This window comes from Callithrix jacchus, chromosome 16, assembly GCF_049354715.1.
Source record: "Callithrix jacchus isolate 240 chromosome 16, calJac240_pri, whole genome shotgun sequence".
NCBI lineage: Eukaryota > Metazoa > Chordata > Mammalia > Primates > Cebidae > Callithrix > Callithrix jacchus.
In genome coordinates this window covers 68,171,582-68,243,670 of record NC_133517.1, presented here as the reverse complement: position 1 = coordinate 68,243,670, position 72,089 = coordinate 68,171,582, and positions in this window count along the sequence as shown.

Genomic DNA, 72,089 nt, shown 5'->3' with positions numbered 1-72,089 from the left:
GTTTTATAAAATCAATTTTTTGAAAAATAAAAGAGATTTATAAAATCAATTTTTGGAAGGTTAGGGAAGTTCACAGAAAAAGCTATACATATATATATTATTGGGAAGGTTCACAGAAAAGAACAATAATATATATATATATCTATAGTAATTTGGCTATTTGAGCTTATATCACTGTCCCTAATAATATATACATATATATGTATATATATACTCAAATATATATATATATATATATGTATGTGTGTGTGTGTATATATATATATATATATATACTCAAATAGCCAAATGATTCCATGCCTCTGACCCCATGGCAACATTCACTAAGGCTATAAACACATTATCGGATGGATTTCTTCCAAAAGCTGGAGAGAGACATGGTATACACCTAGGTCTATATGTGGGTCTAAGTTTATTTGCAAGCAATGACAAGTGAACCAACATGATCAATAGAGGCAGAATTGTTTCCTAAAATTTCTGCCAAAGACTCCTAAAAGAAATAGTCTATATGGGCTTTTTTTTTTTTAGTTTCCATTTTTTTCTTTATTCTGGCTATAACTGCAATATGATGGCTGGAACTGCAGCAGCCATCTGGAAATAGGCAGTGACTGGGCATGGAAGTCATAAGGCAGATTTGAATGACAGCTGGGTTGTTGCTTACAGGACAGCCACCAACCTACACTGAAACATTTACTTTCATCCTTTTTTTTTTGCACAAAAGAGAAACTTAAGGCTCAATTTCCAGTCTCTATTACAATAACAGACATTTTCAAAGGTCATGGAGGAAGTGCTACACTTACCCTAATTGTAGCATTCTAGGGCATTAAGCCAAAGTCACCAAAATCCATATGTGAAGAGGGGCCCCAAGCGACACCTGAGTTCATTATTAATAATTAATATTAGAAAAGTTGACCTAAACCTGTGAATACTAATCTGAAGTCTATCCTGAAGTGTCTAAATTTTTAAACAGAGATTTTATCACCTGGCCACCTGTTTTATTAATAATTACTTATATACCGTTTACCACTTCCCAAGTACTGCTCTAAGCATTTTAAAAATAGTGACATATAGAGACCAGGTGTGGTGGCTCATACCTGTAATCCCAGTGCTTTGGGAGGCTGAGGTATGTGGATTATTTGAGGCCAAGAGTTTAAGACCAGCCTGGCCAACATGGAGAAACCCCATCTCCACCAAAAAATACAAAAATTAGCCAGGTGTGGTGATGCACACCTGTAATCACAGCTACTTGGGAGGCTGAGGCAGGAGAATCACTTGAACCCAGGAGGTGGAGGCTGCAGTGAGCCAAGATCGCATCACTGCACTCTAGCCTGGGCAACAGAGCAAGACTCTATCTCAAAAAATACATATATTGACACATAGAATTGGCATAAGAACTCTTTAAGTTTTGGGCATGATTATTGACACCACTATTCAAGTGAAGATACTGAGGTGGAGACAGGTTAAATAACTTCTTCCAGCTCACACAGTCACCAAATGAAAATTCAAAGTTCAAGATGGGGCTGGACAGTCTGGCTCTAGAGTAGTTCATATTTGCCTAGTGATATTCAAAGATCTTGGGGCACCTACTGTCTGATCAGTGCACTCTTCCCACCTCTAGCTCTCTAGAGCTAGATCAGCTAGCTCTAGAGTTGATGCTCTGACCCACTCTTTTATGCTACCCCTTTGTTTTCAAGTAACAGTGGGGAGTCTTGTCACTAAGTCGGCTTAGAAGCCCTCTGCTGATTCAGTTCCATCCCCTGATGGCTTCCTTTCCCATGAAAATTTGTTTGCGCTTTAAAGACTGGGCTTTTACAAAGATTTAGATGTGGCTGCCACCATTTCTCAGACCACCTTGAGGAACTGGTTTTCACAATGTGCCTATCATTCAGGGGCACGTTTAACGTTGAGAAAAAAGATTAATACCAACAGCAGAAACGCCAGCTAGCAAAGATCAACACGATGTGGCCAAGCCTTCTTCTCCCAGGTGCCTCGAGATCTTTGATTATCATTAGGCAAATGTGAACAAGTGTGAACACGGAGATAAAGAGAGCCCCTGTTTCTTGAATACCTACTATATGCAAGGTACTTTTACATGAGGTACTTCTACATCTTCATCTATAATCCTCAGATAAATCTTATCAAGTATTATTATTTTATTTTTATAGTTGGCAGGACTTAACACCAGGGTACAACAACTTTGGTATTGGGGCCTAGGTCTGAAATCTCAATTTCCTTCCATTACCACATACTACCTGTATGTACCATGAGATTGAAACAAAACTATGCCGCAATAACAATCCTACATCCTTGTTTCTTTATCACAAAAATACTAAAACACAAAAAGGCATTAAGAAAAATGGAATGTCAACTCTTTTGCATCCACAGCTCAACTTGGGAAATTTAAAAAGCAATTCGCCAATCACTGTAGCTCTCCCTGATCGCAATGTGCTTCTTCCTGAAGGCATAATTTCAGCACATCTGCTGTGAAGCATCCTCCTTTGTATATTGGATCACAGTGACTGTTTGAATCATCCCCTTCTTGTCCACCCAGCTCTCATTGTAAACGTTGAAACTGAGGCCCAAAGGGGAGAAATGGCTTTTGCAAGTTCAAATGATACTATTATCCAGGTTTGGGAGTCCTGTTCCCGTGCTTCCTCCTATCATGCTGTCCTTGTAAACATGAAACTCTCCTTTACTCAAGTATCTCTTTTTATTTGCTTTCCTAAACAATGGAAACATAGCAATTAAATTCATTTTGAAACGATACAAGAAAAGTACAAATTTACCTTGAGTTAGTCTACACCTAATGCATCAGAAATTATAAATTATCTTCCAAGAATAAACTGAAAAGTGTTCCAATCTTATTTAGCAAACAGGAGTTAGAGGGAACACATACGCAGGACATGGAAGAAACCCTATTGTCCCTCTTTTCAAACAGAGCCCCTCATATACCCAACATTCCTAACATGGAAGGATGAGTTTGTATTTGAAAAACGACTGCCTGGATGAGAGGCCCCCAGGCGTTACCCAAATCCACTCTGTACCCTCAAGAATGGCCCCTGGAGAAAAGTGCTTAGGAACAGTTTGTGCTAAAGCAGGACCCTTCTGATTCCATATATCAGTGGTACTAGTGGTGTCTTTTAAAGTGGCTTCCTTCAACCTTGGCAGAAGCTCAGAGTGCCACCAGCATAGAAAGAACTGCCACCCACTGGCTCCATGAGGCTTCTCAAGTCTTGGGGTGGGGGGGGCACCTCACAGCTGGAGTGGGGCTTTGCTGGAGACAAGACTTAACCAAGGAAAAAGAGACTAGAGACCCACTGACTCATGGCTCTGGCCACTTCCAAGTTATTAGGAATTTCCTGGACTAGGGAGTGCACACAGAGTTTTTCCTTCTGGGATAAAATAAGTTATTGGGGCCTTTTTCTTAAAGAAGAAGGGAGAAAGAGATTCGCCACCACAATGTTTTAGGGACATTATCAATACAAGCTAAGTGTATTTACCATTAACCCCTTCAGATCCACTTTCACCTTTCTCCACCCAACTGTTCTGCCCATAAACCTGACGTTTTAGAGGCTGTATCTGTGAGCCCTTGCCACTGGGCTGCCATTTGGCTTTGGCCAGTGGAGGCAACAGTAAGAGATAGGAAGAGCTGGGAAAGAGGAAGGTCAGGGTACTTATTCATGCAGCCCTCTTTCTGCCAGCTCGCCATGGGTCTATTGAGTGCCTGTCCAGTGGTCAAGTTACTAACAAGCAGTTCTCTCCATAGGAAAACCCTTTCCTCTATGTCTAAGAATGGCAGTCAGAGTGGCAGGATGGGCACATGACCAATGCTGGACCAATCAGATTTTTTTTCCTCAGGAATATGAATCTTATACCAAGTGACATAGAACTGAAGAAGCAGTAGAAGCTCGTTGATACCTGCATTGGAACCTTGAACTGAACGATGTTCAGTGTCTCCTAATATATTCCCAGAGCTACCTTGGTTGTATTTATTTATTTTTGAAATGGAGTCTTGCTCTGTTGCCCAGGCTGGAGTGCAGTGGTGCAATCTCAGCTCACTGCAACCTCCACCTCCCAGGTTCAAGCAATTCTCCTGCCTCAGCCTCCCAAGTAGCTGGAACCACAGGTGCATGCCACCACACCTGCCTAATTTTTGTATTTTTTTTTTTAGTTGAGACAGCTTTCACCATATTGGGCAGGTAGTCTTGAACTCCTGACCTCATGACCCACCAACCTCGGCCTCCCAATGTGCTGGGATTACAGGCATAAGCCACAGTACACAGCTGGTTCCATTCTTTTTGAAGTTCTAGTTCTTCAGTTATTCCTTAGCTCTGATTCATGCATGTTCAAGTGAAAAGGAAGCCATAACTGAAGCCCAGAGCATTGTAGTAACTTGTCCAAGATAACACAGCTAGTAAATTAAAAAACGTAGGATTCAAATTCAGGTCCATTTCCAAAATGCCACACTGCTTAAATGGAGGCAGGTGTTAGTAGTTTATGACCTATATAAATAGACTTCAGGAATGCAATCTGGTTGTTAAAAACTGAATGGGCAGGTGGAAGACATTTGCCTAGTACCTACACAAAGGGAATACAGCATAGAGGCAAAATTAGAACCAATAAAATTACATTTTATATGGTATGTGACCCCCAGAAGATAAATTGATGATCAACCTCTAAAACTATGGTCTTTTGCAGAGGACTTTTTATTTTGATTTTCAATTTTCTTTCTCCTTTGTCATTCTTCTGAAAGTGACTACAGAAAAAAAAAGCAGATATTTGTACCTTACTGACAATGAGATTTTATTGTATATGGTATCTCTTTCAATTTTTACAATTATCCTGTGCAGAGACTATTTTCGCGCCATTTCTCAGGGATGGGAAATTAAGGGCTTTGTTTTCTAGGGTCTCACACTGTAATTGTGAAAAAACAAGCTCATGACTCAGAATTCTGTTCATCAGCTCTTTTTCTATTGCACTGATATTTCTCAGCAAGGATGCTTCTGGCATCAGGGTTGTGTTGATGGGATGATTCTTTACATTGCAGGCTGTTCATCATCCTTTGCTCCTTTCTCCTTTATTCTAGTGGTACTATTCTCGAATTCTTGAGATCATCACAAAATCACCCCTGGTTGAGAACCTCCAAACCACACACCCCTGTTAATATATGTTTTTCTATCCCTTTTTTCTCTTTGAATCCCTACACCCATCCGTTTTGCTTTCTAAACATATTGGGAAATATCTTTGTCCCTGTTTTTGAGAAGTGATAGATGGCGACAGCTAGCTAGGATTGAGTGTGTGGTCCTATATGAGGAAATCCTAGTACCTGAAGATGTAAAGACTTCTAACCTCCGCTAGCTCCCTTGTGAGACATCAGAGATAAGGAGTCATAATTCTACAGACCTATCTGGCACCTGGGACTTAACACAGACTGCTCTAATTTGTTTGAAATTTAAATGCATATATTGATAGCATCATGTAATTCAAGAGCTTAGTTAGTAAACAGAGATTTATTAAGCATATAATACATACCTAGCACTGTCCTAATTACTGTGAATACAGTGGTATCTTGGCCCATTCAGGCTGCTACAACAAGAATATCATAGAGTGGGTAATTTGTAAATAACAGAAATTTATTTCTCACAGTTACGGTGGCTGGAAAGTCCGAGATCAATCCACCAGAAGATTCAGTGTCCTGTGAGCGGTCTGTCTGCTACATTGATGGCACCTTCTTGCTACATCCACACATGGCGGATTATTATATTATTTATAAAATAATAAATACGGTACTATCATTTAAAAAATAACAGGAGGATTTTCAACAACTGGTGCTGAGACAACCAGGTACCCATATTCAAAAGAGTAAAGCTGGACCTCTACTTCACAGCATATACACAAATTAGCTCAAAATGATAAGACGCCTAAATTTTAAAAGCTGAAACAATAAAACTCTTGGAAGGACACACAGAAATTTTTTCTTTACTTTGGGTTAAAAAATGGTTTCTTATATATGACATCAACATCACAAGCAACCAAAAAATGATTGCTTGGGCTTCATCCAAAGTAAAAGCATCAGCACCTCAAAGTAGACCATGAAGGAAGTGTAAACAACTCAAAGAATGGGAGAAAATACTTGCAAAGAATATACCTGATCACGGACTTGTATCCAGAATACACGGAGAGCCATTACATGTAGATCATATTTTACTTGCTTCAATTTGCATCTTTTTTTTTTTTTTTTTTTGATTAGGCTGTAGCTCTGTCACCTAGGCTGGGGTACAGTGCACGATCTCGGCTCACTGTAACATCCACCCCCCGGGTTCAAGTGATTCTCATGCCTCAGCCTCCCTAGTAGCTGGGATTACAGGCACGTACCACAATGCCTGGCTAATTTTTGTAGAGATGAGATTTCACTATGTTGTGCAGGCTGGTCTCAAGCTCCCGAGCTCAAGCAATCCACCTGCCTCAGTTTCCCAAAGTGCTGAGATTATAGGCATGGCTGAGAGCCACTTTTAAAGGCCAGGTGTGGGCTCACACAGGTAATCCCAGCACTTTGGGTGGCCAAAGTGGGTAGATTGCTTGAGCCCAGGAATTCGAGACCAGCCCGCAACATGACAAGACTTCATCTCTACAAAACATATAAAAATTAGAGAGCATGGTGACATGCACCTCTAGTCCCAGCTACTTGGGAGGCTGAGGTGAAAGGAAGGCTTGAGCTCAGGAGGTGGAGGTTGCAGTGAGCCAAGATTGAGCACTGTACTGCAGCCTGGGTGACAGAGACACACCTTGTCTCAAAACAACAGAACAAATAAAATAAAATAATAAAATGGGCAAATAATTTAAATAAGCATTTGTCCAAAGAAGTTATACAAATGATCAGTAAGTGTAATGTATGAAAAGATAGTTAACAATATTTTCCATTGGGAAAATACAAATCAAAACTACTATAAATATTTCCTCACACCCACTAAGATGACAAGAATTTTTTAAAAAATGGAAAACAGGGCTGTGCATGGTGGTTCAAGCCTGTAATCCCAGCACTTTGGGAGGCCGAGGCGGGCAGATCACCTGAGGTCAGGAGTTTCAGACCACCCTGGCCAACATGGTGAAACCTCACCTCTACTAAAAATACAAGTCAGGCATGGTGGCAGGTGCCTGTAATCCCAGTCACACAGGAGGCTGAGGCAGGAGAATTGCTTGAACCCAGGAGGTGGAGGTTGCAGTGAGCTGAGATCACCGCCATTGCACTCCAGCCTGGGTGACAGAGCCAGACATTGTCTCAAAAACTAAAAAAGAAAGAAAGAAAAACAGTAAGTGTTGATGAAGATGTAGAGAAACTGGAACTGTCATACATTGCTGCAGAAATGTAAAATGGTGTAACTGCCTTGAAAAAGAATTTGGAGAGTCCTCACAAAGTTAAACATAGAATTATCCTGTGACCCAGAAACTCCACTCTTAGCCGTACACACCAAAATTACACACAAACTCTCATAGCATCATTATTCATGATGACCAGAAGCCCATCAACAAATGAACTGATGAACAAATTATGGTATGCACATACAATGAAGTATTATTCAGCCACAGAAAAGAATGAAACTGGTAGATGCTACAACTTTGATGCATTTTGAAAACATTATGTTAAGTGAAGGAAGCTAGTCACAAAAGATCATATATCATATGATTCCATTTATATGACATACCCAGAACAGGCAACTCTGTAGAGACAGAAGGCACATTGGTGGTTGCCAGGGTTTGGGGAAAGATGGGAATAGTAAATAAGAGCCAATTGGCATGGGCTTCTGAAATCCTGCTAAACTTCAGTAAGATTCAGATTGATAGTTGCACAACTCTTTGAATACACTAAAAAGCACCAAGAGGGTACATTTTAAAGGGTAAATTTTATGGAAAATTAACTGTATCTCAATAAATGCTGTATAAAATAAATAGTTGGTGAGTGCATAGATCAGCCCAGCCTCTATTATTGCTGCCATTATGCTAAATGATATATGTGATTGGAGAATTTGGTAATAAAAACGGTTTGTATTTTAAATGTGCATGTAGGGATGTGAATTTTTTTTACAAAGTCTGAAGCAAAAGTCCTAGAATACAGAATGGAAGGACTGAAGGGAAGCTCTGGAGCCAGACAGCTTGGATTCATCTCATAATGTCACCACTTCCTAACTACACAATCTCAGGCAATTTATTTAACCTTGTCAAATTCCAGGTTCCTTATCAGTAAACAGAGTAAGATCACTCGTACCTTGTATGTGTTCATGTGTGTGTGTGTGTGTGTGTGTGTGTGTGTGTGTGTGTATGAAATGAAACAATGATCACACTGTTTGTTTGTGTTAGCAGCTATTATTGTTTTCATGGTTATTATTAGCCTCACAACAGCCTCTGGACTTAGCCTGAATCATTGAGGGGTGATCAGAGGCAAGGGCCTGTCTCCCTTCCTGTTTCCATTTGACATATTGCTGTCTCCGCTGCTTACTTTTCTCTGTGAATTCCAGTTTCTGGAACTAGCTCCTCATCCCTGCACCTCTCCTCCCAAGTCACCAGGGATTGCTTTGCTTTGGGGATGAATCTGCATAGAAACAAGGAAGGATGGAACCAACTAAGTCCCATTTCCACCCCCACATTCTCTCTCTCCTCTGTTCCCAAAGATGGGTCTCATCGCAAGTATTACCAGAATCTGCTTTATTCCTCATATAACCTTCCACGAGATGTTAAGATATATCTTTCTGGAAAATATCTGACCTACCTCAAACCATGTGATGATTCAGTAGAAACAGTTCTGTCTTGCTCTGGGAAGAGGGAAGCCTGGATGAGGAGGGAAATGCAGTGGTATGAGGATCATCCTTGAGATTATGGGAAGATGAATGAGTTCTAAATGTGTCCCAGAAATGATCACACAACCCACAATCAGAGCTTTGTACCGAGACCCTTGAGCCACCAGCCACCCTTGCTGCTCATCACCCCTTCCCTGTGGAGCTGGTTACCAAGTGCAAAAGCACCCCTCCACTGAAAGGGCTCCCTCTTGTTGGGGGCCTGCAGAGAAGGGGAAGCATGCAGGGCCCCTCCTGTCTCTAGTCTCTGAGATCATTTCATATAATATGAATGTGAAACTTTTGAGCACTGAAGAATGAGCAAATCACAGAAAAAAAGAAAAATGTCTATACCTGGGAAGCTAGTATCTGAGACATGGGTAAAGAAGCTGCTCATGAAAATCTGGGGTGATTTATTTAAAGAGACAGCAGTGGAGCTGCTAGGACACCCCTTTCCCACTGCTGAGAATTAACATTCCTGTTTGGTCTCCCATATGTCAGATATTTTAGATGAGTAAACTAATTTAACCTAAACAGCCTGAACCCCACACTGTGTCCAAATTTTTTCCACCTCACATAAATTTTAATTAACATGGAGCAGCCTGGAAAGTATTTGAGGAAAGATGTAGGGACTTGGCAGAAATATTACTTGGCTGGGAAGAAGGAATGAGATTTACAAACTGTTTTTGAGGGCATAGCCTCTTAGTAGATCATGACTATAAGCACACAGCCTGGCAGGTTTCATAGGCAAGGCTCACCATTAGATGGGCAAACATTTCCTAAACGTCTTCTCTATGCCATATGCTGAAAATGCTTCATTGAACAGGCCCCATTTGCCCTGTTCTTGGCCCTTAATGCATCAGTCTTCAAGACAAGGATTCCTAGATTCACAGCCTTGTTTGCCATGCTGAGAGCTCACATAGCCCAGAATGACCATTGCCCCATCTGTTAGCACATCTCTCAGTATCCATCATACATATCTAAGAAAAATCTAGCCAGAAAAGGAGGGAATTAGAGAACCAATGATGGCAATATGAAAAAGCCACAAGAGCCTCTAAGACCCTGAAGGTAATTCAGAGACTGTAATGTGATAAAGAAAACAAATCTAGAAGTAGAAATACCATTTGACCCAGCAATTCCATTACTTGGTATTTACCCAAAGGATTATAAATCATTCTGTTATAAAGACACATGACCACATATGTTTATTGTGGCACTGTTCACAATAGCAAAGACTTGGAACCAACCCAAATGTCCATCAATGATAGAACAGATAAAGAAAATGTGGCACATATACACCATGGAATACCATGCAGCCATAAAAATGGATGAGTTCCTGTCCTTTGCAGGAACATGGATGAAACTGGAAAACATCATTTTCAGCAAACTGACACATGAACAGAAAACAAAATACCACATGTTCTCACTCATAAGTGGGTGTTGACAATAAGAACACATGGACACAGGGAGGGAAACATCACACACCAGGGCCTGGGGGTGGGGGCTAGGGGAGGGATAGCAGCAGGTGGGGTATTGGGGAGGGATAGCATTAAGAGAAATACCTAATGGGGCGAGAGATGCAGCAAACTACTACCATGGCACGTGTATACCTATGTAACAAACCTGAACGATCAGCACATGTACCCCAGATCTTAAAGTATAATACAAAATAATAATAAAAAAGAACAGAAAAAAATCAAATACAGTCTGAGTAAGATAGAGAATGTTAAAAAATGGCTTTAGGCCAGGCATGGTGGCTCATGCTTGTAATGCCAGCATTTTGAAAGGCTGAGGCAGGCGGATCACAAGGTCAAGAGATTTGAGACCATCCTGGCCAACATGGTGAAACCCAATCTCTACTAAAAATACAAAAAATAAATTAGCTGGGCATGGTGGCACACACCTGTAGTCCCAGCTACGCAGGAGACTGAGGCAGGAGGATCGCTTGAACCTGGTAGCTGGAGGTTGCAGTGAGCCAAGATTGCACCATTGCACTCTAGCCTGGTGACAGAGCAAGACTTCATCTCCAAAAACAAACAAACAATCAAAAAAGAATGGCTTTAGAGAGGGTTTTCTTCATTGGGAAAATGTTTAAGGAATGATTTGGCAAGCAGGCATTGATTCTTCTTTTTCCTACATCGGTTTTCCTCCCTCAGCTTTCTGACATTAGCTCCACAATTGTTCCCTGTAATGCCTAGCCCCGAGTTAGAAAGCCCAGTATATAAAAGGAACACACCAAGCAGAATATTAGCCACAGGTGCTGGCAAGGTCAGAGAGCCAGCCCAACCTTCAGAACGTATAGGCCCACATTCTGCAGCCAAAGAAGCGAACTTCAATCACCTAGCATGTGCAAAGTCCACAGACTTACATTTTCAGAACAGGACCTCCCTGTTCAAACATTTCCTCAATTTAAAACTAATTAGCCCTTTGAAAACATCATCCTCAGCAAACTGACACAAGAACAGAAAATGAAACACCGCATATTCTCACTCATAGGTGGGTGATGAAAAATGAGAACACATGGACACAGAAAGGGGAGTACTAAACACTGGGGTCTATTGGGGGGAAAAGGGGAGGGCCAGTGGGAGGGGGAGGTGGGGAGGGATAGCCTGGGGAGAAATGCCAAATGTGGGTGAAGGGGAGAAGAAAAGCAAAGCACACTGCCATGTGTGTACCTACGCAACTGTCTTGCATGCTCTGCTCATGTACCCCAAAACCTATAATCCAATAAAAAATTAAAAAAAAAAAAAAACTAATTAGCTATTGTTTCTAAGAGTTTCCCCCTATAAAATGGCAAACATGTATTAAGCGCCTGGAATTTTGCAGGATTCTTTATGTACCTTATTTAATTTAACTGTCACAACACACCTGAAAGGGTGGGTTAAAAACCTTCCTTACTGATGAAGCAATTAAGGTTCCAAGAGACTATAGAAACTGCCCCGAGCCAGACAGCTAAGTAAAGCCATGATTTAACTCAAGTCTGTCACGTAAAGACTCTTGCCTTTTCTTAGAAAATCCACTCTTTCTCTCATGATGTATTAAAACACAATTCATAATTCTATATAATAACAACTGAAAAAAAGCTTTTAAGTTCACCCTGGACCATGAAAGGGGGATCTAGTCAACGGTATTAACTGTATGTCCCTTAGGTAGATCGATTGATTGATGGATAGGTGTTTAGATGGACAGAATGATAGATGACCAAGTTCTTGCATTTTTAAGTTATTTTAAGAACTTTTTTCGGCCAGGCGTGGTGGCTGACGCCTATAATCCCAGCACTTTGGGAGGGCAAGGAGGGTAGATCATGAAGTCAGGAGTTCAAGACCAGCCTGGCCAATATGCTGAAACCCCATCTCTAATAAAAATACGAAACTTAGCCAGGTATGGTGGTGTGTGCCTGTAGTCCCAGCTAGTAGGGAGGCTGAGGCAGAAGAATCGCTTGAACATGGGAGGCGGAGGTTGCATGCAGTGAACCAAGGTTGTGCCACTGCACTCCAGCCCAGGCACTGCCTCAAAAAATAAATAAATAAATAAAAAGAACATTTTCATATAAATACATAATACGTTATCCATAGAAATAATCACAAATATATATTCTTTAAAAAAGAGAGAAGAGAAAAGACCATAAAAATAGAGAAAAAGAAACAATCCTAATAGCATTGGCAAGCACTGTTAGAAGCACATGAGTAGAATCTTTCCCTCCTATCACATTTATTGGCACTTCTGTAAGTGGACATTCTGAGCTTTGTGATACCCATTACCAAACCACCTTCTGAAAATATTGCAGAAATATAAACTCTAATTTGATTTTTGGCTCAGTTTTCACTTCATTTGCATTTTATCACTAGACAGTATGAATGCCTTATCTGATTATTGTGTTTACTTTTTATTATTTATATATAATATTTTTATTATTTAACTTTCTTTGGATATGTTGATTTTCTACTGATTCCTAAGTATACTTCATGTATGCAGGATATGATTTTTCTGACACATCTGCTGCTATTAACCATTTTCCTCAAAGTAGTATGATGAGTAAAAATGCCATTTTTGATATTTACATATTAATGCCATTTTAATACTTAATATCTTAAGTATGTTTACCTTTAATATTTTTTACACTTTTATCATTTCATTATTTTTTGCTTAAACATTTGATACACCTAAAATGTGTTTTGGTATATGACAGCTGTGCTCCAAAATTTGCCCCAGTTGCTGGTTTTGAAACATATTGTCACTGTGAATAGATGTAGAAGAAGAAAGGGGACACATACATTTTCTCAGGAAATGTACTAATCTTCAGAGAGATAAAATTATAAAATAGTGTCTTTTCATAATTGTGGTAATTATGAAATATTCACAAAGGTAAAAGGAATACAGCAACTTTTGGGGAGAGTGAGATTTTTTTAGAGAATGAATAGAATCTGGCAAGGAGAAGAGAAGAAAGGACATATAAGACAGAATCCCACAGTCAGTGGCAGGACAGGCAGCCCACAGAGACCACGTTGAGTTGTGGTGTTGAGTTGAACAGCAGTAGAAAATGAGGCTAACTGAGGGTTGTGTCATCCAGGCAGTGAGCTATTAATCTAGCTTCTTTGTACAGTTGTAATCAGTTTGCAACAGAATTTGACTGTGTTTTAAAAGATGATTAGGTTAGATTAGTCCAAGCATTGTTCTAAACCAGGGGAAACTAAAAGCAGAGTCAAGTTTGAACTAGGTGCCAAAAATGAGTATAATTCATTCAGATTTGCATTTGCTCATTCATTCAATTCCAGCAGTGTTGAAGGCACTAAACATTTTTTATTCTTTCATTGAACAAATATTTTCTGGGTCTGTGTGATGTGCCGGGCATTTTGTAAAGGGATAGAAAGACAAACTTGATCTCTGTCCTGGGGGACACTCACAGAATAAAGGGGGAGACAAAAGCATAACAGCATTCAATTGGCTGAGCGCTCTGCTCTTTTAGAGTGTAAGCCAGGTTGTGAGAGCACAGGGAGGGAAGGGGATATTTGGGCTTTTCCACAAAGACAGTGGCATTGAGTTGATCTCTGCAGCTTGAGTAGCAGTTTAACAGTTTGAGAAGGTGGATGAACAGGTATGGAGTATAAGGACAAAATGGTCTTCTGGAGCCATAAGGTGATTGGTATGTGTTGGGGTGATCATCAGAGAAGCCCCTGTTTTATGTCCCTTTCCCCTCGAAGTTGTCCCTTCAGTCTAGACATTCAGCTCGCTTTTATCCCTTGTTCTTTATCAACACATGCTTGCAGCCACTGATAAGACATATGGAAATCCATTGGCTGGATATTCCCCAGGCATCTATGCTATAAGGAACCTAATTATGATAGATGACATGTATTGAATACTTATGTGCCAGACAGTGTTCTAACTATTTCTACTCATTTCATCTATACGATACTTCTTCATTTGCAGCTGAGGAAACTGAGGCCCAGAGCTGTTAAAGGAATTGCCCAAAATACCTGGGTACCAAAGAGTGAGACTACTCTATAGTTATTCAAATTTATGTACCCAGGCCCCAGAGCCTGTGCTATTGAATTCTCAATCCCATCTTGCCTTCAGGTTGCTGGAATTAGGAAGTGAAATTCTAACTCTGGACTACTGTACCTTAACATGGACAGTTATTCTCCTAGAGCACCCAGATTCACTTGGTAGAGAATACAGAAACATGAAAACAGTCGCAGAACAATTAACCGTTAGATTTTCTAGTTTTTAGGATAAACCCCATGTGGAGGTTCAGAAAGAGAAGTTACCTATTTATTTATTTATTTATTTAGTTAAATAGGCTGTGAGTTTATAGTCAATTAAATAATATATCATCATGTTGATTGGGTTGCTTTTCCACTCTATTTCAAAACCAGTAAGCAGGATTTTTGGTGTATTCACACTTACCTAAGATGCAGAATAAAATCATTTCACATTTAGTAAAGCTTCTATGATCATTACTTAAGTAAAATTGCATCTTTCAGATGAAACCTCAGAGGTTGTTTAAGGCATCTCTTCATTATGCAGCTGGGGAAGTAGAGTGCCCAGCAGTTGTAGCAGCAAGACAAATCCAACCCTCCCAGCTTCCTCCTCCACAGTCATTCCAACACTCATAATTCAATAAGTGCCGTGGCTGTTTGCTACATAAGTCCTTGTGTAAAACATGATCAATTTGACCTCATCTATATGAAAGTATTATGAGAGTAAGCAATCAGAAACAGAATCAGAATATTCTGTGCTACTCCTGATGACGAGGATGGCCTAACACTGACTATCCCATGTTGGGGTCAGTTATTTAACCTCTGCATGATTTGGCATCACCATTCAGAGCTGAATTTCTAAATCAATGGCTGGTGTACTCTAACCAGCCCTATAGTGTGTTTTGCTTAGCTGTCAATATTTTGAATGAATGAATGCATGATGAATGAACAATATATATTCAGAGATTTTTATAAAAATTTATCTTTTTCAAATTCATGTTACAAGCTAGAAGACCTAGCAATAGTCCCCATTCCTGCATGGCAAGGATTTCCTGTAGTTGACTTGAAGCTATATAATTAGATGGAATATGTCCTTTCCCCAGGAGTGTGGCCTATTTCATTCAAGTTATCTGTCTGGCCTCAGCTGGGATTTGTTTTATGAACACTAATTTAGAGCATAGAGAAGAAGGATACCTGATCTTCACACATTCTACAACAGTTTTTAATGGCCATATACTAAATTGTAATTTAATTGAAGCTAATGATGGAACTATGACTAATTCATGCAGCAAGTGTTGAACACCCAGCATGTATGTTTGTTTCTATTCATGATTCTGTTTTCTCTTTTATTTCCAAACATAAATCAATACCCTTCAAAAAGGTTTCTGTATCAATCAATAAGATTAATGCAAGCAATTGTATATGAACTATCTAGTTCCCTGCAGTGAAATTCAAATACTCCTGCAAAGTCCAAAGAATGCTCACATTTCCTAATATTAATAATCAGAAAAGCACCATTAACTGATTAACAATGCAATTGGAAGAGCGTCTAGATTTAAGACAGACCGACATAATTAAATGTTATCCTGAGCTGGAGAAAAGCAAACATATGACTTGTTAAATTAAGTTTATAGTTAGGATATTGGTATCATTGTATATTTTTGAAACCAAGGTTCTTTTAATTAAATAAAATAGACAGTTCAAGAAAAATTAACAAGACAAGTTTATCACATGTTTAGCCACCTGGCAAAATCTTATCATTTGTCAAAGTCCACATCAAGCAGCTTCTGTGAAGTCTTTAAACAAAACTCCAGCTCTCCTTGAAGCTCCCTGTGACGATCTGAATCTTTGGCTGTTTTTATTTATTTCACTAAATTATAATTCTTAATTACATGCCAGTCTTTTGGTTAAGATTACGAGCTAATTGCTAACAAGACTCAGTCTATTTTCTTTTTTTGGTCTCACATACTCAGCATAATATCTAATGGATAAAAAATAATATTGTTGAAGGAGTAGGTAGATGAATAAATATCTGAACAGATGTTAAATAATTGAGTATTAGACAGGCTTTGGGAGGCGACTCTGCCACTGTGAAAACAGCAATTGGTATAGTCAGAATACTTAGAAATAAATTCTGAGTCTGCTACTTATAGCTTTAACTCATTGAGCCAGAAATTTTACAAATGGACACCCATATTTCCCAATCTATTTGTATAATGGGACTTTTGTGAACATCTAATGACATATTGCTTGTAAAAGCAACTTGAAATTGTACAGTGCTCATCTAATATGTGGATCCATTGACATGAATACTACCATCATTTTAAGAAACTGGTAACAATCACTTGCATTCTTTTTTGACTGCTTTTTGACTAAAGCATGAAAATATGGTCAATAACTTTCTTGTTTTTATATTTGTCAGTTGGAGCTTTCTCAATAGAGACATTCTTCAGTATGAATCTTGTTTCCATGGGTATCACTGTGAAAAAACAAGATGGTGGTGCATGTTTCTACTCTACACACTTGAAATTACACTTTTGGTGGGAGTTGGGGATGGATACAAAAAATTTCCAAGGCCATGGGAAGAAATTTACTTGAGGGCTTCCAATTGTAGAATGTAAAATAAATCTAAGCGATTTTTTGCCATTTATACTGGGAAAGGTAGAGGATAGATGTTGGGGCAAGAATGATTTGCTAAAATAACCCCTGTGTACCCACATAAAGCAAGTGATTTTGGAGCCTCAATATTCTCATGTGTAAATTGGGAATGATGATAAATATGTTTCATGTATTGGAAATTAAATGAAACAACCTATTTAGAGCATCTGTTATGGCATCTGGTGCATTCCTTTTGGAGGGAAATGTTCAGCCTTCCCGAGTGCTAGTTTGGGAGTCCCTGTTTAGCCTGAGGGAGGATTTAATGTTGCTTTTCACATGGAACCCAGTCCCAGCAGTCTTCAAGGGAAGTTATTGCATCTGGCCCCAGAAGCAGAACTGACATTTTCGACATGGCCTTAAGTTCAGCTCTCCCTGGGGTGTTGTAACTGAGACAAGATGGAGCAGGTGGCAGCAATCGGCATCTCCTGCACTCAGGGATTGGATATAACACGGATTACCATGGAATTCCTTTTTTTTTAAGACAGACTTTTATGAATCTTAGCCAGTGCAAAACCTTTGATAATCATTTCTATCATCAATTACACAGCTGAAGGTTGAAAGGAAAGGCTGTATTTTCTTAGGAATGAGCAGATTTTGCTCCATGGTTCCCAAAGACAGTCGGGTTGTATTTGTGGCTACTGGTTAGCTATCATTATTTCACTGGTCAGACTTGCAAATTAGGGCTTAGATTCCCATTGTACCACTCAACTGCAGTTCCTGACTCACTTCTCCGAATAACCTCTGTAACTTTGGGTTCCCTAAACACACCATGCCCTTTCACATTTCATGTCTTGTGTCTTGCAGCTACTTTAAGGAAAGAAAAAAGTAAATAAATAAGAACTCTATTCCCTTTTCTGCTTCTATAATGTCACAAATCTTTAGGAGACAACAAAGCTTGAAGGGATGACTGTGCCGTTTAATACAAGGGTGTAGCTAGAATCCCAGGACCACTTACTAAGCCTGGAACCTAGGACACATTACTTGTCCTTTTGATTCTCAGTTTGCTTATGCACAACATGGAAGTGACGTCTATCATGTAGCATTAAAATGAGTAAAATGAAGGCTTAAAGTAATATATGTAAACGGCAATGCACTTCCTTTGCCTTGCCTTGCTTTCCCTTCCCTTTCCTTCCATCCTTCCATCCTTCCTTCCTTTCTTCCTTCCTTCCTTCCTTCCTTCCTTCCTTCCTTCCTTCCTTCCTTCCATCTCTTTGTTTCTTTTTAGTTGAAAGGGAAAACTGCTCCTTTGAAAGGAATCCTAGACAACAAACTTTCACATACTGCTGTCCATCAGAAGAGTCCAGAAACGATCAAATAATAGCTCTAGCAACATTGGGTTTGTCTCAGCCATCCTCGCAGAGTAGAGAACAAATATTCAGATCTGGAAGCGACAGTCGATTTGGTTATTGTCAAGAAGATAGAAAATACATATTTAAAATCAGTTCCTCAAAGATCAGTAAAAGTCCTTTTTCTAAATTATTAATTGTAATAATCATATTAACAATGATAATGACAGGCTAGTAACCATATGCCAAGTCCTACTTGAGGCATATCCTAAGCATAATCATTTAATGCTGATAACAGTCTGCTTTATTTACCTCAGTACCCAAAGCGCTTTGTCTAAAGAGGCATAAAAAACTGAATCGCTTCTGGTAGGTCCAACGTGGGGAGAAGCTACATGAGAAGCAGACATGGAGGACAGCACTGTGATGTCAGCTGAGGGTAGGAAGGAGGTAGGAAGCTGCTCCCAGTGCCGTCAGGCAAGATGTCAAAAAGTGATTTTAGTTTCAGAACAAACGTCAATTTATTTGTTTTATCTTTCCTTCAACAAAACATGATTCAACATCAAACATATGTCAGTGATGATATATCAATAAGAATAATTACAATTCTCATTTAGAGCACTGTGTTATGGCTATGGACATGGGCTCTGGAACTCAGAGAGGAAGATCTGGTCTATGGTTATCTAGTGATGCTCTCGTGGACCCGAGATTGGGAAAGAGTAGCCTGTACACCAGGCACTCACCAATCTTTTGCTTTCCATATCAGAAATGTGAGGCTTTACAAGGGAGAATAATTTGCTCGAGTCCCAAGGTAAGTTACTGGCAAAGTCACAATCCACATCAAGTTGCCGAACACCTGGGCTATTGCATTTTCAGTGTGCTAAACAACCCTGCGTCAGAGATCAGATTGACATTTGGGCCAGTTGCTCCTTCAAAGGTTGAAACTGTGTTTAGTCTCACTGATAATAACTCGAGAAAGACACCTGGAAAACTCACTCACAATGTGACAAATACAATCAGGCGACAAAGTGTGGATGATTCAGTGTCCACTGGTTAAGTGCACTCTGTTTCATACTCTGCTGGCTGACACTTCAACTATTTGCTTGTATTTTTTGAGAAACTATTTCAGAGCCTTCTATCCTTTGGCCCTCATAAAATAATCTTTAAAATGATAGGAAGTACACAATTCATTAACCCTGTGCTTCCTAGAAATGAATCAATACAGCCGTCCTTTCTCTTTGTGGGCATTTGTAGGCAAAAGTTTCCACTTTTTGAAATCGCGTCAGAGTCGAGGCTCACCCCATGTAAAGCACAACAGTATTTTTGCTGTGTGCAAGAAACTGAGATCAGGCTACTTTTCAAGGGTCCTTTTCTCCCTCACCTATGAACTTTCATATTAAGCCACTTTTGCCTACAAATGCCCACAAAGATAAAGGACAGCTTTTTTTTATTTATTTCTACAAAGCACAGGGTTAATGAATTATGTACTTCCTGTCATTTTTAAGGTTATTTTATGAAGGCAAAAGGATAGAAGACTCTGGGATAGTTTCCCAATAAATACAAGCAAAGTTGAAGTATCAGCCAGCAGAGTACAAAACAGAGAGCACTTAACCAGGCATCTACATAGCAGGGGTTTATTCCTGGTCTGAGTGTGGCCATAAACAAGAAACTTGGACCCTAGAGGCTTCGGTTTCCCCATCTATAAAAAGATAAGCTCTAATGCCTCTTGCTCTTCTGCCTTTCCACAACTTTAAAATTAAGAATATATACAAAATAGACAAAGTTATGATAAAACCCAGCAGCAAGTATTATCTCAGGACGGGAGATTCAGGGCTCATAGCATAAGACTATAGAGTCGATGAATCCACAAGTGTCTTTATATTCCAGTCCACTGCCAAAGGAACATTGAGGGGAAATTCCAGTCTCATTCCCAGGCTTTTTTTGCTATGAATCCACATCCAATTTAAGCACATAATATTGCATATTCCATATCTAACTTTTCCCACCAAAACAGAACACACTTGTACTTCCATAAACTTTTCAGAAGAAACTGTTTAAAACCCATAAATTTATCAATTAAAAGTAAAAATATGATTTGTATCATTTTTACAGAGAAAAAAAACATGTGAGTAGTCTAAATAAAACATCATGTCAGAAGCAGAATATATAATTTAGCAACACGAATGTTCCTAGTACTTGGTGAAGCTAATGTTCAAGATGCAGTGAGCTCAAGGAATGAAAATCACTGTATCTATGGAATACAGAATTTTAAAAAGAGCTCTTTTACAGGCTTTGTCTCATTCTTCAGCATCTTTATTTTAGTTTTTAAATTATCATAAAGTAAAATTAACTTTTATGCAAATATAGTTTTATGCAGTTTAAAACATTGTATAGATTCTTCTAATCTCCACTTCAATTTACACACGGAACCATGTAATCCACCTCAAAAACTCATTCAGGCTATCCCTTTTAACTGCCCCCTTGCCCCACACCCCAACCTTTAGCAACCAACAGATGTGTACCCTGTGAATATTTGTTTTTTCTTTTTGAGATATGGTCTCTAACATATACATCATCTCATACGTTGTGAAGCTAAAAATGTCCTCTTTTACTCATTTGTGGGATTCATTTGGGATATTCATCTATCGATATTGCATTCTTTGTTATTGGTGAGTAGTATTCCAAGATGCCACAGTTTGTTTATCTGATCATCTATTGAAGAGCATTTGGGTTGTTTACAGTTTTGTCTGGTCATGAATACAGATGTAATAAGCATTCATAAATAGACTTTTGTGTGAACATAGGTTTCATGGTTCTAAGGTAAATTATTAGGAGTGGGTCATACTGTAAGTGTATATTTAACTTTATAATAAACTGTCAAATGGTTTTCCTGAGTCACTGTACTATTAACAGACATCTATGCATAAATGCATACATGAAGTTGGTACACAATTTTCTAAACTAGCTTCATTCTCTTCCACACCTAGTGCACCCTATTATCCAGCCACACCAAGGGAATTTCATACCCCAGAGTCCACCAAGGTTTCTCTCACATTTAGTCTAATTTTTCTCCCTGAATTGTTCAATCTTTCTGAAAAACTTAGTATTTTTAAAACACAGTTTAAAGAAAAAATTGTTAGCTCTTCCTTGACCTTCCATTCAAGTAGAATAGTTCTTGCATTGTTTCCTAATCATGCTTCTTCAGCCAAATCCTGACTATTGACAAGGCAAGAACAAAGAACTTCTTGATATTCTGCCTTCATCCATTTATTTATTTATTCATTTATTCACACATTTAACAAATATTTATTGAGTATCTATTATGTTCCAGGAATTGTGTCGGTTCCCACGTTAAAGCCTAGCCTACTATCTGGCACAAGAGAAGCAGTCAGGTCATACAGAGCATAACTGATGGCCAAGGTTAAACATACTTGGAAAACAGAAAATAGATCTATGAATTGCTCCTTCAGCTGTCTCTTAATTAAACTGTACCTCACCCCAGTGGCAATTACATTATTCTAAAACTGTGTTTGGAGGGAAAGGACTTTTTCATTAATTTTTGTATCACATGAGCTGACACATGGGTGCCCAGTAAATATTTGTTGAAATGCATGGACTTGGTTAGTGGAGACTGTATTTTTTACAGTGGTAGATTTTCCATCTGATACAAAACTAAGTTATTTTCTAAAATATTTCACTGGACAATAAACTTTTTGTGTTTATATTGAAAGATCTAGTCCAACAAAAATTATGTCTTCTCATTGTTGTCAAGATTTTCTTTGTTACTATAAAATAAACCCTCTCATTTCACATTTTGTGTAGTAAGCAAGATTTTCTCTAAGGCTGCTCATTTTTCTCGGCATCTGAGATTTGCTTAAACAATTATCCTGCAACAGCAGTTTGTAATGCCTTTGGTAGGGCCTAGATAATAAGGCATTGTGGTAATTCAGTCGCTTTGTTGAAATAGCTGGTCAGTTTAATAAATACCTATTAAACCTGTTGTTTAGCTAATGCACCATTTATTCACCAAACACTCGTTGACAGCCAGTATGACACTAGGTGCTGGGACTGCACAGATGAATAACACATTGTCCTGAACATTCCAAATAAGAAAAGCACACTGTGCAATGTAGTCCAGGAAGGATGGGGACAAATGGTTACTAAAGAATGCATTCCATGGAGATTTGAAGATTACCACCTACTTCTATGTCCTTGGCTGCTTATTCTTTTGTTTCAAGTTCAACAATGCAAATCCCTCAGGGTTTCTTATAGACTTATAATGAAGGATGTTGGATTTAGCCAACATTCCCACATTTCTCAGATACTCTCTGCATCCAAGTGTGATTAATATTCTTGTGAAGCTCTCCTAAAATGAAGTTAACATAAGCAAGAATGTATTAAAGCAGTATATTTTTTAAATCCTTTATATTATAAATTGGCATTATCAGAAACCTGGAATATTAGACATTCCTTTTGTCCCTTACGTTAGTTAAACCTAAGCATATATGGTAGGCCGGTGTGCATAACAACAACACAGTTACTGGCTCTTTCCACAGGAAGCTCATGGCCTAAAGTGGAAGACAGGAAAACACGTGGTTATAAGAATATGAAAAAAGGAGGCGTTAGCTTTAGTTAGACAAAGGGAGTCAGGTAGCTTCTTAGAGAAAAAGATGCTTAAATGAATCTTGAAGGATTAAGTGCTCATCAGATAGACAAGAGACCAAAGGTATTTTAGAGGAGAGTCAAGGAGTTAAAAAGAGCATGACATTTTAAGGAAGCTAAGTATTTAATAATGCTTTGACAAGATGGTAGAATCTGTTACTAGTAGAATATATAGGATCTTTATTTTTTACATCAGTTCATTCAAGCACCTGCATGAGTTTCTGACCCATAGTAGATGCTCAATAAATATTTGGTCAATGAGAGGCAAGAAATGTTGACAAGAAGAAGGCAAATAAGGAAGCAGCAAGCCTGGAACCAGAGACCTGCAAGGGAAAGGATTTCAGGATGGGGTCTTCTGGTCATCACTGTGGGGCTCATCAGATCTACGAGACTAGGATTCAGGAAGACACTGAGTGCATTCATTTCCCCATCCTCGCACACACACTTCATATCTAGCCTCACGTCTGACACCTAGTAAGAACTCAATCATTGTTTGCTGAATGCAAACATAAAGCTTCTTCTCCCAAAATGTTAAGGGAACTTCTGATTCACATAACCTGAGGATAGGGACAAAGGTGAGGGAAGGAAGCTCCAAACTGGCTACTTCGTTTATTCCATAGTTTTAATTTTTCTTTCCCCTTCTGGAGGAAGTTCGAGAAGAAGTAGAAGCAAATCTTGGTGGCCTAGGGTAAGCTAATTCTGGGGCTGCATCCCTTGGTCATTTCAATATCTTAGAGGATATTGACATCCTTAGAATGTTATGCATTAAACTTTGGAAATTTAGCTCCAGAATTTCTACATAGGCATTTTTACCCTCCTATTTTTATTAGCAATGGAAGAGATGTGCTTGAGCCAGCATGTACTGAAATTTTCCAACTACAAATTTTGCTGGCCATTTGTTAAAAATAGTCATCCTTGAAATCAGCCATAATGCAAACATTTTACACAGCAAAGATCAACAAATGCAACAAAGCAGGGTTGATTTTGGTTTTGTTTTCTAAGAGCCAGTTTAAAACACTGAGTGCAAAATTGATTGGAAACTGATACCGTTTTATGTTTGAGTGTATGCTTTCCAGCATAAGACATGACAAGAAGCACTGACGAACGTAAAAATTTCCCAAATCATTCCTTGGTTTTACTATTTCACTTGGTTGACCAGTTGAATCACTGGAACTCAACTGGCAGTTGAGTACCGTTCTTCCCACAGAAGGAGATGTCAAAGTCCTGTGGTAGGTTCCTCAGATCTTAAGTGTGTATGATTGAGTTGTAACACACAAGGTATGATGTTATGGAGAAAAATCTTCCAAGATTATTTGATCCATGCCTCTAAACTTGTAAAAATATTGCTATATCAACCAAAATTTTTATTGTTTTATCAATGAGTTATGTTTTACATTATGAATTGTGGGCCTGTACAACATTCAGTTCTAGAGAATCTGAAGGATGGTTGTTGCATGTCTTTCCAAATTTCACAACTCCTGTCCTAATCAGATAAGCCTTTCTAGCAATTTTTAAAAGCTATTCCCTTGTAGCAGGAGTTTCAGAAACTGTTCTCTGCTCCCAAGTCTGCCTTATATCTTGAGCAACACACAGCCCTCCTGGATCTTCTCATGTTGCTATAACCCCCTTTTATGTTCAGCCACACTTCCTCAGAACTTTACAATCATTTCATGCTGCATTTTTTGGTTCGTCCCCAGATAAAAGAGAGAAAAGAGCAGCTAGCTACACGGCGTGGCTTACTTGGAGGAATCTTGCAGGGGAATTTTCCTTTGACTCTGAAAAAGCAAAGGACCTATATGCAGGTTTGTTATGTGACCTTATATTTGGCTGTGCATTGAGATTCAAGCCATAGACTTGCCAATATGAAGTCGATTCATCAGGTTTAGACCTGAATGGACTCTGCCATGTCTCACTTCTGTGATCTTAGCCAGGCTATTCAATGTTTCTCACTCTCAGTGCCCTCATCTGGAAAATGGAGGGAAGAACAAATGCAGCATAGGCTTGCTAGTGCTTCCTCAACTAAATGGTACATGTGGCAAAATGGAGGAGCTTCATAAATGTTTTTTGTTTTACTTTATTATTTTTAATAGCATAAAACCTTAGCTCAAGGCTACTTTATGCCACATACAGTTTGCTCTGTAGATTATATTACAGAATATCATAATCATTTATACCGCCATTATTGCGATGTCTGCATGACAGTGAAGGCCAACAACATAGTTACATAAACACTAATAAAAACAAACACTTACATAAACTCAACAGTACTTGCCAAGCCCCAGGAGATGTTCTTAGTGCTTCACATGTTTGAACTCATTTAATGAACAAAGTAACCCTATGAAGTAGGAACTATATCATTTTCATTTTACAGATCAAAGGAACTGAGGCAAAGAGAGTTTAACTCACCCAAGATCACCCAGCTATGAAGTACAGAGCCATGATTTAAACCCAGAGAGTTTATTCTCTGAAACACTAAACTATCTCATCCTTTACACTGAAGAAGGCATTTCTCTATGTATTGTCTCAGTGACTTCATGATAACCCAGAGAAATAAGCTGTTCTAGAAATTCTCTGGCATTCTTCCCTTGGGCTCCAGCCTGATTTGCTTTCTCTGAATCTTAGCCTCCCCTATGCCCATGGTCCACAGCATTCGATGCTGCTGCCTTGGAGCTGAAGACTGTATTTCCTGGCTGATTCACTCTCTAGAGCTGTGTAACTCATGGCCATTCCAGAGAAAATAGCTTTTGCTGGCCTCCATGTGGCTGACAGCCTGGGATTTTAATCAAGGCTCTTTTGGTTGCAAGTAAGAGGAAAAAAAAAAAAACTACACAAATGAGTTTAAGAAGGAAGAGTTGGAAAGATGGAGTTTATTAAAAGAAGACATGGAAATTCTCTGGAACCCAAAGAAAATACAGTCAGAAAAGGTTAAAACCTGGAAACAGAAACTCATAGAAGAAAAAAGTTGAGCCCCAAACTTTCTCAGTCCCTCTCTCTAGCATATCATGCTCCACTCCACACTTTGTTTAAATGCCTCCTTTATTCTTTTATTTCTACACATTCGTTTTCTCTCTTTCTCTGGGTACAAAAAATGGCCATCCTATCCTTTCAAAATTCACATGCCTCTCATTTGTAACCAGCAGCATCTAACATCTTTGAATTCCAATTCAAATCCTGAATTGGGAGAATATTGTTGACCCTTTTAGGGGGTCATGTGTTCATTCTTGTTTCCATAAGCCATATGGAAGGGCATTCTCAAGGGAACAGGGTCACATAGTGAAATTATGGTGGCCAAGCCCCACATCATAGGAAAATGGCAGCTATCCAATAAGAGGGTATGGTTTATTGGATGGGCAGAAACCCCAAGAAAAATCTATTCTATGTAAGGTATCCCCTTGCAGTAAGAACTTTGCCATTCCTCAGCACCATCCTTCTCCTTGCCATTAAATTTCCAATTACTGTGTTATTTACCAGATTCCTGCAAATAGCTTTTTATCATAGTAATGAAATATCTTCTCCAGCATAAAATTCTGTCAGAACATTGCTTCAAGTGATTACAGCTCAATGTGGGTGGTATAACCTAATGTACACTGTAATAGATGGAGAATATTCTCAAAACTGTGAAATCTGTTTTTCAAGATGTCAAAATGAAGGAGTTTAAAATGCTCTCCTGTTTTAAAAATTAGGTGTTTTTTTTTCAAGTGTGCATTTACTTATCACATGGAATCTTTGTCACTCTGAAAAAATTAACCTCTGAAAATTATACCTTTAAATCAGAACACTTATTGTTCAGCAAACATTCTCTGGTTATGGAAATACTGCTGAGAACAAGAGATGATTGTTTTTCCTGCTCAAAACTGAAGACTCTTTACCAGGTATTTTTTTTTAATATTGACTATACTCAAAACTGCATATTTAAACACAGTATTTTTTCTTGAAACAACATCAAGATTATTTCATGAACCCTAAAGAACAGTCTAAGGCCAAATAAATGTAAAACTTGAGCTTCTATTCTGCTCATCTCTCTGATAGCTTAATCCAGGTATCAGTAAGTCCAGCTCTTCTCTTCCTTACTGACACCAAAAGCAAGTGGTTTAATCTCTCTGAGCCTCACTTTCTCACTATCTTATTTAAAATAAGGATAACTTTCCCTACCTTTTAGGATCATTGTGTAAGGCTCTTAACAGAGTCCCAGTAGTAAAGCAGATGCTCAATAAATGTTTATCTGTTTCTCTATTTATCCAACCATTTCTCTTTCTGGCATAGAGCCCATTCTATTTTACACTGGTCCATCTCATGAGAGGAGTCAGTAATGCCTCACTAACCTGGTATTTACGTGACAATTTTACAAATTGGCTTTGTATCCAGATATCTGCCATGTGCCAGGTAACCTTGTAGAAAAGAAGGCACAATTAAATTCTTCATATCTTTTCTGGCCTAGGGGTATTTCTAGGAGGAAACTGCTCCTATATATGTATACGACCAAATATAAGATAGCACATTACAGCAACAAAATGATTTTAGGTTATATGAGAAATCATGTGGTCAAACCGTCCATGCTTCCCCACTCAGCCTCTACTCTACCCATCCAGAGGCCACTGAGTCACCGTCTCATAAGCTATGTCTATGTGGAACCCAGAATAAAAATCATTGATTTTTTATGTTACTTTAAATTTCTTTGAATATTACTTAGTATTGTCAATTTGCATAGGCTTATTTGCTCTTTCTATTTTATTTTTCTGACTACTATGTCATGTCTTTTATAATATGTTTATTATACTATTGGCTGATTATTTCCCTTAGTTAATTAGTAAGAGATCATTATATATTTATAATATTAGTTATTGGTCTGCCAAATATGTTGCAAATAGCTTTCCCAGTTTATTGGTTTACTCCTTTATTTTTCCCTTTTTGACCAAATAATAAAATTTTAGACATTTAAAGCTATCCATAGTTAACTTTATGATTTTCATTATACATATATATATATATTTTAGAAAATTGTGATACCTAACAACTATCCCAGATTTCTGTAGAGTAACTTAAGACAGAAGAATTTATTGAATGAAATAGAAGGAAACAAATTTGGGTCAATAAGCAAGATTCAACCCAAATGAGGTCCAGAAGCAGAGAATCCGTCCCAAACTGTAAGTTTGGATTTAATAATGAACAGAACTCTGAGGCCATTTAACATTCAGCTCTTTCCAATATGCTATCCATGGCCTTTCAAATGAACAGGACTCAGATGTGGAAAGGCAGGAACCCTTTACAAGGACTGGAACAAATTGTGAAGGCTTAATTGGAGCAGGACTACATGCCAGAAGAAATAGATTCACAGCCCTGAGCTGCCAACCAAGGACACTTTTAATATCCCTTGTCCAGATAATGGACCAGCTTTGATTTCCTAATCCTTCTTGTGCCCACAGTAATATTGCAGTAATGCAGCCAGTGAAAATCCATGTAGCCATTCCAGAATGCACCAACCATACGAAAGACAGTACCTCACGTGTTTTGAAGACCTGTTACATGACAGGTATCATACATGTCTTATTTTCAATTTTCACAGTAACACTTTGTGATGAGAATTCTTATTCTTATTTCACAGATGAAGAAACTGAGGCTTAGAGAGATTAACTGTTACTCACTGTTAAGCAGCTAACAACTCATAGGGAGAAAATTGGAACCCAGGTCTCTATTGAATATAAGCTTTTATTTATGGTAACATAGAACTTCTTGTGGCCAAGATTCCATAAAAAGTTGAATCCTTTTTAGTCAAAACATATCTCCCTCTGTCTAGTGATGGGTTTTATCTCTTTACTGTAAAATTCATGACTTTCTTTCACTTGAAAAATCTGAGCATATTTGCAGCCAAGATGTCTATTTGTCAGATTGCTGTGGGAAGTCCCAGGGCTGGCTAAAATGGGCTACAGCCTTTTGAGCTGAGCTAAAAATAAGAGTCAAGCTCCTTGAGAGATTTGATCTCCCACTGTTATTTCATTAATGGAAAACACTGTATTGTCCTTTCCCTGACCTCTTTTGCAAAAGAAGAAAATACTTCTCTATACCAAGACTCCCAAGTGTAAAAGAGAACTAATGAAATCAGATGGTCCAAACCCCTGCATCAAGGCAATATGGTGAATCCTTTTCAGAAAAGATGATTCCATCATTTGCTATGGAATTCAATTCATTTTCAGACACTTGGACATAATCCAAGAGACAAGAAGGAAACAGCAAGAGGTCTTAAGCAGTAGATGGCATGGTTTTGTTGTAGATAAACCAATGTGAGATAACATAGATGATGAAATTGAGCGTCCAAGTTTGCAAAAGTAAGGAGACATTTGTAGAAGCTCAAAAATTATAAGAATCTAAACTGGAGCCTCCTGGTGGTAGTAGAAATAAAGAACAAGGACAGACTCAGAGGATCACAAGTGATTGAATTTATAGGAATAAAGGTAAACAAACCAATACCATCAAAACAAAATAACATAAGCCAACATTCACGTATGCCTACCATGTTCCAGATCATAACTTACTACTTTGTTAGCATGGTAATATTTTATGCTCTCAACCAAACCCAGGTAGGCTATATTATCTTGTTTATATTACATAATAAAAAAACAAAGTATATAGGGGTTAATTTCATTTCCCAAGACAGCTAAGAAAACCCTGAGAAAAACTAGGATTTGACCCCAGATCCACTTGGTTGGAGTGTAGAAAACTGGCCATGGATGAAGAGCATAACTGAGAACAGAAGAGGAAAAACTGGTTTTCAGGGAAAGTACTGAGCTCAGTTGACTAATTATGGGATTGTCAGAGGAGGTGTCTTAAGGTATTCAGGGATGTCTGAGAAGAATTGAGAAGCCAATAGTAAATGGTGATGTGGAAGTATGAGAGAGGATGATACGAATACATGAGAGATGAAGAGTGAGATGAGTAGAGGGTTGAAATGGAATCCTGGAGAAAAACTGGGTTCAAAGGGTGGACCATGGATACAATATTTTTTTAAAAAAAGAGTGAAGAAACATCTAGAGCATAATAACAATAGCCAGTATTTATTGAGCATACACTAAGTATAAGCACTATTCTAAATACATTACCTGAGTAATATAATTTTCACAATTCAAGTGATAGGTGCTATCATCATCAACCTTTTCCAGAGGCGGGAATTAGAATACATAGTTGTTACATAACTTAGCCAAGGTCCTACAGTTAGGGAGTCAGAAGTCAGATTTGTACACAGAAAGTTTAGCACCAGAGCGCATGTTTTGATTTGTTTTTTCTAAAAACTCAATAATTGAAGTATAATCTATATAGAAAAAGCTCACAAAGTGTAAATACACAGCACAAGAATTTTTCATAGAATGACACATTTATGTAACCATCACCAATTGGGTCGAGAAACAGAATGCTGGCAGCAGTCCTGAAGCTTCTTCCTCACCCAATCTGAATCACTATTCCTTTCTCCTCTTCAAGTAGAACAATGCTGTGACATCTAACTCCATCGATTAGTTTTGACTATCTCTGAACTTTATATAAATTGAATTTTCCAGTCTGTATCTTCTTTATCTAGCTTTATATCCCATGTTCTCTTCTATATTGTTGCTTCAGCTGTAATGCATACATTCCATTACTGCGCAGCTCAATTTTGTGAACATACCAAAATGTATTCATCTATCCTACTAATGATAGACATTTGCATTTTTCCCATTTTTGTTCTAATGCAAGTAGTTCAGCTATCAACATACTTGTATCTTTTGTTTCATTGGTGCACACGTTTCTGTTAGGTGTATAAGTAGGGGTAAAATGGCTAGATCATAGGATAGGTTCAACTTTATCAGATAATGTTAAATAGGTTGTTTTTAATCTCACAAAGTTACACATGTATACTTGTAAATAATAAATCTGATAAACTATTTATACCCATAATCTATAGAAACTCTCACAACTCAAAAATAATGCAATTTTAAAACAGTAAAATATGCAAATAGACATTTCACCAAAGATTATATACAAATGGACAATAAGCACATGAAAAGATGTTAAAGATCATTAGTCAATAGAAAATGAAAATCAAAACCACAATAAAATAAACCTACAAATCCACTAGAATGGCTATAATCAAAAGGCTGACAATATAAAGTGTTGGCAAGAAAGAGGGGAAATTGAAGCCCTCACATATTATTGATGGGAATGCAAAATGGTACAGTCTCTTTATAAGACAATTCAGCAGCTTCTTAAAAAGCCAGATTTAAAATGCATTTAATTGTATACTTTAAAAGGGTGACATTATAAGAATCATAGCTCAATAATCTTATTCAAAAATTACCAGGTAACCCAGAAATTCTATTCATAGATATCCACCCAATGGAAGTAAAAGCCTATATCCTCTCAAAGACTTGTACACAAATGTTTATAGCAGCATTATCCATAATAGGCCCAAACTAAAAACAATTCAAATGTCCATCAACTGGTGACTAAATAAACAAAATGTGGCATAACATACAATGAAAACTTATTCAGCAATAAAAAGGAACTACTGATGTAACATGAATGCACCTCAAAAAGCATGATGCTAAGTAAAAGAAACCAGATATACAAAACTATATATGTTTGATTCCATTTATATAAAATTCCCATGAAATACAAATCCATAAAGATGGAAAGTGGACAAGTACATGGTTTAGGTTGTTATAGGTATTACCTCTAAGATTCCAGGGAACTTTCTGGGTAATGGAATTATTCTAAAACCTGATGTGGTCATGGTTGTATTATTCTATAGTTTTATAAAATATAATTGAATTAGACACTCACAACAGGTAAATTTTATTAGTAATAAGTTATGCCTTAATAAAACAAAATAAAATAAAAAGTTATCTTTCTTCACAAAGACAACTAGATCCTCAGATCCGATTGCTCCCCACAAACATGTCAAAAGCAGTAGTTATCCTTCAGCATTTCTATGGTTTGTTAGCCCATCCTCTCAATTAGGATGTGAGTACAGTAAAGTCATGAATTTCTCTTAACTATGTGTTTCATATTTATGTCTTTTTATGCATGTGTATCCTCCTATAGGCTATAAGCGCTTTGACGATAGGACAGGCATCCCAAGCAGCTAGCACAATGCCTGAAAGCATATACCTGCTCACTGAATGTTTGTTGAAGAATGAGTGAACTTAATTAATAAATATATTAGTACATAAGAAAAGCAGAAATTTGGTATTAAATATTTGTATGACCTGTCATAAATTGATAACATGCCTTCATTGACTTTTATTATTTGATTTTAGAGCAGTTTCCTGAGGTATGAGACAAGATAGATAGATAGACGGGTGGATGGATGGATAGATGGATTGATGGATAGATAGATAGACATATAGATAGATAGATGATAGATAGAGATAGATAGATAGATAGATGATAGATAGATATGCTTTTTACAGGTCTAAGAAAAAAATTTACAAAGCTAGACATAAAGCTCAGAACTGCAGCTCCCATTAAATGTTCTGCCATAAGGAGAAAATTAAATCATATCATTCAGATGGAAAAGAAGTGAGTTGCTTAAAAATGAATATATTTGGAGGAGCTTTGGACAACCATTAAGTACACTTGTTGGACATTTTGTTAATGCAGTGTAGCAAATATCAGGCCTAATGTTGCTTCTTCAATTTAGGGAGAGAAATATGCGATTCCTCTTGCTGGTCTCTCATGTGCCTTATAAAAATTAAGATATTTAGTCTTTCCTGCCCCATATCTCCTACTGCACCATCAAAATCTATACTCAGACACAACCACACATAAACCCACAAATTCACACATGCACAATCATGAATTCACATTTTTCACGTATTTATACACACTTTTATGCTACCCACAACAACACACTCATCAACATTCATATAAGTGCAAGAACACTCATTGCACAACCCCAGGGCATGTCATTCACAACACGTGAAATGCAAAGGGTGTCTTCCATGTCACTGCAGTATACAACCTGTCCTATCTAACTTGGCAAGCTTGTTTACTCACCCACTCAGAAATTCACAAATCTAGGAGTCTTCTTTCTCTCTAAAGCTGCTTTTCCTCAAGTATAACAAAACAATTTTTTTTCAAAAAGAGTAAAGCAAGAGGAATTTTTAAGAAGTGTGACAGTGACCTGAACATATGAAATTAGGAAGAGATATCAACAAGATACATTGCTCTGAATATGGTCTTGCTGACTAAGACCATATTCAGATGGAGATAAATGGATATTGTTGGCCTTACCCGGCAAGCAGCAACTATGACTACTTTTTCCTCAGCAAACATAAAAATTAGGTGAAGACAAAGCTAAGAACATGGGTATACAAATCAAAGCCAAAATTTCACAGTTTTCTAGTTGTCCCTGTAGTGCCTGACAATGCAGATATTTTTATTTTCATTTATGATTAAATATGAAAAGCTGTAGCAAACATTTCAAGTTATAGATTCTTTATGTTAAAATTCATTGATAGGTCATAAAGTCATTAATCTTAACCTTTATCTGTAGTTTGACTTCTTAAACTAGTTCCTTCAGGGTAAAGTTGAGGATCCCAGAATCAGAATGCGGATTTAGTAGTCATGTGATGTTAGACAAGTTCCTTAGTATCTTTCACCTTAGTTTTTAAAATCTATACCTGAGAATATGCTATTATCTATATATTATTTACAACTCAAGAAAATATATTACATATTACTTACAAATGTGTCTACTGGTTGACGATTATGGTAGTAATAATGAAGGTTATAACACAAAGTAAATGTTTAAATGTTAGCTCCAGCCTAGGCAACACAGAGAGCCCCTGTCTCTCTTTATTAAAAAAAGTTAAAAATAAAAATTACCCGGTGGTACATCCCTGTAGTCCCAGTTAACTTGCGGGGCTGAGGTGGGAGGATTGCTTGAATATAGGTGTTGAGGCTACAGTGAGCTGTGATTGCTCCACTGCAGTCCAGGCTGGGTGGCAGAGTGACATCTTGTCTCCAAAAAATAAATAAATACATGTTAGCTCTCTCCCTAGCCAGGCCATATTTAGAGCATTACCAAATCTCATTCCACAAAGGACCTCTGTACCTGTTACCCCATGCACACCTCACTGCTAGCCATAAACCTCATCATTGCATTAGGACTGTATTCCATGACACTAATGTTCTATTGGCCACCCTGCCCCAAAATTTCTGCCCTCTGAATCATTCATGCAATTCCCATTCATGCAAATCCTAAACCTGAACATAATCCAACCTCTCACACGGAGATACAAACATTACAAGAGGGAACATTTGTGAAACTTGTTTTACACTCCCTACCTAGTTTAAACATAGTTACTTTAAAAAATAATTTCAAGTTGATCTCAGTAACTCTGTTAGTGATTTACACAAGTGATTTCATGCACACCCATCACAGCACTGTGACACAGGTAGCGATATCCCCATTTTACAGAAAATGGAATTGAGCTGCAAGAGATTAACCTGCCCAAGTTTGAGCACCTGGTAAGGGCTAGCACTTGACTTTGAGCCATAAATGTTTTAAATCCCAAACTTATACTCTTCTATGCAGTCAGCTGCTGGCTGACAGGTGTCAAAAGGCAGCAACTGGCACAATACCTCCCAAATAATTCATGAATTGATGAATACGAACAAATGAATAAGCGAAAGTTCACGGAACATCATCTCAGGAAGCAGATAATATTGTGGTGCTGTAAAGGTTTGCCAACCACACAACACACAATTTTTAGGGGAGGTCAGAAGTTAAATAATTTGTTGAGATTTATTAATCTAAGACTGGTTCTGTTCAAAAAGCATATATGAAGGACTTATCATGTACCAGATACCACATATGTAACAGGGCTATAATAAGGTCCTTGAATATCTCAATGTCTAGTTTTTCAAAGCATTTGTTTTAATTTTCATAGAGAAAAGTCTGAATAAGGCCTATAAAGTAAAGGCAAAACCTGTTTCCCAAAAGAGGTATTACAGAATAATGCATAATGCAGAATTAGACAAAGTTCCATTTTGGAGCTATTTTTGCATATATTCCTTTTTTATAATCTTTTGGAGAGGGAAGGGGGACATGTTTTGAAGCTCACAAGGGCATCTGCAGGCTATGTTCATCAACATCCTTAGCTTCCACATGACTACCAAAAGGTAACTGATCAAAAGGAGATACCATGAGAGGTTTTCTAGTTCCTAACTTCACAACTCCAAAACAGGACTGTTCATTTTTCACAATGATGTCATTACTTAACACAGTTTCTAAAATGGACCTAAGATTCTCTTTCCTGCTACTAAACAAGGAAAGGAATAGTAGTCCAAAAATATGTCAGCCAGGAACATCTTTCTGAGCTAAAGGTTTGAATTTGGAGTCACTATGAGGATTTGGGAGTAGGGAGGCTTTAGACATTTTGGGGTCAATTATATATCTGGATGCCATTTGTAAAATGAACACACAGAATCAGAAAACCCAAAAGTGAAAGGATATGTTGTGAGGATGTGTTTCTTTTGTTTTGTTTTTGTTGTCAGAGGGCTTATGATAGAGAATTAGAAAAGATGAAGAGGAACCCTTTCCAATGATCTTCATTGCCATTTGCAATGAGAAACTGAGACCCAGGGGGTGATAAGATTTTCTCAGCCAGCGTTAGAAATCCAAGACAAGAAGCCTGGTCTCCTATCTTCTGCTCCAGCAAGCTGTCTTCCCAACTCAGTGCTTTGGGAACTTGCTCCTCTCTCACACCATTCCTCAGACCATTCTTTCTCAATGCTTCTGTGGCTTTGGGGTGTGTATGGTGGGAAGAGGGTGAGGGGAAGGACTCCTTGCTAAAGCTATGATGGTCATGGTAAAGTAAACAAAGTATAGTATTTTCCTTTTCTTGCATGTAGATCTGGAATGCACGTCTTGTGGAAAAAAAACTATAAAATTCATGAAAATATAAAGAAAAATGAGTCACTCACATTTCCACTGTTCTGAAATACTGTTACCACTTTAATATATTTCATTCCAGCCTTTCTATGCACCTTTTATACGGTTTATTCCACACTGAATACACAATTGTTTCTTGTGCCTCTTACTTAACATTATGTCATAGACAATTCCCCTTATCACCAAAAATTTTTCTATGCATAAGGTTAAGTGGTAATACAATATTTAATCACAAAACGTATCGTAATGTATTTTAAAACTCCAATAATGACTTTGAGTGTCTTCTAATGACTAATTTGTGTAATAAAATGGCAATGAAAATCTCGATGCCTATGTTGCAGTCTGCATTCCTAAATGCCTCCTCAGGTTGATTACTGGAGGTGAGATTCTTGAGTAAAATAGTAGGTATGAACAGTCTTAAGGATCCTGGTAACTTTTTAGAAAGAGCTTGCAAATTTATACTCCTTTTTAAATTCTCTGGGAATAGGAATTCTAATTATGTTTCTCCATTCTCTTCCATCTTTTCCTAACCCCAACTTCTGCTATCCAAAGGAATTGGATAGCCTATATAAACCAGTGCTGCAATTGTGTAAAATAATAATTAAACGCTTCACTTAAGTAAACATTCTCTTTTTTCCTGACTATGCAATGGGAAAGAACAGTCACATGCTCTAACTCTGAGCTGTACAGTGTAATAGCCACTAGCCATTCCAAACTGAGATATGCTGTAGGCATAAAATACACACACCAATTGCATGTCCTCAGTTATTTATGAGATCTTAAACTCAAAACACTTGAACTCATGGACATAGAGAGGAGAAGGTTTATTTCCAGAGGCTAAGAAGTGTTATGGGGGACTGGAAATGAGATAAGCATGGTTAATGGGTTTTAAAACTTGAATTAATAAGACCAACAATTTGATAGCACAGCAGAGTGGTATTGTCAATAATAGCTTAATTGTACATTTTATAAAGCAACTTAAAGAGTCTAATTGGATTGTTTGTAACTGAAAGCATAAATGCTGGAGGGGATGGATACCCCATTCTTCATTATGTATTTAGTTCAAATTGCATGCCTGTAACAAAACATCTCATGTACCCCACAAATATATACATCCACTATGTACCCAAAAAACTTAAAAATAAATTTTAACAAATTAAGTAAAATACGTACCAGAGTTTGAAGACTCATTACCAAAAATGAGAATTAAAATATTTCACTAATATTTGTATATTGATTACATATTGAAATGATATTTTGAATATATTGAATTCAGTAAACTATATTAATTTTATCTGTTTTTTACTTTTTAAATGTGGTTTCTAGAAAATTCATATATATATATATATACATATATATATATATATATATATATATATATATATATATATATATGGCTCTCATGTAACTATTGGATAGGGCTGCTCTAGGTAATCCTCATATTTTATCCATGGATGTATGTAGCTAATAACTTAATTCTGTTTTTCCTTAATGGCTTGTATGAATTCAGGAAACTGACAGTATGGAGCTAGTGTTTCCTACTTTCTTTTATAGTCCTTGTAGAATTAAATTTGTCTCTATGGTCTTTCTTAGTTCCCTTCTGTCCCTCATGCCAGCCTAGATCCTTTAAGCTAAACTGTTACCATGAAAATTCACCCAGTAAGTCATTTTCCTTCCCTCCATTCTTTCAGTCAATTAAAAAACATTGATTGTTCACTTATAATCACAGTGCTTCCTCAGCCTGAGAATACAAAGTTACTAACACATAGTCCTTGCCACTGTGAAGCAAATAATCTCATGAGGGAGATCCACCTCAGAATAATTAGGGAGTAGTGAAATCATTTCCCAAGTAGAGGTAGACTCAAAATGCTGTGGAAGGACAAGAGAAAGGAGAGGCCAACTCTCCCTAGGTCTTGGAATAGGGGTGAGGGGAGAGATGAGAAGAGGTGTCATCCAGGTGACCTGGACCTTGAGTGGAATCTTAGAATTTGGAACTTGCCCAAGAAGAAAGAATGCCTTGAGATAACCAGCAATGTGTGAAGGAGACCAGTCGAGAATCCACTGCTAAAGAATAATGAGGTTGAGGGCAAGGAGGGAACTGTTCTTAACACTGAGATCATGTTACAAAATATGCCATGCTCTATTACTTGGTCTGTGTTACCTGTAGAGTATATGAGAAACTGTTTATTAAAGGATTCTTATATTCAGATATGAGGTTTAGAAAGATTCCTCTTGCAGCATGAACTAGAGGGTAGAAATGCAGGTCATGTGGAGAGAAGTTTAAGCAGGAGATAAAGCTTTTTGCCTGGAAGGTTTCAAAAACGCCTTATCAATTGGGCACAGTGGCTCATGCCTGTAATCCCAGCACTTTGGGAGGGCAAGGTGAGTGGATCACGAGGTCAAAAGATCGAGACCATCCTGGCCAACATGGTGAACCCCTGTCTCTACTAAAAAAAAAAAAAAAAAAATACAAAAATTAGCTGGGTGTGGTTGCACAAGCCTGTAGTCCCAGCTGCTTGGGAGGCTGAGTGAGGAAAAGTGCTTGAACCTGGGAGGTGCAGGTTGCAGTGAGCCGAGATCGTGCCACTCTACTCCAGACTGGCGCCTGGCGACAGAGCAAGACTCAGTCTCAAAAAAAAAAAAGGCCTTATCGTTCTTCATGACTCAGTTCAGATGTCAGTCCCAGGAATCCTTTCCTGGTAAGTCTTATTAGAGTTGGTAATTTCTTCTTTGTTCTTAACCCACTTCTATTCCTTGTAACTGTTTTTAACAGGAAGCATCGCACTGTACACCTCTACGCACATTACCCTCCAGTCGCTCGGTTCCTCAGGAAATTACCATCTGGAAGAATGCTTGCCTAATTGTCTCTGCTGAAACGCCATCTCTAACCACCCTTTCATTTTTTTAAAACTATTTTTTTGAACAGTTTTAGATGCACAGCAACACTGAGAGGAAGGTCTTGAGATACCCATCTGCCCCCTATCTTTTCATTTTTATTCTTTACTATTATGCATTTTTGGTTTCCTCCAAAACACTTATCACAATTCACAATTTTACATTTTACATAATTTACATTTGTATGTTTACATTTGTATTGTCTGTTATCTCTACTATCCTGTAAGATTCCCATAGGAGAAACATGTTACATTCATCAATAAACACACAATGTTAACACTTAATAACCCTTCAATAAATAATGTGTGAAAGGAACAAATGAATGAGTACATGAGTGCTTAATAAATGTTTATTTAATGAACAAATTGGCTAATGAAAAAATGAATGAATGATCTATTCCAACAAATAAATGCTGTTAGACTGCTACTGATATTTTATTCCACTTAGGGTCTGCCACATTGGTGCTCCAACAGCCGATAATATAATCCATCTAAGTAATCATTACAAGGTAGAAGTAACATAGAGGTAGTGTTGGCAGAAATCCCTAAGTGATTTATTCTTCCAGATATGTTAGAGAGTTTAGTCATGGAACACTGAAGGTGATAAGTAGAGTCATTCCTCCAGGTTGTTCAGGATCCATGGGAGAAGATAGGCATGTATGCAAATGGCACTAAATGATGAGACAGTGAGGTAGCACAGGGTCACGGGGGACACTGTGGAGGGACCCCTAAGCTCAGTGTCTGTGATCAGGGAAGACTGATTCCTGAGCAGAGTCTTAAGGGGTGAGTTAATCTGTGAGATGACTGGTGGTGCTTGCATCAGGCAAGCAGAGGTAAATGTATAGATACCTGGAGGAACAGAAAACCAGAATCAACAGCTTCACGGATGAATATCTATTCAGAAGGAAACTCCAGCCTCCTGGCTTCTTCACCTTTTCTGTTTCTCCCCTCTTTAGTTTAAGAATACTTTCAGGCCGGGCGCAGTGGCTCAAGCCCATAATTCCAGCACTTTGGGAGGCCAAGGCGGGTGGATCACGAGGTCAAGAGATCGAGACCATCCTGGTCAATGTGGTGAAACCCCATCTCTACTAAAAATACAAAAAAATTAGCTGGGCATGGTGGTGTGTGCCTATAATCCCAGCTACTCAGGAGGCTGAGGCAGGAGAATTGCCTGAACCCAGGAGGCAGAGGTTGTGGTGAGCCGAGATTGTGCCATTGCACTCCAGCCTGGGTAACAAGAGCGAAACTCTGTCTCAAAAAAAAAAAAAGAATACTTTCAAGCAAAACAGTGAAAAACATAAGAAATACCACTTTCAAACGAAAGGGCTCCTTAGTTTCATGTTAGGTGAGTTTTAGACAATTCAATAAAAGATTAGGCAAATGGCATGCTGGCCTCTTTCCCATGGCTGTATTCCACAGAATGAAAGCAAGCCCAGTATTTCTGAGTAACTAGGTCAGCCTCACTCCCAGAGGATTAATTCAATTCCCAACAGATTATGGCAGCCACCTTTCATTTCCACAGACAAACTCCATCGGCACAGTGATTTCAATTAGAGAATTGAAGCTCAATTGACTTATCCTAGACATAGGAGACACAGCAGACAGATAACAAGCTGGATTACATACGCATTAATCTTATGGTCAGGGCGTCAGAAAGATTTTTAAATGCATTACCTCTCTCCCATAGGAATAACAGAGAAGATTTTTTTTTCTCTCCTATTACAATAAGTCTAATCTTCTCACAAGGTGATGGGTTGATACATAAATTGAGAGTGAAGTCAAGACCTACTTGCTTTCTGAGAGATCTTAAGTTCCTGGCTGGACTTTGGAGCTGTACCTGCTAAAGACCACACCTCCCAGGGTTGGTCCTCACCAAATTGCTAGATAAAAAGAAAACCTCAGAAAAACTGTCTGGATGTCCATGTAGAAAACACCAATAAAAGAGCTATGTTGACAACTTAGTTATACAGACAAGGTGGAGACAGCCTCATACTAACGAGTTAATAGCCCATGACCTTAATGAATGTAGTGAAAACAGGAATACTCAGAAGGGACTGTCTGCTTTCAGCTTAGGTGCTTCTGTTTCTCACCTTCTCATGCCTCTTTTCCTTCCTTGTCTCTGTTTAGTGGTGTGCTTTCGTATCATGTTGTGCTTGGGTTGAATGACCTGCATTATCTACCTTTCCATGATGCAGAAATGATGCAGAAATCCATAGGATCCTTCATCAAGCACGTTCTTAAGACACCACAACCCAAATCCCAGGTACATGTTAGATCTCAATGTCTGCTCAGGCCTACAATACCACCATTCAAGTTTCAACCTCCTAGTTCCCAGGTGAAGAAGAAATAGGGAAAGATTGTCAAAGACCATGGAAAAACTGAACATCCAGTGAATTTTTAAAAGCTGTAATTCCATCAAAGTGATATGGGAGTAGGGGCAGGGAAGTGCTGAGTAGAGACAGGTGGTATCCCTAGCAAGGGTTTCACCCTTAGGCCTGTGCCAAAGAACCTAGCTGAGTACAGGCACTCCTGTTTTTATGCCCAAATGTTGCATGTTCCAAGAACACCCTGGCCCACCACACCCCACATTCTGTGCCTATGAAAACCTCAAGACCCTAGAGGGCACAGACACACAAGTAGCTGGATGTCACCATCAGGCAGGCAGGCAGGCTATTGACAGTGAGGAACACACCAGCAGGCAGACAGGCTATTGACGGTGAAACGATGCAGAAGCCAAGGGAAATTTGGCCTAGCGTGGTCAGAGGAGAGCCCAGCCAGAGTGGCCCGACTCAAAGAGAAGACCATCTTCCCGCTGCATTCCCCTTTTGGCTCCCCATCCATCTGCTGAGAGTTACCTCCACCACTCAATAAAACCTTGCACTCATTCTTCAAGCCCACATGTGATCTGATTTTTCTGATACACTAAGGCAAGAATCCTGGGATACAGAAACCCCTCTGTTTTTGCAATAAGGCAGAGGGTCTAATTGAGCTGATTAACACAAGCAGCCTACGGATGGCTAAACTGAAAGAGCAAACTGTAACACATGCCCAGTGGGGCTTTGGGAGTCGTAAACACTCAACCCTAAATGGAGCAATGACCTGCCTGTCTGCATGCTCCCCTATGAGTAGGAGCAGTGGGGCACTGAAGAAGCGAGCCACACCCCCATCACTCCCCTGCGAGGAGGATAAGGAAACTTTTCCCATTTCAAGAAGACTCAGACAACAGAATGAAAAGGTAATCTACAGAATAAGAAAAAACATTTGCATATCCTGTATCTGATAAGAAGTTATTATCTAGAATATATAAAGAACATCTAAAACTCACCAACAAAAACAAATTCTTCAATTAAAAAATGAGCAAAGGATTTAAATAAATCTTTCTCCAAAGAAAATATATTAATAGTCAACAAGCATGTGAAAAGATGTTCAACATCTCTAATTACTGGGGAAATGCAAATCAAAACAACAATTAGATACCATTTTACATGCATTAGAATGAATACTATTAAAAGAGAAAGAAAGGAAAGGAAGAAAGAAGGAAAAAGAATGAAGAAGGAGAAAAAGAAAGAAGGAGGAGGAGGAAGAGGGGGAAGAGAAGAAAGAAGGGGAGAAGAAGGAGGAGAAGGAGGGGGAGGAGACAAATGTCAGCAAGGATGGAAAGAAATTGCAACCCTTGCATACTGTTTGTAGAAATGTAAAATAGTGCAGTCACTTCACTATGGAGAACAGTATGGAAGTTCCTCTAAATGTTGAAAAAAGAATTACCATATAGTCCAGCAATTCCACTTCTGTGTATAACTCTAAATAATTGAAAGCAGGGTCTTAAAGAGATATTTATATACTTATGTTCACAGCAGCATTATTTAGAATATCCAAAATGTGGAAGTGAATCAAGTGTTCACTAACCTATGAATGAATAAACAAATGTGGTTTTATCCATACAATGGAATATTATTTAACCTTAAAAAAGGAAGAAAATTCTGACATATGTTACAATATTATACTAAATAAAACAAACTAGCCACAAAGCATATATAATATATATATATATATATATTTTATATATATTATGAATTCACTTATTTGAGGTATCAAGAGTAGTTAAATTCACAGAAATAGAAAGGTGGTTGCCAGGGACTGGGGCAGGAGGGAAGTTGTTGTATAATGAGTATAGAGTTGCAGTTTGCAAGAAGAAAAGACTTCTGAAGATTGGCTGTACAACAATGTGAATATGCTTATCACTACTGAGATGTGCCCTTAAAATGTGTTAACATGGAAAATTTTATGTTATATATATTTTATCATAAGTATTTTTTTAAAAGGTTTCAACCTATGTACTTTCAGTGGGGATCCTATCACCATTAAGTGGACAAAAACTTATCTTGAGGGAAAGAGGTAAAAAATAAAATGGTATCTTCTTTCATATGAAGCACAGATAAACATAGTTAGATAAATAACAAGTATATTTCCAGTGTTCAAATTCTGCAGGGGTGCAGTGATTATGAGGTAAAAAGTGTCTAAAAAGGCTCTTTATGAGATCAATCATGAAAAGTTGATGAGAACCCTTTCTCTAAATTACATCTGGGTTTTAGTTTTCAGTTTCCAAACACCCACAAGAGATCTTTTCTGCCCATCTCAGACACGACTTGCCTCTGACCAAAGTCAGAATCCTCTTCTGCCACCACCATTTATTGAACGCCAAGCCTGTTTAAAATTGCGTGGCAGGGCCAGGTGCCATGACTCATGCCTGTAATCCCAACGCTTTGGGAGGCTGAGGTGGGTGGATCATTTGAAGTCAGGAGTTCAAGACCCAGTCTGGCCAACATGGTGAAATCCAGTCTCTACCAAAAATACAAAAATTAGCCAGGTATGGTGGTACATGCCTATTGTCCCAACTACTTGGAAGGCTGAGGCAGGAGAATTGCATGAACCTGGGAGGCGGACGCTGCAGTGAGCTGAGACCATGCCATTGCACTCCAGCCTGAGTGACAGAGTGAGACTTCATCTCAAAACTACACATGTTGCATGCCAAACACTGGATCATGCTGTGGGAATACAGACTTTAAATAACAAGAAAGTGTATGTATCAATTCCCTACTAAAAAACCAAACCTTCAATGGTTCCCTAACACAATGTAAAATTATAAAACCCAACCCAAATTATGACATGGCAGGCAAGTCCACAAATCATTTCCCTTTGTCTAATTAAACTAACTTCACCTCAGTTAACCTTCCATCCACCCAGAAGCTTACTGGAAACTTTGCACCCCCTGCTACCTGTGATTACAAATCCCTATCTTCCCATGTGATTCTTTAACAGGTGACTTCCACTGAAAGCTCTTATAAGCCAATTCAATAATTCTATCTCTTCAGGAAAGCAAAGTTTTCATTCCTTCCTCTGTTATCCAAAGTCACTGTATAAATACATTCATTAGATGTGGTGCATATTTTTAAAATCACTCTGTTAATTATGTACTTTCCATTGCAGAATTATTTCATTATCCTGTAACTTCCATTGTTCAGCATAATGTTTTTGAGATTCACTCATGTTTTCATGTATATTAATTGATCATTATTTTTTATTTTTGAGTAATATCTCATTATATGAGATATTACTTTGTTATACATTTATCCACTTAAAAACACTTGGGTTGTTTCCAGTTTTTGGCTATTAGTAAGAAAGCTGTGCAAATCTTGTAATGAAAAAAAAAATTATGTGCTTTCCTGCCCTATAAATCCAGGATTCCTGTAGGGCATAGAATATGGGCCTATCACAACCATAGCATATGACATAGAGATTGCTAAATGGACAAATTAATGAGTAAAATTAATAAAATAGGGCGTTATTTTTTAATTAAGAGGACTTTGGAAGATTTTATGGAGGTGGTAGTATTTGGATTTGGGTGTAAAAATGTCTCTACTTCCAAAATACCCTATTAAAATGATTTTAAAATCCCTCCTGGGTTATCGAATACTTTAATACTTAGTGTGAGAATCAGAAATTACAGACATCTTCAGCAAATCAGGGAAGAAAATCACCTCTTTTTTATACTCAGAAGCAACTGTCATTAATATTTTAGACTTGTTTTCTTTCAGCCTTGTGCTAAACATTTTTCTCTACATAATTGAGATAATATAATTTTATAATCTACCTTCCCCACTTAATGTTACAAGTATTTTTATTATCATTAATAAATATTACAAATGTAATTGTTAATAATTACATTCTATTTTTTCACATGAGCATATGTAATAATTTACATATTCATTTTCATAGTACTGGATTTTTAGGTGATTTCCAGTTTCTGCTCTCATAAATAATGCACATATTTGTTCATAAATATTTATTCCCATTTGTAATTGTTTCCTTTGGATGTATTCCTAGAAATAGAAATAGTGGGTCAAATGGTATTAGAATGTGAAATCTTTTGAGAAATAATGTGCAAGTACTTTATAGAAAGCTTGTAGCAGTTTATACTGTCAACAGCTATGTGAAAGTCTAGCTTTACCATATGATCCAGCAACATATTCCTAGGTATTTACCCAGCTGGTTTGAAAACGTATGTCCACAGAAAAACATACATGTAAATGATATGCCAGTCTTATTTATGATATTCAAAAACTAAAAGCAGCAAAGAGGTATTTCAGTAGAAGAATCGTTCAACAAACTGCATGAAGTACATTTATATAATGGAACGTTATTCAAGAGTAAAAATAAATAAGCTATTTAACCACAAAATATATGTGGTCAAATCTTAAATACAAATTGCTAAGTTATAAACAAAAGGCAATCTAAAACAGTCACATTCTACCTAATTCAATTATGTGGATTTCTGGAAAAGGTAAAACTATAGCAACAATAAAAAGGTCAGTTTTTGCCAGAAGAGGCCTGAATAGGTAAAACATGGAGGATTTTGTAGGGTAGTAAAACTATTCTTTATGATACAGTAATATATGATACAGACACTTTGTATTTGGCAAAATCCGTAGAACCTTACAGCACAAAGAGTTAAACCTTTACATATGCAAATTTTAAAAATTATTTACAGGTTCAAGACACTGCAATGGAAGGCAGCTGTTAAAGAATTCTGTTTCATACATTACACATGTAAGCAGTGATCAATAAATCGGACAGGTAGTATGGCTGCCCAAACAACAGTACTTAACACAGTAGGTAAGAAAAAGGGAGCAGGCAGGGTGGGTCCTGGATTTCTGGCTTTTTGTACATTTCAAATGTATGAAACAAATCAGTTTTAAGTGGTGAGTGGAGGAAAATGCTGACCCAAATAACTTTGAAAATAAGTAGATGCTGCAGAAAGGCAAAATAAATTGTACCTAAGTGCTGTGCTGTAGCTGATCAAGTTGTTTCCTACAGGGATGCAGGTTAGCAGTTCTGTTATTATGACACATGTGCAGATGCTCCTAGACTTACAATGGGATTATTTCTGAATAGACCCAGTGTAAGTTGAAAATACCATAAGTTGAAGATGCATTTAATATGCCTACTGCTAGCCCAGGAGAAGATCAAAATTCAGAATTTGAAGTATGGTTTCTACTGAATTCATATTGCTTTTTCACCATCATAAAGGTGAAAAATCATCAGCTGAACCATTGTAAGTCAGGGACTGTCTGTATACTGAAATTGAACAAGTACATAGATCTCAAAGGTAAGAGTCAAGTTTCTTGCTGTTGGACCAGGAGTTTACGTATGAGCAAGGGGAGGAGGCTAAAATGAGCCACAATGATGACAAATAAAAAATTTCTTAAAGATTGAAACATAAAAGAAAAAGAAGTTGTAATGTTAAGATGATGTATACAGTTTATTACCATATTGATATTTTTAATACACAGAATATCAAATGCTATTTATAAATACATGTATGTATAATAAATATTTTTAAGAACATAAAATAGAAGAATGTACAACTGCATGGCTTCTTGTCTCTGATGAAGGAAGGAAGAGGGTAAAGAAAACAGATAAATACTAAATGGAATTTTAACTCTTTCTGTTTTATTTTTAACAAAGTCTGAAGCATGTATAAAAATGTTAAGTTTTGTTAATTGGGCAGGGAATATAGAGATGTTTTTATGTTACACTATAATTTTATGCATGTTTGAAATCTTTACAATTAAAAAAGTAATTTTAGTAATCCAAGTGATTGATTAATGTACCTACATGAGAGTAATTCAGTGTTTATCAGTAAAGGACAGGTGTCACAGCTGGCCGATCAACAGTACTTACTTTACTTAACACAGTAGGTAAGAAAGAGGGAGCAGTGCAGAGTGGGTCCTGAATTTCTGACTTAGGCAGCTGTGTAGAAACAGGCATCATTCACAGAGATAGGAATGGATGAGGTAGAATGAGTTTGGGGTGAGAGAGAATCTCCTATAATGTTGGGCATAATTCAAGGCTCACTACAAACACTCAGTAAATATTCTCTTTACTAACTTAAAAAGGAATCCTTGGGAGGCAAGTACAAAGACAGTCTCAAGACCTCATTCTCATTCTTTTAGGTATTTGGATTATAATGGGTCCTATATACTTGTCACAAGCCAAATGAACTAGGTAAGTGAAAATAGGGGAAGCATTCCCACATCATCTAATTACAGACATTATTAGACAAAAGATTACAAGTGAATCCTATTCTGAACTTTAACAACACTCTGGAGGAAAGAGCTCTTACATCTCAAATGGCAGAATATGGCTTCCCTTTTTTAAAAAAATCAATAGATTCTCGGGAGAAAACTAAAAAGGAAGTAAATGACTTCCTTTTTAGAAGTTCACTACTAGTTTTCCCTCTATACAGTCTATAAAATCATAGCCAAAATGATCTTGTTGAAAAGAAAGCAACAATCATATAAACCAACAGCCTGTCTTGAACATGAAATGTCTGAGATATTTGCTGTTTATTATTAGAAGTCCTTTCTAACATAGCTCGGCCCCCATGGAGTCCTGGTGACCACTTTACCACTCTGTGGCCTCACCTTGTTTCTCCTTGACTAGTGCCAGACAGAAATAATCACCACAACATTTACCACATTATCTTGTGGTTATTTGTTTTCACACCTGATTTTATAATCATTAGACTACTTGGGAACTAATCTCTGAGGTATAGTAAAACAAACTTGGAGCAAACTGGAAATATGAGCCTCATTGGATTATATTTATTCACACTAATCTTAACACAGCTACAAAATGGAAACTGGTCTTACTGCTTTGGAAGGAGATGGCATACCTGAGTGAAAGGTTAAAATGTTCTTCAGCAGACTTACTCTCTATCTGTTAGACATTTTTCCTGCAGGCATGTGTAAATTATAGCATCCAGCCTGGGCCTCACCATCAATAAGGGATGACCAACCAACTGAGCACTGTTTGGCATCAGCAAAATCAGCTACATCCCCAGACCAGACAGTGCGTGACTTAGTTCTATTGAATATAATTTGTGTCTTTATTACTGTATATAACATTTAAACTCTTCAATATGATCACAATAAGGTAGGCTAATTCAGAAAATTATAGTTGTAATACAATTTCAAATAAGTAAAATATTTTGTAGAACATGTGATAAGTCCTTTATATTACACATAAAAGTTTTTTTCTATTGAATGTTTCTACCAGCCCTGCTAAATAAATATTTTTTTTTAAGTAAGGAATGTTTTTAAAGGAGATTCAAGTTCTTAATTTGGCCATATCGGTCATCATGTGTGTAACCCAACCCTTTCCCTAATGCTGAGAACAGTGTCTGACACTTAGAAGGTATCCAATAGGTTTTTGATGCATGAAATAGGTAATTAAACAATCAGTATTCAATATCTGCTTACCCTTCAGTGTTAGAAAACCCACTAGCTCCTGTGATAGCCCATTTTATTGTAGCATAGCTGTGATTGTTAGGGAAAAATTTAATTAAATATCTATTGATCTTGAATCTCCCAATTATTGGACATATTCTTAAGTCATATTGATCTAACTTTATGAACAGATATCTCTATAGATAAAGAACAGAACTCAATCATGAGTCCTAACTCACAGAAAACACAGACTCTACATGAAAACATTTGAATTGTAAGCAAGACTTAGGTGAACTTTTTCATTGCCTTAATTTTCACACACACGTTTTTCAAGAGAAAGGAAAAGCATCAGATGTTTTCTAGGCCTTCTATTTGATAGAGATGAAGACTTTCTTAAAAAATAGTGGAAGGAGAACACTAAATCCAAACTTCTCTTACCCCAAATAGAGTGAGAAAGAGAAAAGACACTTACATTGATGAAAACCTATTAGCTGCCAACTGTTTTACCCACATCATTTCACTGGATCCTAATGCCTACTCCCTGAGGCATATGCTATTGACCTTTTTTTAATATGAGCCATTAGGACTCAGAGAAATTAACTGATTTATTTAAAACCACACAAAGGACAGCTGGGCACCCAGACTTTGTCTACAGGTATACACAGTATATTGTCCACTCTATGATAATTGTCTGGGTTCAATGTCATTCATATTACTGCATATTCTTCAATGTGACAGTCAACTTGCCTACCCATTCCTATATCCCGAGAAGAATAAAAAGAGGGACTTTTAACATTATTTCCATAATGATATTTTAAAGTAAGAAGAATTAAAGAAAAAAACTATCAACAGATTTTATACAGATTATCAAACTCTAATCTGTGTGAGGTTTTAAATGGAAGTGGTTTTCAATCTCAACATGTCTTTAGGATACACAGTTTCAACAGTCTCTTATTTAAAGGGGCTCACTGTAGTAGTGATTATCAGGAAAAGGGAGCACCAAGGGCTTGGGGTGGGCTTAGTTCTTAAACAAAATTCTTTGATAGTTTAGATATGCCTCCCTAGAGAGCATACCTCTTTAGAGCTTTTGAGAATCATTGGAAGGAAAGTAAATGGTTTGGTCTTTAATTCTGCTGTTCATTTTCTCCAGAAAGAAAGATCAATCAGGAAAAATCGTGTCAAAGATGTCAAATGAATGATTTACTTTAACACTTACTGTGTTTCTTACATCCATAAGTGTCATTGCAAGTTACTGGTCAGAAGCATCAACACCACCTGGTAGCTTGTTAGCAATACAGAGTCCCAGGTTCCATCCTAGTCCTATTGGTTCAGAATTTGCATTTTAGCAAGATCTGCAGGTGAATCTTATGCATTTCAGCTTTGAGGAACACTGATTTACACCACTTCTAAACACTCCTCTTCTCTGTTAGTCTAAGTACCCCTGAACTGGGTTCCCTTAACAGCTTACAAGTCCTTTATCATAGCAGTTATGGTATTGTATTAAAATTGATTTTTTGAAGGTCTATGTTTTATGCCTGCATGTAAGCTCTTCAAGACAATGTGAGTGCCTTCCATATTCCCCATTATATTGTTGGAACCTAAAAGTTGCCTGAAACAGAGAGTTTTCAGCAAATATGTAGGAATCCCACAAGATTGTGATCTTTATAAGATCAAGAACCATAATAATAACTTAATTTTACATTTCAAAAAAACATAAAGAGTGTAATTAGATAAATGCTTGAAGTGATGGACACCCCATTTTTCATGATATGCTAATTTCCTATTGCATACCTGTATCTAAACATCTCATGTACCCCATAAATATATACACCTACCATGTACCCATAAAAATTAAAAATGAAAATATTTTTTAAAAGAATGACAATATGGGTATTTTTCCATCTTTAAAATGTAGCAAGGGTCTGGCATAAAATAAATGGTCAATCTGTGTTGAATTCCTTAATTTATGCCTGATTCATACCAAAAAATGGAAAGAACTGAAAACATAGTGATTTTGCCAAATCCCATTTTTGGGAAGCCTCCTTGATATCTGCTGGTCCTAATTCTTGCATTAATTCCCCTCTGTTTTCAAATCACATTGTTTATTAATAATACAAATGAAGTAAAGCTTGAATAGTTATTTTCAGTTTGTAAAATCACCTTATCTTCACAATATCATCGATTCTTGGATCAATACGAAATTATGCCCTTGATAAAGTATCAAGTTCAACTAATTTTTTGATAACTAACGAGTCAGATTCCAAGAGATGATGTGATTTTCCTGATGTCACAATGCTGATAGGTGGTAGGTTCAAGAAGTGATATCAGATCTTCTGACACCATGTTCTTTCCCTCTATACCACACTAAGCATTTTAATCAGAGGTTATCTGAGATTTAAGGAAAGTTACTCAGACATCTACTGGCACTCAGTTTTAGTATTTCATTCAACGAAGTATAGTAATTATATTTCAGACAAATTTGTCATTCTGGTTGTGTAGTGCTTTGTTTGTTGTTGCATGCATTTATTTATTCATCAATTTATTCCACAACTTTTTCTTTATTTTTATAAACAGTTTCAGCCCAATAGTGGTCACACTCTATTTGTCTAGTTGAACTGATTAGCTTTCTTTGATAAATATTGACAATTCAGGTCTCTGAGATCTACTGGTAAAACAACTACATTTCCAGATGAATATTATAAAGTCATCGAGCATTAGAGCTGGCAGACGCCTTTAGAGATTATCTCCTCAAACCTCTATTTCTGCCAGATAAAAAGGCTGAGAGCCAAAGAGGGATAGTGACATGCCTGAGTTCACATTACAAAATGTTTATGTAGCTTCTCCTGTGAGAACCTGAATTATCTGTTGTATACTTTTGCACTGATCACAAGGCAGGTAGTTGCCACATCCCCATTTAACTTAGGCATAGAACCAAATAATTTTAAAATACCCACAAAGCCCTATATAATAGTTAGACACCTTCTAAAGCCTGCAGCTGACAATGTACTCATATTGCTGATCTTGAGAGAAATTTGTAATGACTGGGAAGGATGGATTGCCACCTGTAAATACCAAGGACACATACTCATCAAGGTCTCAACAAGAACATACGTGAATAATTAACAAGATAGTGATTTGTAGTATCACGGTAGTAGATAATCTGGTTCCTAAAGAGAGGTTAACTGAAGTTGTTTTTCCTTTTACAAGGCAAACATAAAGTAGATTCCAGTTTGTTTGTTTGTTTATCTCTTTTGTGGTATAGTTTTGGAAGTTGAATCCTCAAGAAACAATTTTTCTTCCAAAGTAAACATTGATTTTTACCAGATGCTGTATTTAACATGGTATTTAAAGCTTTTAAAGAAAGAGACACAGGTATAATTATGTAGTTCCTTCATTAATCTCTCTTACTAATCTTGTTCTTTTCCTTCTTTTCCCACAGTATATCTAAGAAAAGGTAACCCTGGATCTTTCTATAGTTTGATTTAGTATTAAAATATCAGGGTTATTTACAGTTTAGCTCTGCGATTTCACTTGACATCTCTGTTTTATTCTTACATCTGTAGGCTGTGATCTTTGTCTTTACCAAAAGGTAGCAAACAAGGAGAAGAATCAAAAGGAAGGAAAGGACCCAGTATCCTCCCTTGGGTTCTTTTCCCTAAGAACAAAAATTCTTTCCACCTCTTCTATCTAAAACAGAGAACATCTGAGATACATAATCTTATTGTTTCATGTGAAACTTATAAAGATATGGTCCAATTGCATCTCTCGCTCTCTTTTCCTCCCTCCCCAAAGGAGAAAAAGATCAGCTTTTCCCCCCTTCCCAAAGGAGAACAAGATCACATTTTCCCCTTAAATGAAAGCTGTCACTTTGAAAAACCTTTTGAAACTTGTGTATTTCTAAAACTGTATACATGCCTATGCTATGACCCTGTAATTCCATTCCGCAGCATAGGTAAATGAGTATATTTGCCTACCAAAATTTGTATTGTTCTAAGTTCTTTAGAGAAACAAATCAGTAGAATACTTTATCTGTATGTGTATAAATATATGTATATATGTATGTGGTATATGTATATATGCACATGAGTTACTGTAAGGCATTGGCTCACATGGTATGGAGGCTGAGAAGTCACAAAATCTGCAGTTGGCAAGCTGGAGACATAGGAGAGTAGATGGTTTAACTTCAGTCCAAGTCCAAAGCCCTGAACCAGGAAAGCCAGTGGTGTAAATTCTAGTCTGAGTCAGAGACTTGGAAGTAAAGTGGTGACAAGGAGGTCAGGAAAAGAGGTATGCAGATGGACCTCTCTGAATTGCAAGAAAATGAAGATGTTTATGTCCCATGAGTGTTTACCAAATGGTGACCTAGGCAGAGAAGTATGTTAATAATCAAGTGGACAGGATGACTTGTTCTGTGGATACTAGTGAGCTTCTCTCCCCAGCCACCCTTGTCATTGCCTAATGGGCTAATGACAAAGTGGCCACAGTGGCAGAAAAGGAGTTTAAGCATGGGCTCAGCAACATGAACTTCTACTCAATAAAGTCAATCTGGCTCTGGCCACTGCTGAGTGCCCAGTAGTCCAGCAACAGAAACTAACACAGCATCCCTAATATGGCACATTTCCTTGGGGTAGGTTAATTTCATTGGAGTGCTTCCATCATAACACGGGCAATATTTTATTCTTACTGGAATAGGCATTTACTATGAATAGAGATTTGCTTTCCTTATACATAATGCTTCTACCAAAACTACCATCCATGGAATGCCTTACCCACCTTCATTATTACACACAGAATTACTTCTGATCAAGGAACTCACTTCACAGGCAAAGACTTTTGGCAATAGGCCCATGTTAATAGGATTCACTAGTCTTATCTTGTTCCCCATGATCTTAAAGTAGACAGTTTGATAGAAATGAAAATGTCTTTTAAAGACTTGTGACAATACGAACAGCAGGCCAAAAAAACCTGTTTCTCAAAAGGAGAGTAATCATCTGTGAAGGAAAGCAGGAATCTGTTCTGTAATCCCAAGAACTTGTGCTGCAATGCAACTATAGAGATACGCCAGGATGCAAACAGCAACCCTATGTAGCACTGACATTTTAAGAATCATAATATCTTCTAGTTCATATGGCCCAGGTGGCAGAGCAGTTTGCACAGCAGCCTGGACCTGTTGTGGAGCCTTCTTTTGTTTCGAACTCCACTCAAAGTATATGAATTTCAAAACACTTTATTTATAGTAGCTAAAAAGTAGAATAATCCAAATGTCTATCTACAGTAGAAAGGATAAGTGAATTGCAGCAAATTCATAAAATGGAATACTGTGCAACAATACAAACATAACATCTGCTGCAAGCAATATTACCATCAGATTTCACAGACAAAGCAACGAATGAGTGAAAGAAGACACCTACAAGATAGGACACACTATTTTTTGTATAATTCAATTACATGATAGTCAAGAACTAAATTGTGGTGATAGTAGTCAGAAAATTGCTTACCTGATTTTAGGGAGGTGGGAGCAGGTATGGACTTCTGAAGTGAAAGAAAGGATCCCTCTTGGGTATTGAAAATATTCCAAAATTCCTTCATGATAAAAACCCTCAATGAACTAGGCACTGAGGAAACATATCTCAAAATAACAAGAGCTATATATGCCAAACCCACAGCTAACATCATACTGAATGGAGAAAAGTTATTATTCCTCTTAATAACTGTAATAAGGCAAGGAAGCCCACTCTCACCACTCCCCTTCCACATAGTACTGGAAGTTCTAGCCAGAGCAATCAGGCAAGAGAAAGAAATAGAAGGCATCCAAACTGGAAAAGAAGTAAAATTGTCTTACTCGCTAATGACATGATTATGTACTTAGAAAACTCTAGAGATTCCTAAAAGGGATTCCTATACCTGATAAATGACTTCAGAGTTTCAGGAAACAAAATTAATGCACAATAATCAGAAGTACTTCTATACACCAACAATGCTCAAGCTGAGAACCAAATCAGGAATTCAATCTCATTTATAATATCGACCAGAAAAAACATAAAATACATAGAAATACATTTAATCAAGGTTAAAGACCTCTACAAGGAGAATTACAAAACACTGTTGAAAGAAATCATAGATAGGTGGGTGTTGAACAATGAGAACACATGGACATAGGGAGGGAAGCATCACACACTGGGGTGTGTCGGGGGAAATAGGGGAGGGACAGTGAGGAGTGGGGAGATGGGGAGAGATAGCATGGGGGAAAATGCCAGATATAGGTGATGGGGAGGAAGGCAGCAAATCACACTGCCATGTGTGTACCTATGCAATGATCTTGCATGTTCTTCACATGTACCCCAAAACATAAAATACAATTTACAAAAAATAAATCATAGATGAACTCAATGAATAAAACATCCCATACTCATGGATAAGAGAATAAATGTCATTAAAATAACTACTTTCTAAAGTATTCAACAGATTCACTGCAATTCCTATCAAATTACCAATGTCATTTTTCAGAGAATTAGGAAGAAAAGAAACCTAAAATTTATATGGAACCCAACCAAAAAAAGCCTAAATAGCCAAAGCAATCCTAAAACTAAAGAACAAAGTCGGAGAAATCACATTACCTGACTTCAAACTATGCTACGAGTTTATAGTACCAAAACAGCGTGGTACTAGTATAAAAACAGACAGAAAGACATCAAAGGTACAGAGAAGAAAACCCAGAAATAAAGCCACAAACCTGCAACTATTTGATCTTCAACAAAGTCAACAAAAATAAACAACAGGGAAAAGAGAATTTCATCAATAAATGGTGCTGGCACATCTACTACCATCTGAACTTTGACAAACCAGACAAAAACAAGCAATGAGGAAAGGATTCCCTGTTTAATAAATAGTGTTGGGAAAACTGGCTAGCCACAGGAATTTGAAACTGGACCCCTTCCTTACACTTTATACAAGAATTAACTCCAGATGGATTAAAGATTTAAACATAAGAACTAACACCATAAAAAAACCTAGAAGAAAACCTAGGCAAAACCATTCAGGACATAGGCACAGGCAAGGACTTCATGACTAAAACACCAAAAGCAATGGCAACAAAAGCCAAAATAGACAAACGGGATCTAATTAAACTCCAGAGCTTCTGTACAGTAAAAAGATATAATCATTAGAGTAAACTGGCAACCAACAGAATGAAACAAAAATTTCACAATCTACACAACACACAAAGGACTAATATCCAGAATCTACAAAGAACTAAGACAGATTTACAGGAACATAAAACAAACAAACCCATTCAAAAGTGGGTGAAGGATATGAACAGACAGTTTTCAAAAGAAGACAAATATGCAGCCAACAAACATATGAAAATGTGCTAATCATCATTGGTCATTAGAGAAATGCAAATCAAAACGACATTGAGATACCATCTCACTCCAGTTAGAATGGTGATCATTAAAAATCTGGAGACAACAGATGCTGGAGAGGATATGGAAAGAAAGGAACACTTTTACACTGTTGGTGGGAGTGTAAATTAGTTCAACCATTGTGGAAGACAGTGTGGTGATTCCTCAAGGACCTAGAAATAGAAATTCCATTTGACCCAGCAATCCCATTACTGGGTATATACCCAAAGGATTATAAATCATTCTATCATAAAGACACATGCACACGTATGTTCATTGCAGTGCTGTTAATGATAGCAAGGATCTGGAACCAACCCAAATGCCCATCGATAATAAACTGGACAAAAAAAATATGGTACATATACACCATGTAATACTATGCAGCCATAAAAAACAATGTGGTCATGTCCTTTGTAGAGACATGGATGAACCTAGAAACCATCATTCTCAGCAAACTGACACAAGAACAGAAAACCAAACACAGCATGCTTTCACTCATAGGTGGGTGATGACCAATGAGAATATCTGGGCACAGGAAAGGGAACAACACTCACAGGGTTAGGTAGAGGATTGAGGGGAGGGGAGGGGAGGGGGGACATCTGTGGTGGGTGGAGAGGAGGGGAAAAAATAACACCTGGAGAAATGCCTGACATAGGCAACCGGGGCGATGGGCATGGAGACACCAAACCACCATAGCATGTATGTTCCTATGCAACAATCCTGCAGCATGCCGGATGTGCAAATGTACTCCAGAGCCCAAATACAATTAATAATAATAATAATAATAATAAAATAAATGGTGCTGGAAAAACTGGCAAACCACATGCAGAAGAATGAAATGGGACCCCTATCTCTCACACACACAAAAAAAAAATTTAAAAAACACTGAAGATTGATTAATGACATAATCATAAGATATAAACATAAAATTCCAGGACGACCTAGGAAAAACATCTCTGGACATTGGCCTAGGCAAAGAATTTATGACCACGTCCTCAAAAGCCATTGCAACAAAAACAAAAATAGATAAATAAGATTTAATTGAACTAAAAACCTTTTGCACAGCAAAAAGAATAATCAACAGGCTAAACAGACAACCTACAGAACGGGGGAAAATATTTGCAAACTGTGCTTCTGACAAGGGACAAATATCCAGAATCTATTATAAATAAATGATTCAACAAGCAAACAACCAAATAACCCCATTAAAAAGTGAGCAAAGGACATGAACAAACACTTCTCAAAAGAAAACATTCAAGTGTCCAACAAATGAAAAAATGTGCAACATTACTAATCATCAGAGAAACCAAAATTAAAACAATGTGAAAGCACTCACACAAGTCAGAATGGCTATTACTAAAAAGTCAAAGGACTGTGAGAAAGGATGTGGAGAAAAGGGAATTCTTACAGACTGTTAGTGGGAATGTAAATTAGTACAGCCACTGTAGAAAACAGTATGGGAATTTCTCAAAGAACTAAAATTGCAACTACAGTTTGACCCAGCAACCCCAATACTGGGCATATACTCCGAGGAAAATAAATTATTTTATCAGAAGGATACCTGCACTGTGAGTTTATCGCAGCACTATTCGCAATAGCAATATCCTGGAATCAACCTAAGTGTCCAACAACGTTTGATTAGATTTTTTAAATGTGGTATATATACACCATGGGATGCTATGCAGCCATAAAATGAATGAAATCATGTCCTTCACAGCAATGCAAATAGAGGTAGAGACCATTAACCTAAGTGAAACAACTCAAAAATGGAAAATCAAATACCTCATGTTCTCACTAACTAGAAGCTAAACAATGGGTACACATAGACATAATAATGGAAATAAGAGCCCCTGAGAACTCCAAAAGGGAAGTTGAAAAACTACATACTGAGTATATGTCTAATATTTGGGTTACAGGTTAACTAGAAACCCAATCCTCAACATGAAGGAATAGACCCGTGTAACAACATACATATACACCCCCTGAATCTATAATTTAAAAAGAAAGAGAATGTTCCATATGTGAAAACTACTAATTTGTATGTTAAAGACTTGTGTATGGGGCCAGACATGTTGGCTCATGCCTGTAATCCCAGCACTTTGGGAGGCTGAGGCCAATGGATCACTGGGTCAGACCATCCTGGCTAACATGGTGAAACCCCATGTCTGCTGAAAATGCAATAAATGAGCCAGGTGTTGTGGCATGCACCTGTAGTCCCAGTCACTCAGGAGGCTGAGGCAGGAGAATCGCTTGAACCCTGGAGGCAAAGGTTGCAGTGAGCTGAGATCACACCACTGCACTCCAGCCTGGGCAAAGAGAGACTCTGTCTCAAAAAAAAAAAAAAGACTTGTGTATGTTTCTACACCTCAGGAAACATTTTGTTTAAATGATAATTGACTCCTTCCTCCCCACAGCTGGGAATTGCTGGAATTATGAATATACTGGTGTTTCTAGTCTTTTGCTGTTTCTCTAAGCCACCATACCCTATGGATTATCCACATTTTTTTTATAAGGGAATTCCTCTTAGGAAAGCATGCATCTCAGCCACAACAAAATATTTCAAAATAAAATTTAAACACACACAAAAAAATATTTTAACAAAGAATTGTTTTTATTATATATGCAAATTCAGGGCAGATGTATTCAGAGAAATAACCCAAATCCAGCCACCACTTGACAAAAAGTAAAACTGAATAAGCATTTCCGAAATACTGTAATGATTTCCCCCAGGCTCCTAGTCAAGACTGGCAACAGAATTGCAGAAACACTATGAGAAAGGTCTCTCTGAACACATGTGTAGAATTCTCAGATAGTGCTAGGTGTTGAGAAATCTGACTCAACTGAGAATACTCAGCTTTGAAGTCAAGGAGCAACCTTTAAGGGAAAAAGTTAAGTCCACTTTGGAATGACCCATTATATCCTTACTTATTTACATGCATTATCTCATTGAACACCTTTATGATCAATACCATTATAAAATTTGACTTAGAGACATTAAGCAACTTCTCACCCAACATTATAGATTGCTTGGTTGGGAACCCTGATTGGAGCTGTCATTGTCTAACCTTCAGATTCTGTGACACTGTACTTCCAATCTGACTGTTGCCTTTCTTAGTGTTGTTTCTAGACTGAAATATTTGGGAAGGGGCTTATAGATTGCTCAGATTAGTCATGGTGGATTTTCTTCCATAAAGGACATGGCATCTTCTTGTTTTATTCTCTAGATGAAAAATTTATTATCTACTCTGTAACAAATCAAATAGAACTAAAACTAATGCTTTATATAATTCACATGACTCTTGTATTATTTATCATGCAGTTCCAATGTGTTCCCCTTTTTGAGAACTTTGGTGATGAAAGAATGGGCATGATGCCCAACTTCAATGCCACGTACTGCTCTTAGGTACCTATTCAAGGTTAATTGTGGTAACCATTATGGTAGTTCACCTCTACAGCTTGTTCCTATTTCTTAACTGGCTCTACTCCTGACCTTGAAACTTAGTAGAACTAGGTTCTGGAAATCAGTTTGCAGCTACCAATACCCCACTCATCAGCCATCATGGGCATGTTTTTCTATGCAGAGCTTCCCAAGGTGATCTACAGGTATTAGAATTTGGGGAAAATATGCTGTATTGAAAGCCCATGAGATCAATGCCTGAATAAATTTTAAAACTGCTAACCTTACCAGGGTTTTCTTGGCTCTCCAACAGCCTTTCTCAAGTAAGTTGTGGACCACAAGTTACCTGAACAGACCTGAGGTGGTCTAAACAGTTTCATAAGCTGTTTGCAACTGGGGATGCTTCTTCAGGGAACCAGTCAGAGCAAGGCATCACAGTTCCAAAGTTGCAAAAGGCTGGACATGATGGGCACTCAAGAGGTGTTTGTTTCCTTTATCTTTCCAAATAATCATGAAACTCTTTAGAAATCTAATTATATTGAAACTCTTTAGAAATCTAATTATATTTACTAAAGCCCTGGTTTATGTAGTAGTATAGCTAGATAATTGGACACATTTTATATCAATAAAACTTATTTTCTAATAAATAATGTAAGTACCAATTGAGGGCTCAGGTTATTAAAGAGGAAAGGGAAGGAATGGGCCTTATAAGAAAAACTTCTGCTTTCTCAGAAATAATGAGGACAATATTTGACTTTTCCTCCACCTCAGGTATGGTTTGGTTGTGTCCCCACCCAAATTCCATCTTGTAGTTCCCATAATCCCCGTGTGTCATGAGAGGGACCTGATGGGAGGTAATTGAATCATGGGGGTGGTTTCCTCCATGCCATTGTCATAATAGTGAGTGGGTTCTCATGAGATCTGATGGTTTTATAAGGGGCTTTTTCCCCTTTGCTCAGCATTTCTCTCTCCTGCTGCCATGTGAGGAACGGCATGCTTGTTTCCCCTTCTGCAAAGACTGTAAGTTTCCTGAGGCCTCCTTAGTCCTGCAGACCTGCAAGTCAATTAATTTCCTTTATAAGTTACCCAGGCTTGGGTATTTCTTCATAGCAGCATGGGAACAGACTAATACAACCTCTCACTCATGCATCTGCTGAGGAAAGATTTGTCTAATTGATGGATCAGGAGAACAAGTTGGTCAGCCTCTGTGACTCACTACCTACAACATGGATCATGCTTTTTTCTCTGTTCCTGCTGCATTGTGACAAGGTCAGTAGTGTAGAGATTTCCTGCCCTGTGATAGAGGGCAAAGTTCATTTAGGAGGAAGCACTGAGAGCCCATTTTGCTCTCTAGCCTAAGTCATATGTCCCAATGTAAATTTGCCAGCAATAAGGCTTATATTTTAAAAAGATTTTTTGTGTACATGTATATGGCACACATATTTCAGGCATCCAATATGTTCAGATGATTCTAAAGAATACCAGAAAGAAAAATGCCCCTACCACTAGGCTTAAGAGCTAACACTAGCAATACAATTGGTATTGTTTGTATATACTTTTTTGTTCCCATTTTTCTCTCACACATTTCCTATCCCAAAGATAACCACCACTAAACTTTGTGTGTATCATTTTACTGAATGTTGTCATACTAACACAAAAGAATTCCTTAACAATATCAAGGGATATTGTTCATACTATAGACTTTATATGTGAAGAGTACCATATTAAGATTCTTATAAAATGTTTCTTTATTGTGCTCAATATTATGTTGTCAGGACTTACTCATATTGATGGATGTATTGCTAGTTCATTCACCTTATTATAGCACTCCCACAGATTAATATGCTGCATATATGTGATGATAAATATTTAAATGGTTTCCCATTTCTCACTATCATAGATAATACAGCTATGAATATTTTGTGACATATTTCCATGTCCACATATATGACAGCTTCTCTAGGGTGTGTGTCTCAGAAGAGGATTACTGTATCATAGGTAAGTGCATTTTTATTGTTAGTATATATTGCTAAAGCTTATTTGGATCCCCAGTTCTTCATAGTTTTCTCAGTTATTGCCAATCCCATTGAAAGGAAGAGAAAAATCAATACTTCCATTTTCCACTACCTAAGGTCAGCTTTCTTTCTTCCTTTTCTGTCTCATAAATGATTAATCATTCTCTAAGTCTCGCTCAACCAACTTCCTCTCTTCAGTGAAAACTCCTCTGAACCCCACAGAGGTAAAGCAATCACCCCTTCCTTTGAGCTTTCACAGATGGCTCTTCTGCAGAGGACTTGTAGATTACTAAGTCCTATAGAAATTGCTTTGCCTGTATATCTATGTGCAAATTTCACAAAGCCATAATGTGCACAAAAGAAACCAAAGAGAACACTCCAAAAGAGCACACTATAGTGACGTTCTATCCCTTAATCTGTTTTTAATCACCCACCATTTAGAAAGGTTACCCAATAGTATCATGCTTGGCATTGCTTTTGATCCATATTAACCTGTCTTTCCTAGGACACTTAGGCTCTTTATAGAAGATGAGGTGAAAAATTCTATCAACTACATCTACTCTGACAAACACACAGGTGATCCATAGTCCTACCCACAATCCCCTTGCTGCCTACTTAACCATATGAGGCACACATGTGAAACTATTAAAATGAGAAAAATCCATGTGTGGAATTATAAAATTCTGGAGCTTTTACGGCTATTAATGAAAGGGGCTCATAGGTGATAGCAACAAAATTGCAATTTGATAAATAAGAAACTATCTTTTGAAGTGATGCTTCACCTCATGTTACAAAGCCAAATAGCAAAGTCAGAGTTCATGAGAACTCATTTTCTTTAATTCAGCATATATTTATAGATCACTTAACCATACCACATTTCTACATATGTGTTAATTAAGACAAACCCAAAGCATTCAATTTAATTAAAACTAATTTCTTATAGATCTCTGTAAGCATTGCCATATTAGGTATATGATAGACTGTGCCAAAGACATTATAATTGCTAAAGTTTTCAAAAAACTTAGGTCTCATTTGGTGATGATAAAATAGAAAAATTGTGACATTGGGGTGTATAACAGGATGTAAACTTGGAAGTTTTTATTAAAGCAGCAAGATGAAATAGATAAAAAGTTCCAAGGTGGAGTGCTGTGCCACCTGCAGAAGTTTCAGAGTAAGTCTGAGAGTCATATGGACCTAAAACCCACAAAGATGTTAAAAGGGTGATGAAAGAATTAGAGAGAATGTTTTTCTGGAAAATACTTATTTTTAAAAAGCTGTGCTCTGATGCCATCCCTTCCTCCCCTACTCCCACGTTATTTTACCTTAAGGAGAGTTTCTCTGGCTGAAGAAAATGTTCTATACATTCTGGAGAGAATTTGGGGAAGTGCTGTGGCCTGATGAGTAGCATATGCCTGGAGAATATTTAGCATATTCAGGTATAGCGCAAGGTGAAATGGCCTGCCGTCACAGCGTGGGAATAGGGGTCTAGAAAATCACTGCACCTCCCTCAGTATGAACTTCAGTATTCGGATACAGAATCTCATTGGAAATGTCAGTCATTTAAATATAGATCCTGCCAAAGGGGGCTTTTGCCAGAGGGCAAAGAAATCCATTGAGCATATATTGAGTAGACTGCTGGAAATATGAGTTTAATGTGGATCAGGATTACACCGACCAAGAGTTATGACCCTTCCTATGCCCATGACATCCTGCTAAAAGAAATTCTGTGGGGAGGCTCCAAAGATCACACAGAAATATTCATCAGATAAAATGTTAACTGAACTCATTGGACAGGCTCAGATAAGAAGCATTTTCACAACTGGCCAAATCAGAATTCTCGCCTCTATCTAAATTCTCTTCCTGCATTCAACGCAGGGCAGGCTGTCAATTCAAGCTTGAAAAAAAACAGGTGAACATGCAGTAAAGGAGGAAAGGAAGGTGAGTGAAAAGAGGGGGCTAATCATACCCCATCCTCCCAAACATAGACTGGCCTACTTAGGTTGCCCAATTTAATGAATGGGTTGGGGGAAGATGTCTTTTTAATGAAGACTATAATATTAGTTTCTAGATTATCACATTGAATTCGACATTTATTAGACATTTCTGACTCATCTGATTTTGATATACAGCGTGATTGGATAATTTTCTATCATCTATTATCTATGATCTAAGAATGTCCAAAATGGATGCAATCTGCCAACATTTTCAACTAGGTCTGGATAACTGAGTAACTAAATAACAAAGTTAAAGGTGAAGATAAAAACGAAGCTGTGTTTTGATGCCGCTTTATGATTTATGGTTATTCAACACACCAGGTACAAATTTTACCAGTGACAGGTACTTTTAATGATCTCATTTATTTTTTAAGATGGTCCTGCAAGTTGGATGTTAATATAATCACCTTTAAGAAATGATTCAGAGAAGCTGAGTAATTAACCTAATTAAATGCATTATTCCACGAGTAACTAGAACTCTTCTCACAAAAAACTAGAGCATCTGTATAGTCCTAAAAGCCATTTTTCTTCTGCTGGGTTCTGGTGTCAGATAATAATACAGCAGAATGAAATTAATTAAGTATCACAACATTTTATAGGTACAACCTGAACAGTATGTCTCATCGGAATATCAAATCTGAAAGACAAAACATATCTTCTCCAAAAGAAAAGTCTTGGAAAGACATGTAATCTTAACTAAAATCACTTGAAAAGGCATCAGAAAGAAATTGCATTTGTAATGGCAAAATGTCTTAAAATTTTCTTCTCCATTTTAACTTATTATACAGTCAGCTGCCTTCAATCTCTCATATCTGCTCTCAATATAGCCAAAACTCTCTTCCCAAACTCAGGGAATCTAGTGACTTTTCTCTCTAAAATCTTTGACTAGCCTGTCGGGTCTGTGATTTCCACCAAGGACAAGTTCTTCACTCTTCATAATGACAATAAAGCAAACATTTTGCCCTTAGCCTCATCATCACAATCAAAATGCCGAGAAGGGTAAAAGGGGATCGTCAAGAGAGAAATGCCATTAATATTATATGTTAATACATTCTATCACTGCCTCATATGGGTTCAGAGAATGGGAACTTCTGTTTGCACTTCAGTAATTGAACGACTTCAAGCAAGAATAGCAATTACACATCAAGCCTTAAAGTAGAGGATGAGCTTGGAAGTGCATAATGTTAGCATATCAACATTTTGCCTGCTCTCTTATTCCAGATGCTAAAAAGTTGAAAGGAGGGTGAAGCAAAGCCAATCTAAGTATTCTCAATTGCAAAACATTTTCTCCTACCTTTCAAAGGTAGTTCCTGAGGAAAGCAGCCATCCCCAAGTGTAAGCTCTATGAGACCTATAATCAGTTTCCCTCTAATTGAGCATTTTCTTTCCTTAGATTTTGGAAGAAGCATGAAAATGATTTACTGATTTAGGAACTGGGTGGAGTAGACCACTAAAAGACAAATCAAAAACATCTGGAATGAACTAGTTGCAAGAGAAAAGAGAGAGAGAAAGAAAAAAAGTAAGGCTTTCAAATGAAACAAAGTACAGATGATTCGGCCAAATTTAAGCCAAGCCAAACACTCACATTGAACATTGCACTTGGGTCTGTTTCAAGAGCGGGAGCCGGCAAGAGGGAGACTTAGCCAACACTACATCAGAGGCACATTGTGGATGGAGGAAATGAGTTTAGTCAAGCCAGCTGTGACTTCAAAGGGGCTGCTCTCCCAGGGAACAGTGAGAAAGGGTTCCCCCTTCAGTGAAGACTGCAAAGTTCAGCCAACACCAACCCAAAGGGAATGGACTCCAGGAAGGGGCAAATTACATTCAATGTACAAGAAAGAATATTTTCCTTCATGAAGTGGCTGTGACAGTCTGAAGACGAAGGAGAATGACAAAAAAAGAAAGATGGGAATATTCTGATGCTCCTGTGAGGACTGTCGTCCTGTGTGCATAATTATAAAACGGGGTATTTGTATACACATTTGTACTTGCATAAGGTTGCTTTTAATCTTAACAGCTCCTTGCAAGAATCATGTTTCCAAACGTGGGAGGAGAGAACACAGGATTCTTCCCTGCTGATTGCCATAGTTTCTTCCCTCCTTTGTGCTTCTAGAAAACTACAAATTTCTTTCAAATTATTTACTTCACAAAAATTTACTGAGGAACAAAGGGGTAGACTCTGCATATATAAAGACAAAGAAGATCGTCTCTGTTCCAGTTCAAAAGAAGAAGCTAGACACATAAACAGAAGACTATGGTAATGAATGGTAAGTCTCGGAGCAGTAATCCCAAAGTGTGATCACATCACCAGCAGCAGCAGCATCACCATCACCGGGAACTTATTAGAAATGCAAATTTGCAGGCTCCAACCTAAATCTACTGAATAAGAAAGTTGAGGTTGATTTAACAAGCCCTCCAGGTGATTCAATGCTTGCTAAAACTGGAGAACAACCTTGATACTGGAGAGCAGGACTTTGGAGCAGAGAGCTAACACATCTGAGCTAACCTTGAGATCCTCTGCTATCTATAAATCACTTCTCAATGGCTTCCAGATTAGATTCTAAACAGGTGGCTCTGGCAATTCAAGGATGATACACACCTGTATGTCTTTGCTCTTTAAGTAAGTTATAAGATCTTTAATGACAGAGGCACATTCTTCTTCTATGTTTCCGTTTTTTTTTCTCCTCCTACATTTAGGGAGAATATGTGGAAAATACAGAAATTGGAACTTACTTTAAGTAACTGATTCAGAAATCAGACTGGCAGAAGTGTTAAGCATTCACTGGAAGAAATCGGTGACTATATGGAGAACACAAATGTTATGTATCCCGGAACTTAAAGATAGAAATTAATAATAAAAAATGTTATCTCTCCCAAGCACTCATTTGATGGTTGAATCCTCTCTATGACATCCTTACGAAGGATTTGTTCTTCTTATGCTTGGGTACTTCCAAAGATGAGAACCTCGCTATCTCAGGGTGCAGTTTGCTTTCTTTTAGATAGCTCTGTTAGAGCTGCCTTCTCCCGGCGCTGAACGCTACCATAATTTAAATTCCATTTATTAGTTTTAGTCCTGCCCCTTGGGAACTCATAGCAAAGATACTTACATATTAATGTGACATTTTTTAGGTACTTGAGGTTAGTAATTATGTAGCATATGACATAGATTAAACTCATAGACTCTGGAAACAAACTACTTGCCTTCAAATTCTTATTCTGCCACTTACTTACTACGTGACCTCCAGAGAGTTATTTACTATCTCTGCAACTTTATTTCTTTATCTGTATAAAAAAAGATATAATAATAGCAGTACATCAAAGGGCTTTTATAAGGAGTCCATGAATATGTAAATGTGCCTGGAACATGGTAAGTGCTCTAAAAGTTTTAGCTATTCTTAATCATCATCATTATTACACAGATCTTGTCAAATACCGGACCGAGGCCATCTTTCTAACTCTTTACGCATTCACTAGGTGAGCTCATTCACGCTCATGGCTTCAATCACCATCTATATGATTGTGAAAAATCTATTTTCCTTCTGAGCCAAGAGCTAAGTGTAAGTGACCAATTGGGGCTATGTGAATTGTTCTGGCTGCTATAATTTGGGTGGAAATGGTGCATACCACTTCTAATTCTGGCTCCTTAAAATACCATGAGATATCTTGCACTCCTTCTCGTAGTTCATCAGGTAACTGAATGCAGAGAAACCAGTGGAGGACTCCAAAGAAATCCCAAGAGTGGTTGAGCCACGAGTTGGAAGAAGTCTAGATCCCTGAGTCAACATTTAGAGAGAAGCTACAGAGGAGAGCCACCAGAGGGACATGTGAACAAGAAATGAACATTTATTCTGTTAAACCATTGGGATTTTATAGCCCATCATGACTAATCCAATGAGACCCTAATGTATATCATTTGCTTAGTCTTCGCTTCTGAGATCTAGAAGTATATATTTCATTTTCTAATCAGCATTTCTACATGAATCCTCAAATAGGGTAATAAGTAAACTCAGGGCTTCTGAAATTAGACTGTGCTGAAATCCTAGTCCTTCCAGGTATAGCTATATGGCTGTCGGGAGGGTTACGTAAACTATCCATAACTGTGTCTACTTCAAAGTCATAAGAAAATTAAATAACATATAGATATAAAACACTTAGTCACTGGCACACAGTAGATGCTCAGTAAACATCAGGTAATAGAGTTATCAATGACCATCCCACTCCAAATTTGCTTTTTCCCCAGGTTTTTCAGGTTGATAAATGGTATCACCATCCAACTGTTGTTAAAATCAGAAATTTGCAACTTTATCTTGGATCTTTTTTCTATCCTCCCACAAAAATTAATTCAATCAATAACTGATTGATTGCTCTCCCTAAGTATTTTCAAATCCATTTGCTTAACTCTCTTCTCTTCTGCCCTATACTTTTCATCCTAGTTAAAGCCACCAGCATATATGGCTTTATTATATTTGCATCCTTACTAATCTTTTCAAATCCATCCTTGTACCCTTCAACTTGTTGCTTCTTTCAAATGTAGCATTCTTTTTAAAATTCAACTCAGCTCTTGCTGCTCAAAATTTTAAATGCTCCAACACCTTCTGTTGCTTTTTGATACCAGCACAATCCCAACCCATTACTTCAGCAGCTCCTCAAACCCACCACGGGGCTTCATTTCTACAGCTCAGCCACACTGGGCTCCTGTTGGTGTCATAAAAGTGCCATAGATTGTCCCATCTTTGATGCTTTCATGTGTTGGTTACTTTTGCTTAGAATGAGCTTTTTCCCCACCCCAGTTTACCTAATTAATTCCTGACCATCCTTTACATTTCTGCTTAAATGCTATACTCTCCACAAAGCCCTCTTAGCAATCTCTGCCCACACTTACTAAAGATATGCCTACATAGCACCCACCTTATTTCTTCATTGAACTCTTTGCACTTGCCATTATTTGTATAATTATGACTTCCCAGACGACCAGAAGGCTTTATGAGGGCAGAGATCTCATACATATGGTTCCCTGCCTGGTATATTGACAGTACATTGGCTTATATTAAGAGGGAGTTTATTAAATACAGTAAATGTTTCAAGTGTGAGTATGAGTCTGTTAAATAACTGTGTGTGTATGTATCCAATATAAATTTTTATTTGGTTGTGTCTAGAAAAATTTCCTATAACCAATTCATGTACCTAATTAAATTACTTACAAATCTAGAAAACTCAGCACTTGCCCTCTCTGAGTTTAAAACTAGTTGATTTGACAGACATATAAAATAAAAGACATCATCCATGCTGTCATAATAGCATTATCTCAAAAACTCCATTGATGTACTATTTGGAGTGGTCCAGAAAGTAGTAGTTTTCTGGAAACAGAATTATGGATGCTCTGATATTCTAAACATACAAAATCCCTCCTTTCCATAGTTTATAGCATATTGTGATGCCAGTTAGGATCAAGAAATGCAAGAGAGGTGATTACAAGCAAACTGGAGTTCAGAATTAAACTAAAGTTTGTGTTTATATGTTGGTCCAAAATTTGGCAAAGTGCATGATTGGGGAAGGAAGAGTAGGTGAATGTCCAATGGAAAATGTCTTAGAGAAAGTATTTTCTACAGAAGCAAACACTGTCGAGCAAACTGAGTGCATGGAAAATGAGCCTTGGTGAGATTTTAGTGTCTAGCTCCACACCTGCTTGCTCTGCTCTTTGTGCAAAGTATAGAATTTCTCTCAGTAACATTTATTTTCTCATCTGTGAAATTAAAATGATGAGCCCTAAGTAATTAGATTGTCCTTGATAATAATTGCTATCCCAAAACCCACTGGGAAGTTGAGAACTTTTCCTAGAGTAACATTTCAATAATTGATAAAAGCTAGGTTTCTGACTCAGTCTGAATCGTATTTCATTAATTCTCAAGGGTTTGTCTTCTCCCCTAAAAAAGACAATAAAAACAAGTGAACATTGCCAAGCAAACAAGTTAAGCTAAGGCTAAGTTCTACTTAGTTCCCATAATCATCTTGAGTTATAGACGATGTGTGTCAAATTTAAACTAACAGAAGATCTTCTGTCTTAGAGAGGTTTATGATCACATTTTCCAGAAAAGTTGGAAAAAAAGCCAAAATAGTGGCCCAAATTTGACAACACTGGCACTTCCTTCCGTCTTCAGTCAAAGAGAAAAAAATTTAAAAAAAAAACCCTGATGTGAGTCTCTGGTTAAAGCAATAGCTTTGCATCAGTCCCTGAAGTGTGTGGGTTTTCTCTAACTTCTTTGGAGTTATGACCAATAGTTCTGTCGCTTTTGCTGGTTCTAATAAAACTCTGTGATGGGTTTTGGATTACGCTCATACCAGAAGAACTCCTCGTCAGTCGTCGAGGGGCCTTTGTTGTCCACAGCCGCTTGCAATGAATTTGGGGGCAAAGGTCTCTGGTTACACCCACCAGTGAAATCAGATTCGGCTACACGAGGAACACATTATAGGGTGGAATCCAGCATTTGTCCCCATAGGAGGAAGGCAATCGCCTTGCAGTTATTCCCTGTGTCTCCTTTTGATGATTCGATAACCCACTGCCTCTTACATTGAAGAGAGCAAGGATTTCTTAGCAACTCTGACCTGAATAGAAAATAAAATAGCTTGCAGCAAAGGAGTCTTGGGAATGTTTTCTCCAAGAGATGAGGTCAAACGAGTTTAAATGTAAAGGTTTATAAAACCCTCCAAGTATTTTTTTCCTCCTTAATAGTCCCAGCCAGCGCCTTATTATTATTCACCCCATGTTTGAATAATGGAAAGCTTAGATCACTGCATTCATCAAGGGAAAGAAATGCTGTATATTCTAAAAAGCACTTTGAATAGAGCTCTCTCCCTCATCCAGACCATACTGCACTGAGTTTTCTTAATTGCTAAATGCTCATCTCTGGCTTGAAATTCAAGAATTTGAAGAATTGAACACACACTGCACCAGTGAAATCAGACCATATCACATTCCAGGGTCTTCATTACCCAAGCAAACCATTCCAGTCCTAGATTATTGCCAATAGTGTCAAGTGCCAAAATTTTGTATCTATATACATGCATTCCAGATTATTACAAATCGTGTCAATTACATACCTACACACATATATACATACATAGATGAATGCATACATACATATGAACTCAGAGAGAGAAGGTTCTGTTCCTAAGGCACTGCTACCCCCCAGTAGAGTGAATTTGGAAAAGCTCTGAGCCTCAGTTTTCTGCTAAATAGGGAGAATGAATTTCTCCTACTCACTTGTCAGGATAATTTTAAAGCCCTGATGAAATACTGTGGGACCTGGGGACTAATAATACTAAATAGGATAGGTCCAATCAATTTCGGGAAAGGGAATTTCCTAGGTTGTGTGTACTATCTTGAAATCAAAATCATTCAGGGTATTGGTTCATCGTTAAATCTGTGGCATCTCTGATATCCTCTGTGGAAGGCTGTAGGATTCTTCAATGGAGGTCTGAGAGCCCACTCCTCCCACTTCCTGTCTAGAATCATTCTGAAGTTTAGTCAAGTGGAACAATTAGCCTATTGTTTTAAAGAAGCCCACATTTCTTGAAAATCTAATTTTTCAGGTTGATTCCCCCCAGTGAGTGGTAACATTCATTCATTTTAATGCTTTAGGTAAAACAAATCAGAGCTCAACTTCACTTGTTCTACTTGACTTATATGGTTGTATATGCAATAATTCTGAATATAAAATGTAAATTATTTGAAACAGTTCAAATATCTAATCACTGGAGAAGCACAGTCATTAAATGAGCCATCAAGCAGCCATGAAATGGTTATGAAACTTCTTTTTGAGTATGAGGAAGTACTCATGTTACAATCTTAAATAATACCTGGAAAACATCATTCTCAGCAAACCGACACAAGAACAGAAAACCAAACACTGCATGTTCTCACTCATAAGTGGGTGTTGAACAATGAGAACACACGGACACAGGGAGTGGAACATAACACACTGGGGCCTGGGGGGTGGGGAGCGTGGGAATAGCAGGGTGTGGCAGGATTGGGAAGGGATAGCATTAGGAGAAATACCTATGTAGATGATGGGACGATGGATGCAGGAAACCACCACCATGGCACGTATATACCTATGTAACAAACCTGCATGATCTGCACATGTTCCACAGAACTTAAAACATAATAAAAAATTAAAAATAAACAAAAAAGAACACACACAAAAGTAAATAAAAAATAAGAAAGCAAAGTTCAAAATCGTATAACCTCTATTATATCAACTCTATATGAGCATGTTTTGTTGATCATAATGAACTCCTAAGCGGAAAGCAACTTTCTTTTTTCAGCTGTTCCTTTAAACCTGTGCAATGGAACTCTTGAGGCAGGCCTTTAGCTTTTCCAGGTCATCTCAGATTTTATATATGTATATGTATTTTATATACATATACACACAAGTTTGTATTTCATAAAATATACACACATATATATGTATTTTACATACATATATATCGTCTCTAGTCACCTTCAGACATAAAATATTTAATAATTAAATCTTAATATTAAATAATTAAATATCAATATACACGTGTGTATACATATATGTGTATGTATATATGTGTATATATATATGTATACACACATATATACATATATATATCTTCTCTAGTCACCTTCAGGCGTGAAAAGCCTTTTAATAATTAAAATGTCCCATTCAATAATTTAATAATGATTTAATAGAATAATTATAGTAGGATATATACCATCCACTAATGCAATTTAAAATTTT